At 46.1% G+C, this 63,254-nt stretch overlaps 1 long non-coding RNA gene and 2 other non-coding genes across 4 annotated transcripts; 1 reads left to right on the forward strand and 2 right to left on the reverse strand.

Moving 5' to 3' along the window:
• Nucleotides 1-12,110: 12,110 nt before the first annotated feature.
• Nucleotides 12,111-55,964, forward strand: CTXND1. 2 transcript variants are annotated; one of them, XR_329146.4, is made up of 3 exons: nt 12,212-12,810; nt 54,914-55,076; nt 55,280-55,964. It is a non-coding gene; the product is annotated as a cortexin domain containing 1 (long non-coding RNA). The 2 variants fall into 2 exon arrangements; XR_003105265.3 differs by lacking the exon at nt 55,280-55,964 and having other exon boundaries at nt 12,111-12,810; nt 54,914-55,071.
• On the reverse strand, nt 22,231-22,303 carry TRNAG-CCC. Its single transcript has one exon. It is a non-coding gene; the product is annotated as a tRNA-Gly (tRNA).
• TRNAC-ACA lies at nt 50,779-50,850 on the reverse strand. The gene has a single exon. It is a non-coding gene; the product is annotated as a tRNA-Cys (tRNA).
• Nucleotides 55,965-63,254: the final 7,290 nt, after the last annotated feature.

Raw genomic sequence — 63,254 nt, forward strand, 5'->3', positions numbered from 1 at the left:
GGAGTCCTTTCATTATCTCTAAACCTTGCTTATGAAAAAGCTGAAACTCACTAGTTTCATACTTTCTTTATTCTTTAAAACCTCTGCCCCCTCCTCTGTCTCCCCCACTCTTTGAGTATCAGCTGGCCTCAGTTTTCACAGAGAAGACAGAAGCCACCAGACAGGAACCTCCTTGGCATCCACAGACTTGCCTTCATCTGCTCTCGGGCTTTATCCTCCCACCCTGATCCCATAGGGGAGCCCCCTCAACCCCCACCTCCCAGTAGCAACCAGCCCCTCCCCCTGCACCCCACTCCCAGCCTTCTCAGGGTTCTAGAATCCCCCATTATCCTCACCAGCCTCTCCCTCTTTGTTGGATCCATCCTATCAGCCTCCTAACTGCTCAGATGAAAACCACACACACACACACAAAACAAAAATCCAGCAAGTGAAGTAAACAAGAAGCCCTTTTCCTGAAGTCCTCGTGCTCCCCCACCTTCATCACTTCTGGAGAGTTGTCAAGACCTTAGTTCCTCCATCTCACACCCTCCTGCTCACTCCTCTGTCAGCTCCAACCTTTGTTCCCTCCATTACCCCCACCACACTTGTTCTAACGGAATTTCAAGACTGTTCACAACTCTGACATGCTGAGCCCCAGGCTTGCTTATCCATCTACATTGACTTGCTTTTCCACGCTCTCGATGGTGTCCAACGCATCCTCCTTCTTGAAAGAACTTCCCTTGGTGTGGTTGGCACCTTCCCCAAGATTGCCCTCTGCCACTCCATGCCCCTCTTCTTAGCCAGTTCATCCTCCTCCCTCAGGACATAAACCCTGGAGCCCTCTTCTTGAAGTCTCTGCTGTCTCCCAGGCAGTCAGTCTGCTGCAGGACTTCAGTTACCCACACATCCCCACAATTTTGCCTCTCTTCTGAGCGCCCGCTCCGTGGACCTCACAGAAATCCCCACTTGAGTACCCCACAGGCACCCTGACATGTCAAGTCTGAACCAATGATCAATTGTCCCCAGATCCACTCGTGACCTCAGTGAAGGACTTCTCGGCCCCAACCTCACCTGATGGCTCAAGCTAAAACCCTGAGCACTGTCCCTGGCAGGCCCCTCTCTTGAAACACCCAAAACTAGTTCCCACTGAGTCCCATTAGCTCTACTCAAGCATGTCTGGATGTCCCTCTTCTCTTCTTCCATCCTCACCGCCACCTCGGTCCCTCTGAATGGACACCTGCGTCCACCCTGCTCTCCTGTAGTTCTCCCCAGGCGGCTTTAAGATGCAAATATGGAGACTTCCCTGGTGGTCCAATGGTGAGGACTTTCTGCTTCCACTGCAGGGGTTCAGGCTCGATCCCTTCTCAGGGAACTAAGATCTCAAATTCAGTGTAGTATGACCAAAATAATAATAATAATAATAATAAATAAATAAATTTTCTTAAAAAGATGCAAATCTGACCAAGTGTCCCTCTTCCTAGAACCATGCTCCCTCTTCCTAGAACCATGCTCAAGTGTCCCTCTTCCTAGAATGAGGGCATCTTAGAATGAGGGCAAAATCCTTGTGGGGCCTCCAAGGTCATTCGTGTCTGACCTCTGCTCCCTGCTCTGGCTTTATTTCCTGCCATGCCCACTTCTACCCTAGCCCTCCTTCAGCTGCTTCCCTGCGACATGGAGCTCATTGATACCTCAGGACCTTCACATATGCTGCTACCTCCCTCTCCCTAATCCTTGTCTTCTATTAATAACTCCTTCTCATTGTAAGTGTCCGCACAAATGTCACTGCCTCCAGGAAGCCTCCCCAAGTGCCCACATCCTGTTAAATTCTCTTAGACCTCCCTGTGATGCTCCATGATGACACAATACAATTGCAAACTCGTCAATGGCACCCCACTCTAGTACTCTTGCCTGGAAAATCCCATGGACGGAGGAGCCTGGTGGGCTGCAGTCCATGGGGTCGCAAAGAGTCAGGCACGACTGAGCGACTTCACTTTCACTTTTCACTTTCATGCATTGGAGAAGGAAATGGCAACCCACTCCAGTGTTCTTGCATGGAGAATCCCAAGGATGGGGGAGCCTGGTGGGCTGCCGTCTATGGGGTCACACAGAGTCGGACACGACTGAAAAGACTTAGCAGCAGCAGTAGCAGCTGCTTGCCGCACAACAGACCAATAATCAAGAGATGAGGTGCTGAGACAAGGAACAGTGACTGAAAAGATGGTGGACTAGTGTCCTAGAGTACCATCTTACCAGGGTCTGGATTTTTTATAGAACAGAGAAGGGCAGGAGGTGAGGTGGTAAAGTAAAATGGTCGTGAGTCTTACAAAACATGTCCTGGCTTGGCCAGCATTGGGGACAGGATGTGTTAAATGGGGACGTGTTAATTCCTTCTTTCCTGTAGCCACTCACAGATGGGCAGGGTCAGGGTGTCTCCCTGGGGGCTGAACAAAGGCACTTTAGTTTAACATCAGGCAGAGCAGCAGGGTTCCCTGAGGCAGGCCATTATATGTGCTTAGAGCTATAGACAGCATCCTTTCAGTGCTGAGAGGACCAATAGCAACAGGAAGCTAAGGTTAAAGTAGAAGAAACAGACCCAACATGGGGTCAGGTTTTGTTCTTCTCTGTGGCATGTACACATTTCTTTAATGCAACTCTAACCACTGGATTATAAACTTTGTGAGAACACAGACTCTGTCTTCTTCATTCACTGAATCTACGATGGCAACCTGGTAGATACTTGTTATATGAGTGTGTGTATGTATGTGTGTGTGTGAGAGAGAGAGACAGACAGAGGCAGAGTCAGAGACAAGAGGGAAGAGGCATATGTGTGTGTGGATAGGGAGGGAGAGAGAAGGAGAGAAATATTTGTCATCCTTTGGCAGGCTTGCGGGGAATATGAAATTACCAGGCACAGGATACAAGAATAGCAGACACAAACAACTGGGGTCCCCTCCTTCTTCTGTAGCTAGAGACGGCAGGTCATTGCCCTGCATGCTGAATGTTCAGGCTCTCCGGAGGCAGGTCATCAAAGGGACATCGGCAGTGACCATGGCAATAGAAATTACAGTAAAGGGTACCCAGAACTCTCGCTCCACTACTGTCTGGCTGACCCTTTTCAATGACAAATTCATCAGCCTTAGGGGAGAAGATAAGAATTGATGACAGACAGAGATTTGAGTGGCCTGGGATTTCATTTCAGCCTCTCTCCTTTCCTACCTCAAGCTCAAAGCTTTTAAAGTCTTATCTCTCAGTTCTTCCTGTCTTCCGCTGGCTCATACCTTCATGGGGGCACAGCTTACTTGAATTAGAACTGCGCCCCATCTGGCAGAAAATGCTGAGGTTTGGAGCCTGGAGTCAGAGGATCTGGGGAGATGCCAGTGGTGCCTGGCACTGAGCCCTCATACCCAGCCCCGAGGGGACCAGGATGCCTGGGGATTATGAGGCAAGTGGTCCATTTGGGAGCGGGGATCCTTAGGGCTCTGTAGGGGACTGTGGGCTTTTGAGGGCTTCCTGGGAAGCATCCGTCCAGACCCACCAGACCCACTCGCAGGAGAGTCAGGAACCACAGACCTAGGATCCGGACTATAATGAGAACTCTGTGAGTCCCGGAAACTCTGCACTCCACCCACCCCTAGCCATTTGTCATTGCCTTCTGCTTGCCCAGAGCATCCAAGGAGCCCCTTAAAGCAACAGTGTGTGCCTGTCTCTGGGGGTAAAGCAGAAGGGAAGCTGGGGCTCAGTCCCACTTCAAGAGGAAGCCTGAAAGACAAGGTGGGATGGGGAGGCCATGTTCTCAGAGGAGGAGTAGCGCCAGGCTTCAGCAAGGATGGGAAAGAGGTTCACAGTAGACGGGGCTTTGCAGCACCAACTTCGTCCTAATCTTCTTGGGGGCAGGAACACACTTCAGCACCAGCTCTCAACACACATACATACACACATATACACACACAGACACATATAGTTACATATACACATACACACACATATGCACACATGGGCTTCTCTGGTAGCTCAGCGGTAAACAGTCTGCCTGCCAATGCAGAAGACTCATATTTGGACATTGTACGGGCTGGGTTATGCTGTGCAAAATGTAACTAACAAATGTCAGTTGTTGAATGCTGTGAAATCTTTTTCTTGCTGAAGTTGTCCATGACCAGTAGGAGTCAGCAGGGAGCTCTGCTCCACATAGACCTTCAAGGAGCCTGACTGATAGAAGTTCTACCACACTGTGGCTGTAACCATTTGGAGTCCAGGCTTTTCTTTTTTTCTAATTACCTTTTATCGGTGAATAGTTGCTTTACAATGTTGTCTTAGTTTCTGTTGTACAGCAAGGTGACTCAGCTATGAAAGAAAGTGAAAGTGAAGTAGCTCAGTCACGTCCAACTCTTTGCAACCCCATGGACTGTAGCCCACAAAGCTTCTCTGTCCATGGAATTTTCCAGGCAAAAGTACTGGAGTGGGTTGCCATTCCCTTCTCCAGGAGATCTTCCCGACCCAGGGATTGAACCCAGGTCTCCTGAATTGTAGGCAGATTTACCGTCTGAGCTACCAGAGAAGTCCAGCTATATGTATACATATATCCCCTCTTTTTTAGATTTCCTTCGCATTTAGGTCATCACAGAGCATTGAGTAGAGTTCCCTGTGCTATACAGTTCAGTTCAGTCGCTCAGTCGGGGCCGACTCTTTGCGACCTATGGACTGCAGCACTCTGGGCCTCCCTGTCCATCACCAACTCCCAAAGTTTACCCAAACTCATGTCCATTGAGTCGGTGATGTCATCCAACCATCTCATCCTCTGTCGTCTCCTTCTCCTCCTGCCCTCAATCTTCCCCAGCATCAGGGTCTTCTCAAATGAGTCAGTTCTTCACATCAGGTGGCCAAAGGATTGGAGTTTCAGCTTCAGCATCAGTCCTTCAAAAGAAATCCCAGGGCTGACCTCCTTTAGGATGGACTGGTTGGATCTCCTTGCAGTCCAAGGGACTCTCAACAGTCTTCTCCAACATCACAGTTCAAAAGCATCAATTCTTCAGCACTCAGCTTTCTTTATAGTCCAACTTTCACACCCATATATGACCACTGGAAAAACCATAGCCTTGACTAGACGGACCTTTGTTGGCACAGTAATGTCTCTGCTTTTTAATATGCTGTCTAGGTTGGTCATAACTTTCCTTCCAAGGAGTCAGCATCTTCTAATTTCATGGCTGCAATCACCATCTGCAGTGATTTTGGACCCCCAGAAATAAAGTCTGACACTGTTTCCACTGTTTACCCATCTATTTCCCATGAAGTGATGGGACCAGATGCCATGATCTTCGTTTTCTGAATGCTGAGCTTTAAGCCAACTTTTTCACTCTCCACTTTCACTTTCATCAAGAGGCTTTTGAGTTCCTCTTCACTTTCTGCCATAAGGGTGGTATCATCTGCATATCTGAGGTTATTGATATTTCTCCCGGCAATCTTAATTCCAGCTTGTGCTTCCTCCAGCCCAGCGTTTCTCATGATGTACTCTGCATAGAAGTTAAATGAGCAGAGTGACGATAACACTACTATAAGTGGTTGTCTATTTTATACATAGAAGTGCATATATGTCAATCCCAATCTCCCAGTTCCTCCCAGCCCCCTTTCCCCTTTGGGTATCCATATGTTTGTTCTCTACTATGTGCCTATTTCTTTTTTAAGATTTATTTTTTCTCTGCCTCACCAAGAAGATAACCACAGAGAAAAGTTGGGGCTCCCTAAAATTTCAAGTTGGCTACAAAGGTCTTCTTATCCTTTAGAACCTCGCTAAGCTCCAGAGGAAGAGAAGCCTGCAGCATCTCCTTGGTTTCTCCCTGCCTTTCACAGGGAAAGCAGGCAGCAGTTGTTCATCCTTAACAGTCTCATTGGGGCTTCCCTGGTGGGTTGGACAGTAAAGAATCCGCCTAATGCAGGAGACCTGGGTTCAATCCCTGGGTCAGGAAGATCCCCTGGAGGAGGAAATAGAAACCCACTGCAGTATTCTTGCCTGGGAAATCCCATGGACAGAGGAGACTGCCGGACTACAGTCCATGGGGTCCTGAAGAGTTGGACACTACACAGCAACTAAATTGCTACTACTAGGGATCTCATTGCTCAGCCAAGACACGCGTCTATTGCAATGTCGGCCTCTTTCTGTGACTTTCCTCCAATCCAAAGCAAAGAAGAATGAAGAAGTCAGACTACAGAAGAGCAGCATGTCCCTCTTTGGGGGACTTTGGGAACAAGGAACAGTGCCACGGGCTGGCCTGATACCTCCCTCCTGCACTTCCTCCGAACTTTTCTCCCTTCTCTGCGTTTCAGGCCCTGAGTGATGCTGAGCATCAACACCCTTGAGTCTTCCCCTTCAAGCTAAACACCCTGAGTTCTTGACTTGGCAGAACCTAGGGAGGTGGTAGACCGAGAGGTCTGGTGCCACGTGACCACACATTTGCAATGTCAACTTCAAGAGGAGGAACGTGACACTGGCAGACCAGGCGGTTGGATGTGGCAGAAAGTGCCTCAGATGAAGACTCAAGAGAGATGCCCTAGTTCTGGGAGTTGAGACTGAAGTCTCAGTACTTTGGACCATGTACTTAACCTCCCTATACTCTCCATTTCGTCATCTGCCAACCAGCTCTCATTTCCTGCCTCCTCCGCCCTGTCTGCACAGATCTCGTAGGAAAAAGGGCCCTGTGTGCCTTGAGCTGGTCTGGCTGACAGGACCACCATCTCCTTCCCTGGAGCCTCTTTGTTAAAGATTGGGTCATCCATCAGACCTCCGCAAAATGCAAAGAGGAAGGACGGGCTGGCACCCAAACCTGCTGCCCACTGCCCTTCCAGCTCATTGAGGGCATGAATCAGCCTGAAGGTCCTGGCCCTGAAGCTCAGGGCTCGGGAAGAGGGCAGGGGAGCTGACCCCACAGGCAAGCCTCAGCAGCAGCGGCAGAGCCCAGAACACAGACGGAAACACTACCGCGATTCAAACAACAGCCATCAGCTGCAGATTTTCCAAATCTTTCCCTCAAAAGCCGCTTCCTCCGCCCATCCAGGAATGGAACGTGACAGCTGAAGCTCAGGGTGTTCTAGTCCAGTGGAGAAAAGGCAACCAGAGAGAGCAAAAGGCTGGTTCCAGGTCGTGTGCAGAATCCTGCCCAGGAGCCCTTTCCAAGCTCCTCCTGAAGTGACCCCTCTGGTCTTTCCTGGGGGTCTTTAGGTCTCCTCTTCTCAGGTCTATGAGGCAAGCAGGCTTCCTTTGGGTAGCGACATGGCCAGACCCGGAGAAGCTCACAGCTGAGCTTTCACAGGCAGACCCTCCGCCAGTGCCTAACACCCAGCATGGGAGGCCGGGGCTCCCCCATCCTCACCAAGGCAACAGGCTCACCTCCACACCAGGCACCCCACCTGACCATCCATGTCCTCAACTCAGGCCCATTGCTAAAGACACAGAACCTAAGAAAACAGTGTCCTGCCCATGTGAACATGCTCTCAAGTGAAGAGACAGACCACAAACAAATATACAAGTAAGGACAGCAGGGCTTCCCTGGTGGTGCTAGTGGTAAAGAATCTGCCTGCCAATGCGGGAAACAGGGGTTCGATCCCTGAGTAGGGAAGATCCCCTGGAACAGGCAATTGTAACCCACTCCAATATTCTTACCTGGGGAATCTCACAGACAGAGGAGCCTGGGGGCTATAGTCCATGGGGTGGGAAAGAGTCAGATGTGGCTGAGCAAGCAAGTCAGGGATAAACGCTACAAATAAACAGAGCAAGGTAAGGGAGACAGTAGAAAGCTCCGAGTTCCTATTTTGCATACAATGGTCACAGGAGTTATCTTACCTTTGAGCAAAGGAAAGAGGGAAGGAGTTATTCTTGATGATCTCAGATGAAAGAAAGGTCCTAGTAGAGAGAGCAGGAAGTGCAGAGGCCCATGGGGCAGGAAGGATCTGAGGATGCGGAAGAGCTTATTGACTCTCACGCTGAAGAAGCAGGAGCCAGGAAGGGGCTGGAGGTTAGGGTAGAGAAGGACCAGAGGGATCTCCTACATCAAAAGACTTTGACTGGTATGCTGAGCGAAATGGAAAATCCATGGAGATTTTTGCAAAGCAGTGGTAGGTTTTTCATCTGTTCATTTTTTGTTTTGTTTTGGGTTTTTTTTGGCCACACTGGGTCTTAGTTGTGGCCTGTGGGATCTAGTTCCCTGATCAGGGTTGAATCCAGGCCCCCTGCATTGGGAATACAGTCTTAACCACTGGACCACCAGTGAAGTCCCTGTTCATTTGTTTTAAAGAGACCTTTTGTTTTATTTATCTTTAAAATATTTATTTACTTTTGGCTGCATTGAGTCTTAGTTGGGGCATGTGGGATCTTTCCTTGCGCTGAGGGCTTCTCTCTCTACTGAAGGTTCAGTAGTTGCCCCACAGAATGCAGGACCTTAGTTCCCCCACTGGGGATTGAACCCATGTCCCCAGTATTGGAAGTTGGACTCTTAACCACAGGACCACCAGGGAAGTCCCAGCAGTGGTAGGTTTTTATGGAGGGTAGCTCAGACTGCTGCTTGGAGGGGTGGTCAAATTCTGAATGTATTCTGTAGATAGACCCAGAACTAGTAAGTGGAGAATAAGAAAACGTATGGAAAATAACTTGAGGATTGAAGGCAGAGAGGAGTCTGTCTTCTGAACCTCCTCACCAACAGCAAAGCTGGTTTTTCTGGCTATGCTCCCTCTGCGGGACTCAAGAGAAGACCACAAGTCGACTGAAACCACCAAGCAGCCAGCCACAGAGGGCAGGCTGCCTTGCCCTGGCCCTGGCATTAAGGAACCTTGGGTAGAGAAGGAGCCTTGGAGACCAACCAGTACAACACTCCCCAGCCCCAAGCCTTTTTCTCCCCCAGGGGATCTTCCCAACCCAGGGATCAAATATGCATCTTCTGCATTGGCAGGCAGATTCTTTACCACTGAGCCACCAGGGAAGACTGCTAACAATGTTACGAGTGATTTCAAGCCACCAATGACTTACACACTGCCTTGAAATTTTCCAAAAATTTAAAATTGGCTCTTGCAAGCTAGCTCAGGCTTGTACTAGCACCTAGGATACCACTTCCCTCCGCTGTCTTGCTGAGCATCTGCTCAGATGGAAAACCTACTGCGTTCAGCCATAATCCATCCCACGCTGGGTTAGAGCCAGAGACTTTGGAAATATTTTCCAACTGTCTGTTTGCGAATCCCACCACTGAAGTAAAAGGATCCCTGGGCCACTGGCAGGAACTGGGAGCCAGGATGCTACATGCCTGCTTCCTGACGAGGCCATAGTGCTTGTCACCTGCTGCAGACAATGCATTGATACCTGTGAATTACTAGGCACCCAAGGAACAGACTCTGGGCTTTCAGTGGCATCACTGGGGAGGGGGGACAAGCTGATGCCAATGATGACATCTCCAAGCAGGGAAGAGCAGAGTCTGCAGGAGATGGTTGGTGCCACCCTACTTGTGAAAGTTTTAGTTGATCGGTCATGTCTGACTTTTTGTGACCCCATGGACCATAGCCCGTCAGGTTCCTCTGTCCATGGGGATTCTCCAGGCTAGAATGCTGGAGTGGGTTGCCATTTTCTTCTCCAGGGGATCTTCTGCACCCAGGGATCAAACCTGGGTCTCCTGCATTGTAGGCAGATGCTTTCCCATCTGAGCCACTAGGAGGTGATCCTACTTGTAGTCTTTCCAAAGAAGGCAGGCTTCCGTGCAAGCCAACTCCAGCACTCGAAGAGCCACCAAGTGATGTCCCTGTTGTTATTCTCTTGATTACTAAAGATAACACAAAACTGGGGCTGTGGGGAAAACACAAACTGTTAGGACTTAGATCAACAATGGTCAGTCAGCCTGACAGCAGATCCATCCTCAGGCTTTTGGAGACTATGATTACACTACAGATTAGCAGTTCCTGTGTCAGAAAGTGAGAACCAGAGGCTACTAGAGGTCAGAATAACACCAGCACTGGAAGAGGTTGTCAGGAGGCACCACTTATCCATTCTAGAAAACATGGAACTTCAGGCAAAATTGTCAGAAGAAAAATGACCTGTGAGAGATAAGTGCTTTGGTTTCTTCCAGTATTTTTTCTATGAATTATCTGCGTAAGCATATACTGTATATTTTAATAAAACTAAAATTAAGATTGTAAGATATATAGCTTATATGCTGCATTTTATCATTTAATATTAAACTAAAAGCATTTTTCCATATTATTGAATATTGGCTTATAATGACTAGATTATCTAGCTTTCTCTATATTCTTTTGCTTAGTAATTTTTCAAGTTTAGAATGACATACAGCTTGGTGAACTTCTAATCAGGTGCAAGTGAGTGACACTTAACTAATTTTGTTGATGACGACCTCTGAATTAAAAACTCAGCAGAAACTTGACATCCTTTTACGAGGAATGCCACTGATTTGCTCCCAGAAGATGGTGAGTAGGGGCAGCTGGGCAAATATCATTTTTGAAAGGTCAATTAGAGGACTGAACCCACTCAGTGACACCCTGCTAAGTGGTTTACATTTTTATTATTATTTTTAATGATATTATTATTATTTTAATTTGGCCATGCCATGTGGCGTGTGGGATCTTGTTCCCCAACCAGGAATCAAACCTGTGGCTCCTGAAGCATGGAGTCTTAATCACTGGATTACCAGGGAATTCTGTTATTTACTTTTTAACTCATTTTATGGTGCATTTTTTAACAAAGACATTGGATTTTTAAATCACACCTATCAGTCTTTTATGTTTTCATGATATATTTAGAAAGAACTTCACGATCCCAGGTTTACGACAAATATTCACCTATATAGTCACCTAATTATTTTTTGGCTTCACTTTTTCACACTTCGTATTTGATGGATTTGGAATTTATTTGGGGCTAGGGAACTAGGTAGAAAATCGGCTTCCACTAATCCGATGTCATTTTTGGAAAAATGTCTCTATTCTAGCAACTTGAAGCGCCACCTTTTAACACCACAGTTTCCTATGTACTAAATTTAGGCTCTTCGACCTGCTCTACTGAACAGTCATCTCTAGGGCAGTAACATGCTGTTTTAATTACCGTTGCTTTGTGATAAAGGCAGTGTAGTGTGACAGAGGCTTAAACACAGATGCATAGGTTATGGAAGCAGGGTGTCTGCCTCACATCCATAATCCCGCACTTCTAGCTGTGTGATTCTGTTTATCCTACAGAGCCTGCATTTTCTTATCTTGAAGTGGCGGCAGTATTAGTATCTGCATCACAGGTATGTTGTGAGCATCAAATTGCATTAATACATGTAAAGCACTTCCTTCAGTGGTAAGGCTTCAGTCAATGCAGCATTTTATTTATTTACTTATGCATGTATTTATTTACTTATGCATTCTTTCATTTCAACATCCAACAGGCCTAGTTTCTCTTACTTTCTTCCTTATCAACATTTTGTTGACTGTTCTGTCTTTACACTTCCACAGGAGACCTAGAATCAGTGAAAAAGAAGATTCTACTTGACAAATAGAAGATTCTATTTGATGATGACTGGATTGAATTTAAAGTAAAGAGAACTCGACAAGGTTACAATATTTGCTTCTTTTCATCCCAGAGTAAGCACTGCTCTTAACAAAGTAAAAGGTGTGTGTGTGTGTGTGTGTGTGTGTGCATGTGCGCGCGCTCACAGGCTCGGTTGCTCGGTTGTGTCCAACTCTTTTCGACCCCATGCACTGTAGCCCGCCAGGCTCTCTGTCCATGGGATTTTTCAGGCAAGAATACTGGAGTGGGTTGCCATGTCCTCCTTCAGGGGATCTCCCCTACCCAGGGATCGAACCCTGCATTAATATTTCCTGTATTAGCAGGCAGATTCTTTACCACTGCACCACCTGGAAAGCCCAAGCAAAAGATATTCTTGTGCGTTTATCAATACTAACCAGTTAGAAATGTCAGTGGGGAAAAAATCCCATTCTTACTACTAGCAAAACCATAAAAAGTTAAGAATATAAATTGACCAAGTAGGAGATATTGCCTGGTAAATTTATACTCCTAGCTTTTTACGGCTTTGTTAGTAGTAAAAATGGGATTCCCCCCCTCCCACCAACCACCACTGGCATTTCTAACTGGTTAGTAAATGCAGGAGAAGACTTAATTTGGTATCTTTACTTTGTAATCGGCAGTTCCTTGGAAAAGGCGTTTATTTCATTCAATCTTCAGTTCAGATTTTTCAGTTAGACAATCACTTCTACTGCATATAGTCACTGTTTTTCTCCTACCTCCCAATATTTGAAAAGCTCCCCCTCCCATTTCTGGCTTGTTTACAAATGCACAACTTCAATGTTTTAACCCCCTTTTCCTTTTCTTGTCTAATTGCATTCACCAGGCTTTCCAGCTGGCCTCCTGGTCTTGCTCCTAACTTTGATGCAAACGTTGGTCTCACTAAAAATCATAATGCAGGAAGAAGGATGCCCTGAGAGAGGTGTTCGCTTTCCCATAAAGGAAAAATCTGAAGGGAGAGCTTGTGAAGAGCGTATCAGAAAAGCCTAGGCTGGTGTGTGCGCCGGCAAGGGGCTCCCGGGCCCCCTCCGCGCGGCCCACGCTCTGCTCTGCCCCGGGGGCTGAAGTTTCTCCCTGCGTTTCCGCTTGAACTGCATCCAGCTGCCTCGCCTTTAAAATGCCAGGACGGCCGCCGCTCCGCTCAGAGCCCCCTCTCGGCGGCTGGCCGGGTCTCGCCCGCGCCGCCGGGGCGCTGACTCAGCCGCAGCCCGCCCAGCCCGGCCTGGGCAGCGCCCCCCGCGCCACCGACCAGCACGCGCCGCAGCGAGCGCACCGGACTGCCTCGCCAGGTGAGCACTGCGGGCGCATCCCGGGTCCCTGCGGGGCCGGGGCGCAGCGCAGTCGGGGGACCGGGGCGTCGCGTGGGGCACGGTGGGGAAGAGGGGTGGTCCCCGGCCACGGAGCCAGCCGGCCGGCCGCGCGCAGAGGATCTGCTGGAGGAGATCCGCCGCCTCGAGGAGACCTGCACGGCCACCCGGAGCCGGGACCCCTTCCGGTGGCACGGCGCCCTGGGTGCGCCTGGATGGACAGGGGAGGCCGGACGGCGCCGGCAGGTAGCAGCAACTTGGGGCGGCCGGGGTGGGAGCCGCGTCGGCTCTGCGTTGCAGCAGTCCGTGTTCGGCTGCGGGGCTCGGGTCTGTAAAACCTGGAAGGGCGCTGGGCTGTGTTCCAAGCACCGTCTCTCCCTCGAGCTGTACCCTCTCCCTTCGGGGTCCTCGGTTCCTCTCCAAGGAGGGGTTTAGGGAGTCTGAGTTGAAACTGAATCAAAGTTGGAAATTTGTTCTCCTCAAGTTCGTTGCTTAAAATTCAGTCCCTTCTTGTGGCTGACAGTAACCTGGAACAGATCCTTCTCAGTGTAGCTGATGAAGGTCACATTAGATGTAACTTTCTGGGGAAAGTTCTGTTGGCGGCAGCCTGTCTAAAATGTCAAGGCTCCCTCTGATTTTGTCCTCATCTGCAGCCTCATACAGAGTTTCAGATATTTTTTTTTCCCATGTCACTGTAAAAGTGGAGAATGTGTCTGGGTGATTTGAGGGGGTGGGAGGCAGAACGCATTAGGGAACTGAATTTTATAATCGTCTCTTGGCCCATAAGGAACGTTCTGGAAAGGTAAACCTGTCAGGAAAGACCAAGGTGATCCACCTTCTCACTAGATGCTCAGTAAGGTCATCCAGAAATGAAGTCCCAGGCAGGGTCTCCAGTCTGTTTTCATGTTAGTCCACTTCTGCATTAACTTGCAGCGTCTTCTTCATCACCATGGGGGTTTAGCTGAGCCTCCCCAGAATCCAGTCAGAAAATCAGTGTCTAGGATGCAATCTTACTCCTTTCCATAAAGTGTGGATCCAGTCAATTAGGGGTTCGATGCCTTGAGTCTCCTGTCCTTTCCCTCCTTCTTCTTAATCCACCACTTGAGATGAACTGTAGTGACCTGATCTGTGGTCTCTGCAAAGCTGCACAGTGGATTTAGGACATCAGAAAGTCCAACATCCAAGGCCTTTGATGTGATTTACAAACTGAATTTGGATTACAGCTACATTTTCAGGGATGGCTCAACCTAAGACATGTAGTAGCTTTGAGGACACACGAGAAGGAAAATTGTCAAGTGCAAACTTACCCTGGAAATCTATTCTAGAAGCTATGACTTCACATTTATCCGAAAGAGATACTTGTGAGTAAGCTGTCAGTTGATGCTGTATAATCTTTAATATATTCTTATTCCAAGTGATTAATTTCCCAGTCACTTTTTTTTCCAGTTGTGTTTAATTTTCTGAACGCCATTCAAGTAACGAATGCCTGAAGTATAATGTATCTCTGCACCCAAATATGTTTGGAAATTTACTGCAAATTTTCAGCCATTAGATCATTAAGATGTTCATTTTAGATAGACAAGGTTATGGTAAATGAAAGGGTTTTAAAAGCAGTACGAACCTGAATTAGCCTGAAAATAAATGTTCTATTAACTGCTTGAAAGTTGTGATTTAGAGGACTAGCTATCACTCCGGTGTATTTTCTTACAGGGTTAATGAAAAAGGCAGCGATTCCGAATATAATGCCCTGCTTGTTAATCTTTCTCCAACAAATATTTACACTACCAGGCCACACCATCACAGCACAGACTCAAAAGCTGCAGTCTAAGGTGGTTTGTGTAGTGTCATTTAGATTCGACAGTATTTCTACGATGTAAGTGGAAAATGAAATGGTATCAAGGAAAATGTCCCTAAATTATCCTGTCCAGCCACAATAGAGAGAACAGTGTTTATAAAATTGGCAAGGTTCCAAGACTCTGAGGCTAATGCTATAATAAGTCCTGATGTGGAGAAAGACCGGAAAGGTTCTGAATTTTGGCATCACAGGCTCTGGAATTGGTCCATGTCAGTGAATTTTTTAGATAACTGAAGTTCGCATTAAAACATCAAACATGGCAACATTTTCAACTATTTGACTTGTTTTGGAAGGAAATATTCCTCAAGTGTGTTCTGTGCTTCTTACGATCAAAAAGCTTGATCGTTCTTGATGACTGGGGAGCAGTCCTGTGAAAATCAATTATCCTGTGTCCACACGGGAGAAGGAGCCCCGAGGTCTGTGTCTGATAGATCAGCATTTAGTTCCTGCTCTGCCTCTGGTCAGATGACCTTAATTTCATCGAGATGCCTTTTTGAGCTTCTGTTCTCACATTCATAAAATCCCAGGAGAAGCCATACTTGAAAGTCATTCCATTTGTTGGACACTTATTGTATGCTAAGCATTTTCTACATGCTGTCATTTAATTCCCAGAGTAAGGATTATCATCCCCGTTTTCCTGATGAGGAAACTTAACGATCAGAAAAGCAACTTGAATTACTCAAGGTTAATTCAGGGTAGGAGAGCTCGTCTTCCAAACAGAGATCATTTGATTTTGAAACCTATATTCTTCTCACCTATCCTATGAAGTTGCTAAAAGGAAATCACTCCTGATGTAGAGTCAGCACTCACACACACACACACACACTATATGTCTATATCTATATCTATATCTATATCTTTATATATCTTTATATATATATATATATAGTTGCACTTAACTCTGGTGACCAGTTCCACATTGTGACGATGTAGTTAAATGAGGTCATTCATGTTTGAGCCCGGGAAGTGGTCCCTCTGTAACTGGTCTCTGCTACAGTCAATTATTACTCCAGGGAATCATCTAACTCGTTCTGAGACTCTTTCCCTGTTTCAAACTTAGGAAGCTATTGCCTTCTTTGCTGGGTTGTCGTGGAAATCATATTTGGTGATATATATGAAAGAGCCTAATACATAGTGCATGCTCAGTCACTCATTCATGTCCGACTCTTGGCTCTAGTGAGCCCATGGACTGTAGCCCACCAGGCTCCTCTGTCCATGGAATGTTCCAGGCAAGAATACTGGAGCGCATTGCCATTTCCTCCTCCAGGGGATCTTCTCAACCCAGGAATCGAACCTGTGTCTCTTTCATCTCCTGTATTGGCAGGCAGATTCTTAACTACTGCACCAGCTGAGAAGCTATGCATCTGCTGCATTGCAGGTAGGTTCTTTTACCACTGAGCCATCAGGGAAGCTTCTCTAACACATAGTAGGTGCTTACAAAGGAAGTCCTTGTGGACCTCCCCTTCCAGAGTCTGCTTCTAGCTTCACCAAGAACTTCAGTGCTCCATGGATTTCCTCTGTGTGTTCTCTTTAAAAAAAATTTTTTTTTCTTCTTTTTTGGCCTCACTGTACAGCATGTGGGATCTAAGTTCCCCAACCAGGAATAGAACCCACACCCCCTGCAGTGGAAGCACAGAGTCCTAACCACTCGACCACCAGGGAAGTCTCTCCTCCGTGTGTTCTTGAACACATGCCCCTATGCTGACCATTCCTGAAGGTGGTCCCTCCAGGAATGATGATGCTTCAAGTCCTCCAGATGGAGCCCCCTTGGAAAACTTATTTCAAGGGGAACATAGAGGGACAGCATTCTAGCTGGGAAGAGGTTAGGGTGGGATCCCTGATCCCAGCATCCCCAGCCTGCCCCAGCCATCTAAGAGGCCCCTCCTGTAGCATAGCAGGGGCTCCCAGCCAAACAAGCATCCTTCGTGTGCCTGCAGCCTGCCCACTCTAGTCATGTCCTGCCTGCCTGCTGGCCCAAGGACAGGAGAGGGAATGTGCCCCTATGTCTCAGTAAACAGCTGGCCTCAAGGCACACATTTCATGTTCAGTATGTATTCTTGCCTGGGACATCCCCTGGACAGAGGAGCCTGGTGAGCTGCAGTCCCTGGGGTTGCAAAGAGTTGGACATGACTGAGCAACTAAACCACCACCACCATGTAACTTATACTCCGTTCTGGGAATTTTTTAATATTTTAAAATTCTTTTGGTATTTTTTATGCCTAAAGTATTTTTTATTAAAGCTTTCTTTAAAATATTTATTTATTTTTGGGTGTGTCGGGTCTTAGTTGACTCAATAGTGTGGCTTGCAGGCATCACTGGCCCCCGGCATGTGAGATCCTAGCTCCCTGACCTGGGATTGAACCCATGTCCCCTACATTGAAAGGTGGAATCATAACCACTGGACCACCAGGGAAGTACCTAGTTTAAAGTGTTTTTAAGTAGTTTATCCTACTACATAATGCAACTCTGTGTTACTATAAAGCAAGACAGCCCATCACCACCACCACTCTGGGAAGAGGTAACCTTCTGTTCTGGGCCACACTCTTGCATCCTCTGTGGTGTGCATGCCCCAGGGAGGGAAGCCAGGCTCCAGAAGGGTTTGGACCCTTCCTCTAAAAGATCTGACTCCTAATGCCTTGGCTCATAGAACCCCGCAGACTCCAGAACGGCATTTCGTCCTCAACCTTGGGACAGCGTGACACAAAGAAACCCTGAGGTTCCCCTGCAGACTGAGCAAGATCCAAGAAGCAGTCACACCTTCAGTCCACATCCATGGCAGACATGGGGGTTGAAATATGATGCTTTTTCCATGAACATGAATGCGGACATGAATTTTCATTCTCAGGTGGCCATAACAGGTTGGCCAGAGGTGACATCTATTTGTCACCCAACGGTTGGCATTGACAGCCAACAGGTGTCCTGGAAGTGCATGGTCTTCATCATCACAGCCAGCTCTCTTTGGCTACACTGACTTCTCCTTGGCTCCGGTTGAGCTCCTTATGTTCTAGAAGCTGCAGATAGATTGGACACTCTGTCATGCCTCCTCTGCTTGCCCGGAGCAGACATTGCTGATCAATCATGACATCCTTTCCCACGCAACCAGAATGAGGCCTCAGAATCCTCAACAACTGCCTGGAGTTGGCTCATAAAATGGTATTTCATTGGGCACTGTAGACAAGTAAAAGACCCTGAGGAGTTTTAAGACACAGCAATAAGATGACGGGGCTTCCCAGGTGGCGCAGTGGTAAAGAATCTGCCTGCCAGTGCAGGAGATATAAGAGACACAGGGTTCGATCACTGGGTTGGGAAGACCCCTGGAGGAGGGATGGTTACCCAGTCCAGTATTCTTGCCTGGAGAATCCCGTGGACAGAGGAGCCAGTGGGCTACAGTCCATAGGGTCTCGTGATTTGGATGTGACTGAGCACACATACACAAAATAAGATGACAGTCCCCTCACTGTTCCTTAGGCCCCTCCTATATGTCCTGGGGACAGTGACAAAAATCTATCCCTTCGCAGCTCAACCTGTTCCCAGACTTGCTAAGACGGAAGTGCCAGCTCTAGGGGGCAGCCTATCAATCCTACCGATGCAGTGTTGCCGGTGGGCCTTGGGGAGGTCACCTGTGCCCACCTTGGGCTGCCTGCATTGAATCAGTTGTTTCTTGTACAACCAGGACACCTGTGTTAATTTCCTAGGGTGTCATGATAAAGTACCACAGGCTGGGGGTGGGGTTTAAACAACAAGAACTTATTTTCTCTCAAGGCTGGACGTGAGAAGCCTGGGATCCAGGTGTCAACAGGGCTGGTTTCTTCTGAGGCTTCTCTCGTTGGCTTGAAGACAGCTGCCTTCTCCCTGGGTCTTCATTTCGTCTTCCCTCTGTGTCTGTGTTCTAATCTCCTCTCTTATAAGGACCCCGTGTGTGTGTGTGTGTGTGTGTGTGTGTGTGCACGCTTAGTTGTGTCCGACTCTTTGCAGCCCCCATACACTGTAGCCTGCCAGGCTCCTCTCTCCGTGGGATTTCCCAGGCAAGAATACTGGAGTGGGTTGCCATTTCCCACTTCAAGGGATCTTCCTGACTCAGGGATCGAACCCTCGTCTCCTACACTGAGGCAGATTCTTAAGCACTGAGCCACCTGGGAAGCCCTGTAAAGACCCCAGTCATATTGAATTAGGGTCCACCCATATGGCTTCCTTTTACATTGTTACCTCTTGAAAGGCCCACATGTCCAAATACAGTTGCATTCTGAAGTTCTGGGAGTTAAGGTCTTGAACCTATGAATTGAGGGGAGCAGGGCACACAGTTAAGTTCATAACAACATCTGAAGGAATGATGTTTGAACTTGACCCGTTTGAAAGGGTGTGGTCCAGGCTGGCACAGCAGTGAGGCCTCATACAGAGGAACAGGCTCTGTACCAAGCCCCAGGAGGGCATGGGTGGACCTGAATCCAGACCTCCATCAATACAACAGTTGCTCAGCTTCCAAGACAGCCCTCCTGGGAATTCCCTGGTGATCCAGTGGTTAAGAATCCACACTTCCAGTGCATGGGTGTGGGTTTGATCCCTGTTTGGGGAACTAAGACCCTGCATGCCTCACAGCCTCACAGCATGGCCAAAAAAATAAAAATATTCTTTCCAAGATGGCCCTCCTGTTGGAAATAGTCTGCTCCTTGTATTGTTTTTAAAGATAGATTTGATATAATTTTTTTAAGATTTATTTATTTATTTTTGGCTGTTCTGGGTCTTTGTTGCTGCGTGGGGGCTTTCTCCAATTGCAGAGAGTGGGGGTTCCTCTTCGTTGCGGTACACAGGCTTCTTATTGGAGTGGTTTCTCTGGTTGTGGAGCACAGACTCTAGGCAGGCGGGCTTAGTTGCTCTAAGGCCTGTGGGATCTTTCTGGACCAGGAATTGAATGTGTGTCTCCTGCATTGGGAGGCTGTCTTAACCACTTGACCACCAGGGAAGCCCTCCCCTCTCTTATTAACTAATGCTCAGGAGAGGTGCTCCTGTCCAGTGGACCAGTGGACTGGTCACATGGACATTCTGGACTCAACTCCCTGGACGAGACCTGGACTCCACCTGTATCAACCACAAGGCAGAATTGTTTGCTGATGATCAAAGGATGTGTCTCCCGTCCCTGGGCCCCAGTTAAAACATTAAAATATCCATCTCAGTGTCTATAAAAGAATGGAGAAATGTGGGCACTTTTAGCAAGCCCAGCTTCAAAAATCCTGCCTCTCCCCGGTGGCCACATCTCCAAGCGAGCAAGGACATTATCATTAATTGATCTACATGCTCAGTGGATTCTGATTCTCCTAAAACCTGTCTTCTTGTTTAGCATTTTCTCTGATTTCTGAGAATGCTCCTTAGAAAATGTTGCAGGTTGCCATTTCCTCCTCCACGGGAACTTCCAGACCCAGATATTGAACCCGTGTCTCCTATGACTCCTTCGCTGTAGGCAGAATTTTTACCACCTGAGCCATGATTTAAACCATGGACCCCACCAGGCCCCAGCTCATTCTGTCTGGACAGAAGCACAAACGTCCTCTCTCTCCTTCTAGACCCAGAGATACACGTTCACTCCCACAATGGACATCACTTGAGGCATCTTATGATTTCCTGCTTTCCACTAAAGTCATGACACAGCCGATTGTCAGCACTGCCTGTAGCCAAAGCTTTGCTGTCCAAGCTGACATGGCCTCAATCTCCTCTGCCCCAGCCCTGGAAAAATCACAGAAAGACAAACAGTGGAGGCCGTGTCTGGAAAGAAATCTGTGTTTCTAGGTCTTAGATGACTATGTCTTTGACCGTTACTTCTTTATCACCAAAGTCCTATTTCAATCTATTGCTCCCGTATCAATCTATGTGTGTGTGCATGCGTACTCAGTCATGTCTGACTTTTTGCAACCCCATGGACTGTAGCCCACCAGGCTCCTCTGTCCATTGGATTCTCCAGGCAAGAATACTGGAGTGGGGTGCCATGCTCTCCTCTAGGGGTTCCTCCCAACCCAGGGGTTGAACCTGAGTCTCTTGTGTCTCCTGCACTGACAGGTGTGTTCTTTACCACCAGCGCCACCTGGGAAGCCCTCATGATCCTTATTTTTCCTGAATTAGAGATCCCTTAAGATCCTGCATGTCCTCCTCAGAGAGGCAGGTCTGGCTATGCCCCACATCTTACCTGGGGAGCAGACAGCTACAAGCCCAGCCTCTCGTAGTCAACCCTCCCTTTGTTAGGCTGCCCCTCCCTGTGGTTCAGTTTCTTGGGACCAAAAAGAGGAGGGACTTTCCTGGTGGTTCAGTGGTTGGGACTCCACACTCCCATTGCAGGGGGCTGCAGGTTTAATGGGCTTCCCTGGTGGCTCAGTTGGTAAAGAATCCACCTGTAAGGCGAGAGACCTGAGTTCGGATCCCTGGGTTGGGAAGATCCCCTGGAGTAGGAAACAGGAATCCATTTCAGTATTCTTGCCTGGAGAATCCCCATGTACAGAGGAGCCTGGCAGGTTATAGTCCTTGGGGTCACAAAGAGTTGGACATGACTGACAGACTTAGCACAGCAGGTTCAATCCCTAGTCAGGGAACTCAGATCCCACATGCTGCATGGCCAAAAAATAAAAATAAAATAAGAATAATTAAATATTTTTAAAAGGAATACTTAGAAAAAGAATAATAAAAAGATGGCTGTAGGGTCTATTGATTTTGACACATCATTCACCAGTGTCCCCCACCGTCCTGAGCTTGGGTCTCACATAAATTTCACATAAATTCTCAGGCCTCATCTGTTCACTTGACTCTAGCTTGCTGGTCTCAGAGAAGAGAAGGCATTAGTAGGGTATGAGAAGATTGCTTTGTGTTCTGCAGCGAACAAGGACTCTAAACAGAGAAAGGTAATTAATAATTAATGGTCTGGACTTATCTTCTCATTTCCCACACCCTTCGTGACTGGGATGTGAAATTCAACCAAGTGCTGAGTGGCGGTCCCTGCATGGACATGGGGACCCAGAAGATGGACAGTGTGCGGCAGTGTGCTCCCTCGAAGCCGGGCTCCTCCCACTACCCAGATGGTCCGGAGTATCAGACTCCTCCAGCACCTATGGCTCTCCACCAGGAGGGAGCCGGTAACACACACTTGTGCAAAGATGCTCTCCTGTGTTCCTGCTCTGTGTAAGCGGGCAGCTCTGAGAGATGGGGGTCACCCACCCCATTCTTGTGAGGAAGCACAGAGACCCACCCAGGCCCCCTCACTGGTCACTAGTCGGCAGAGCCCAGTTTGAGACAACCATGTCTACAACCCATCTCATCCCATGGGCTCCCAGTTGGGAGGCTTTCTTTACCCCAGGGGGACAGGAGAGAGATGCTTTTGCAACTGGAATTTTGCAGGAAAGGAAGGAAAAGAGGTAATGACACTAAGGAGTCTGGATTCTCTTTTTTATTAATTTTTAAGTGTATGTATTTGGCTGCGCTGGGTCTTACCGGCAGCATGAGGGATCTTTGATCTTTGTTGTGGCACGCGGGATCTTTTTGTTGTTGTCGTTGCAGCATGTGGGATCTAGTTCCCTGACTAGGAATTGAACCTGGGTCCCCTGCATTGGGAGTGCAGAGTCTTAGCCACTGGACCACCAGGGAAGTCCTGAGTCTAGATTCTCTTAATATGTCACTGCCTACCTGGCCCTAGAGAATATCCTTGGCCTCTTGTCCAAAGTATTTACTGAAGCTCTTGGGCACTCACCTGTGAAGACTCTGCCATTGCAGGGTCCCACCCAGCCCACTCCTCTTCACTCACCCATCCAGTGGCCACCCATGCCATCTCTTCTAGGGCTTCAGAGACATGCCCAGAGAACAGGCCAAGGTGGCAGTGAACCAAGGGAATTCTGTGGGTGGTGAAGTGTCTGCTACCCATCGGGTTGCTGGGACAAATATCAGCAGCCTCAAATATGCAGATGATACCACTTTAATGGCAGAAAGCGAAGAGGAACTAAAGAGCCTCTTCATGAGGGTGAAAGAGGAGAGTGAAAAAGCCAGCTTAAAGCTCAATATTAAAAAAAAAAAAAAAAAAAACTAAGATCATGAATTCTCATCCAATCCCATCACTTCATTGAAAATAGAAGAGTAAAAGGTGGAAGCTGTGACAGATTTTCTCTTCTTGGCCTCTAAAATCACTGTGAATGGTGACCGCAGCCATGAAATTAGAAGATGATTGCTTCTTGGCAAGAAAACTATGACAAACCTAGACAGCGTATTAAAAAGCAAAGACATCGCTTTGCTGACAAAGGTCCGTATAGCCAAGGATATGGTCTTTCCAGTAGTCATGTACGGATGTGAGAGCTGGACCATAAAGAAGGCTGAGCGCCGAAGAATTGATGTTTTCAAACTGTGGTACAGCAGAAGACTCTTGAGAGTCCCTTGGACAGCAAAGAGATCAAACCAGTTAATCCTAAAGGAAATCATCCTTGACTATTCATTGGAAGGATTAATGCTGAAGCTGAAGCTCCAATACTTTAGCCACCTTATGCGAATAGCTGACTCATTGGAAAATACCCTCATGGTGGGAAAGACTGAAGGCAAAAGGAAAAGTGGGCAACAGAGGATAGGACAGTTGGATGGCATCACCAATTCAATGTACATGAATTTGGGCAAACTCCGGGAGATGATGAGGGACAGGGGTGCCTGGCGTGCTACAGTCCATGGGGTCACAAAGAGTCAGACATGACTTGGCAATTGAACAAAACCCATTGGATGGCTACTGCCACATGTGTAACTTCTCCAGTGTATGTTGGAGAGATCTAACTTTGCATTTACCAAGCTGGGAGCACTTACTGCATTCCTTGATAACCAGGCCACACGGGAGACCCTGGAGGCTCCTGAAGCCAGACCTTGCTGACTATGCTGACCCACACCTTCCAGGGAAATGGGCAAGTGAACTTTACCCAGCCTCCTTCTGGAGTGAAGAGGAGGTGGCTGAAAGGAACTGGAGGATTGGTGGATGGAAGCTGCAGCTCATGTGGTCACAGATGAAGTCTTTGCCAAGCCCAAGGCTCTTGACCTCACTGTGTAGCAAAGGTTTCATGTTCTGCAGGCTTGTGGACACAGTGGGGGAAGGACAGGGTGGGATGTATGGAGAGAGTAGCATGGAAACATATGCATTACCATATGTAAAATATATAGCCCGTGGGCATTTGCTGTATGAGGGACACAGGGAGCTTAACCTGGTGCTCTGTGATGACCTAGAGGGGTGGGATGGGGTTGGATGGGGTTGGGGGTGGGAGGGAGGTTCAAGAGGGAGGAGACATGTGTACACTTATGGCTGATCCATGTTGATGTATGGCAGAAGCCAACACAATATTGTAAAGCAATTAAAAATAAATAACTGTTTAAAAAAGGTTGTACGTTCTAACTCACAGTCTACTTCTTTAAGCAGCACGTGCCTCTCAAGAGCAAAATCAAATACCTCCAGAGGTTGGGCAGGAGACATGATGACTGAGGGAGGCTGGGTCCAAGATGATAGGGAGTGGTGAGGACTATGGAAAATGAGACTCAGGAACAGTCTGAAGGAGACACTGATGGGGGACTTCCCTGGTGGTCCAGTGGTTAGAATCTGCCTTGCAATGCAGGGGACATGGGTTCAATCCCTGGTCACAAAACTAAGATCCCTTACTCCATGGAGCATCTAAGCATGCACAAAGCAAAGACCGAGCCTGTAAGGAAAGATCTCGCATGACACAGTGAAGATTCTGCATGCCACAATTAAGACTCAAGGCAGCCAAATATATTTTTTTAAAAAGGTGGGGGACACTGGCAACTTAGCTCTGACTACATGTTTGCAAGTTAAGAATCTGCCTGCCAATGCAGGAGCCTCAGGAGACATGGGTTGGATCCCTGGGTCGAGAAGATCCCCTGAAGGCAGGCATGGTTACCCACTCCAATATTCTTGCCTGGAGAATCCTCATGGACAGAAGAACGTGGTGGGCTATAGTCCATGGGGTCGCAAAGAGTCAGACACAACTGAACAGCTGAGCATATATCCACACATTGCAAGGCAGAAATATAGGTTTAGGGCAGCAGATCTGACAATCTTCCAAGAACAGAGATTCTGAATCTTATGTAAAATCTCCCAATGGCCAATTCTTTAAAATTAAAGTGAAAGTAAACTCATAGCCACGTTGCAGCCCAAGCATAGCATCCGTGTGTGCTCGTGTCCTGCATTGGCAGGCAGATTCTTTACCAACGAGCCACTTGGGAAGCCCTTGGGCGTAACGTGTTTTTGCCCAAGTCTACCAGAGGATGCTATTGTGACCTTGGACGTAGACACTATCTGGCGCTGTCTCATGGAGTGGAATATGAGGCCTGATTGAGAAAACAGACCATTCAGAGCTGGTTCTGGAGAGGAGCAGCCTGACGGACCATAGCTTGGCAGCCCTACGCTGCCCCAGGGTATCAGCCCTGAGATCTTCTATTATTGACAGATGATTCTTGCCTAGGCTCACAGGAGCCCCTGGTGGCCCAAGGGAGCCTCTGCAGTTTCAAACTTGCCACCAAATCCCTGAAAACACCCATGCCTAGTCACTCAGTTGTGTCTGATTCCACTCTTCTGTCCATGGGATTTCCCAGGCAAGAATAGTGGAGTTGCCATGCCCTCCTCCAGGGGATCTACCCAACACAGGGATCGAACCTGTGTCTCCTGGATTGGCAGACGGATTCTTTACTGTGTGAGCCAACAGGGAAGCCCCCTGAAAACACAGTGAAGGGCATCTGGAGAGAAGGAGCTCCTTTCAGGACCCGTCCATCTCTCCTGCCTCTCAGCAGAGCCAGTCACTTGGAGTGACCGTGATACAGTCATAATGCAGCACCTGTCTCTCTTTAGGGTGTGCCCAAGTCTTCTCAACCTATGTCACACATAACGGGCCAAAATACTGGAGTTGGTAGCCTTTCCCTTCTCCAGGGGATCTGTGTGATACCTAAGGAACCAGTTTCTTTATTTCTAAAGCAGCTACTAAGCTGCTAAGTCACTTCAGTCGTGTCTGACTCTGTGCGACCCCATAAACGGCAGCCCACCAGGCTACCCCGTCCCTGGGATTCTCCAGGCAAGAACACTGGAGTGGGTTGCCATTTCCTTCTCCAATGCATGAAAGTGAAAAGTGAAAGTGAAGTCGCTCAGTAGTATCCTACTCTTAGCGACCCCATGGACTGCACCTACCAGGCTCCTCCGCCCATGGGATTTTCCAGGCAAGAGTACTGGAGTGGGGTGCCATTGCCTTGAGGTACCATAATTCTCCCTCACTTCTGAGACCAGGGGACAGTGCATGAGCACTAAGTCTTTCTGACATAGCAGCTGGTACTGGCCGAATTCCAGCACTTTCCCCCGTAGGGCTGGTCTCCCAGGGGCCTGTTAGGAAGCAGGACCAAAAGGAGCAGAAAGTCAGGTTTCTCTTGCGGACTTGCCTACATCCCAGGATGTCCGGTTGACTTCGGAATCACGATGCTGGCTGCTAGAAAGAAAATAACATCCGTCATTAAGGGCTCCTTGAGCATTTACATGCTTGTTTTATTTTCCCTTAAATGTGACAGTTGCCACTGATTTTTATATCTTGTACAAAGTGCCGCCAATAAACAGATGTATTTTTAAAGAGCTCCCATCAGTGAATCAGTGAGATAAATTAGCTTCTAAAATCCTTCTCCCCTTAACAGATGTCTGGAAAGTCCTCAGGACTTCCAGAAGGGAGCCTTCATGGAGAGACATCTCATTTTACCAGGTGATCAGGAACTGATTCTGCTGCAGAGAGTGTGGCGTGATGTGTTCAGAGCTTCATCGCAGCTTCACGGGTGTCAGTATTGCATGCCAGTCCAGTAAGAAATCAAGAGGAGCCACATAGATGGCTTGGCCAGGCCATTTCAGGCTGGGAAAGCTCCCACACAAGACAGTGGTGTGGAATCCACTTTGGGGAAGTGGGGTGTCCAGGCTGCTCAGGGGCCACGAGACAGGAAAGCACATGGGAAGAGATGGAGCGTGGGAAACGGTGTCCGGCGCTGACCAGGCTTTGGAAACAGGCTAACCAGTGTTTGCTTAAGGAAGCAGGGACTTCCTTGGCGGTCCAATGGTTAAGACTCCACCTTCCAATGCAGAGAGTGTGGGCTCAACCCCTGCTCAGGGAACTAAGGTCGCACATGGAGCAGTGCAGCTCCATCGCTCGGTCGTGTCCGACTCATTGCGACCCTATCCATGGACTACAGCACACCAGGCTTCCCTGTCCAGCACCAACTCCAGGAGCTTGCTCAACTCATGTTCACTGAGTTGGTGATGCCATCCAACTTTCTCATCCTCTGTCGTCCCCTTCTCCTCCTGCCTTTGATCTTTCCCAGCATTAGTGTCTTTTCCAGTGAGTCAGTACTTCACATCAGGTGGCCAAAGTATTGGAGCTTCAGCTTCAGCATCAGTCCTTCCAATGACTATTCAGAACTGATTTCCTTTAGGATGGACTGGCTGGATCTCCTTGCAGTCCAAAGGACTCTCAAGAGTCTTCTCCAACACCACAGTTCAAAAGCATCAATTCTTTGGCGCTCAGCTTTCTTTATAGTCCAACTCTCACATCCATACATAACTACTGGAAAACCATGCTTTGACTAGACGGATCTTTGTTGGCAAAGTAATGTCTCTGCTTTTTAATATGTTGTCTAGGTTGGTCATAATTTTTCTTCCAGGGAGCAAGCATCTTTTAATTTCATGGCTGCAGTCACATTCTGCAGTGATTTTGGAGCCCAAAAAAACAAAGTCAGCTACTGTTTCCATTGTTTCCCCATCTATTTGCCATGAAGTGATGGGATCAGATGCCATGACCTTAGTTTTCTGAATGTTGAGTTTTAAGCCAACTTTTTCATTCTCCTCTTTCACTTTCATCAAGAGGCTCTTTAGTTCTTCTTCGTTTTCTGCCATAGGGTGGTGTCATCTGCATATCTGAGGTTATTGATATTTCTCTTGGCAACCTTGATTCCAGTTTGTGCTTCATCCAGCCCAGCGTGTCTCATGATGTACTCTGCATATAAGTTAAATAAGCAGGGTGACAATATACAACCTTGACATACTCCTTTCCCAATTTGGAACCAGTCTGTTGTTCCATGTCCAGTTCTACTGTTGCTTCTTGACCTGCATACAGATTTCTCAGGAGGCAGATAAGGTCATCTGGTATTCACATCTTTCAGAATTTTCCACAATTTGTTGTGATCTACACAGTCAAAGGCTTTGGCATAGTCAATAAAGCAGAAGTAGGTGTTTTTCTGGTATTCTCTTGCTTTTCAATGATCCAACAGATGTTGGCAGTTTGATCTCTGGTTCCTCTGCCTTTTCTAAATCCAGCTTGAACATCTGGAAGTTCATGGTTCATGTACTGTTGAAGCCTGGCTTGGAGAATTTTGAGCATTACCTTGCTAGCATGTGAGATGAGTGCAATTGTATGGTAGTTTGAGCATTCTTTGGCATTGCCTTTCTTTGGGATTGGAATGAAAACTGACCTTTTCGAGTCCTGTGGCAGCTGCTGAGTTTTCCAAAGTTGCTGGCATATTGAGTGCAACACTTTCACAGCATCATCTTTTATGATTTGAAATAGCTCAACTGGAATTCCATCACCTCCACTAGCTTTGTTCGTAGTGATGCTTCCTAAGGCCCACTTGACTTCTCATTCCAGGATGTCTGGCTCTAGGTGAGTGAACACACCATCCTGGTTATCTGGGTCATGAAGATCTTTTTGTATAGTTCTTCTGTGTATTCTTGCCACCTCTTCTTAATATCTTCTGTTAGGTCCATACCATTTCTGTCCTTTATTGAGCCCATCTTTGCATGAAATATTGCCTTGGTATGTCTGATTTTCTTGAAGAGATCTCTAGTCTTTCCCATTCTATTGTTTTCCTCCATTTCTTTGCATTGATTGCTGAGGAAGGCTTTCTTATCTCTCCTTGCTATTCTTTGAAACTCTGCATTCAAATGGGTTTATCTTTCCTTCTCTCTTTTGCCTTTAGCTTCTCTTCTTTTGTTAGCTATTTGTAAGGTCTCCTCAGACAACCATTTTGCCTTTTTGTATCTCTTTTTCTTGGGGATGGTCTTGATCACTGCCTCCTGTACAGTGTCACAAACTTCTGTCCATAGTTCTTCAGGCACTCTATCAGATCAGATATCAGCACATTGGTACAGGATGTGGTCAAAAATTAAAAAAAAAAAAAAGACTCAAAAGCCTGTCATGACCACCATAAACACATGAAAGCCAATACAGTGGAGTCTAAAGATCAAGTCAGACAAGCCATGGTTTGAATCTTGCCACTTTATAGCCAGGGAAACCTTGTTATGCGTGGCCTCTTTATACACAAATCATTGTGGACCATGGAAATCCACTCCAGTAATTCAAACTGAATGTGTTTCCAACTGAGCTTCTTCTTGGCCTGATCCCCCAAATGCTGCTGATTCTCAAAGGCCTTAGACTGGAGGGGACATGAGGCCAGGGGTAGGGAGTTGGAGTAGAAAGAGGCAGTGTTCTTTTTTTCAAAAAACAACACAACAAGTTTATGTATTTATCTATTTATTTATTTGGGTCTGCATGTGTGTGTGCGAAGTCACTCAATCATGTTTTTTCACCCACCTGGGAAGGCCCAAAAGGGTTATGCTCCAGTGAGGCTCAAACTCACAGCCTTGGCATTGCTTTGCATGTACTACTGTATAAGTACCATGTACTAACCTATTGTGCCACTGGAGCTCCTAGTTGTGCTCAAACTGGTCATGAGCATAGTGCCCTCATGAATGAAATTAGCATCCTTATCATAGAGACCCCAGAGAGTTCCCTGGCCCCTTCCACCCTGTGAGGACACAGTGGGAAGTCTGCAACGTGACAAAGGGCCCTTACTTGTCCATGCGGGTACCCCGGTCTCGGTCTTCCAGCCTCCGGAAGTGTGAGAAATACGTTTGTGTTGTTTCCACGCCAGCCAGTCTGCAGGACTTTGTCACAGCAGCCAGAACAGACTGAGGCCTCCGCAAAAGAGAAGTCCATAGAGACAGCTGGTTGAGGAATATTATATAGTATTCGCTATGAACCAGACATGTTTCTTTCTTTTTTTAAAATTAATTAATTAACTTGGTTGCTCCGGTCTAAGTTGTAGCACGGGGGAAATTTAGTTGTGGCATGTGGGATGTAGTTCCCACACCAGGGATTGAATCTGTGCCCCCTAGGTTGGGAACACAGAGTCTTAGCCACCGGACCACCAGGGAAGTCCCCAGATGCTTTTCTAAGTGCTTTGTGTATATATTAATTCTTCTTATTTCTCATCAGCACCCTTTGGGGTAGTTACTTCTGCTGTTCCCATTTTGCAGATGAGCAAACTGAGGCTCAGAAGGGTTCAATAGTTTGCTTCAGGCCATCATCATGAGGGGACAGAGATAGGTTCAAGCCTGTGGAAGAGGAAGGTGTTGGCAGAGTGGTGCTGCGATGTCAAGGGGGTGAGGGGTGGGTGGAGGGCTATCTAACTACTGAACTATACCAGGGCACCTCTCTGTGGCCAGGAGCAACAAACCAGGACATCCCAGGGAGGACGTCCAACTGGCAAGATGGGCCCTCAGGACAAAGGTCGGGCTGGAACTAGAAACAGGGGCTTGGTTTCCCTTGCAGCCTTCCAGAGTGACATGATGCCACCCACCCCCACTGCTCCCCGCCAGACAAGCTTACAACTAGGTTATGCAGATGAACACGAGTTGGGGCAAGCTCATTCTGAGATGCTGAGCTGAAGAGGTCAGTCAGGCTGGCCAGTTCCTCTCCCTGGGAAACACATGTGCATGCAACATGGCCAAAAGATCGGAGGGTGGGGGGTAGCTTCTGTCCTGAATCTCTTCTCTAATTCACACTGAAATGCACTTCAGATACCCAGAGAGAGAGAGAGAGCATTCTCTAGGTTTTTGCTACTCAGGTGTCTTACCGAGTCCCTGGAGGCACTGGGGTAACCCAACAGGACACCCTAAATGGAGGAACACAGGAGCCTGTACACTGGTTCTCCTTCTGCTTGACTAGATGAAGCTTCTCCTGCCTCATCATCTCCCCCAGACTCCACAGGGAAGAACAAACAGCTGAGGGGCAGGGGAAGGGGATGGACTCTGGTTGAAGAGCACAGAGAGGCCATGCAACCTGACCAAGGTCACACAGCCATCAACAAGCAGAGCCATTACTCAAACTCTACGGGGATTATCCCTCAGCCTGCTGCTCTTTGCAGCTCACTGTCCCTGCCTCACTGAAGAAGGCCACAGCCAAGCAGCAGCCTTGTGTTCAGAGCTGACCTGGGGTATCCGGAACACTGTGGGTATTGGGGAGTAGACCAGTGAAGCTGCAGTTGTGAAGAGAGGGGCATTAAAAATTTTTTTTTATTTATTTATTTTTGGCTGTGCTGGGTCTTTGTTGTTGCACCAGCTTTTCTCTAGTGTTGGAGAGCCATGGCTATTCGCTAGTTGTGGTGCGCAGGCTTCTCATCGTGATGGCTACCGTTGTTGCAGAACATGGGCTCTAGAGTGTGGTCTCAGTAGTTGTGGCACCATGGGCTTAGTTACTACTCCAAGGCACGTGGGATCTTCCCGGATCAAGGATCAAACCTGAGTCCCCTGCCTTGGCAGGTGGATTCTTTACTACTGAGCCATCAGGGGAGTCCGAGAGGGACATTTTGACAGAGGCAATGTGACACAGCCAAAGCAAAGAGTCCTCATTTTGACTTCTAGATGTTGTGCATAATAATAGGCAGCCCATCTTGCTCTGCCCTCGACCCAGCTTCTGCCCAGACTCGCACCCACCCCTGACCCCCATCACCCTCCTATTTAGCACATTGCCTGTTGTTTGTTTTTTAAATATATGTGTGTGTGTATATGTACATATATTTAGTGATTTCTTTTCCAAGTTTCATCCAAGTGCCCCCGGTCAGAGGGTCAGCCTCCAAAAGGTCAAGTTGCCATATTCAATCCTTGTCACCACCCCACCCCACCAAGAAGTCTGCAAATGCATTGAAGGTAGAAGGCTGGTGCTCCTTGGTTTCTGGCTTTCACATGGTGCCCTGCGCACAAGGATGAAATCCCCCACAACAACCTGCCTGTTTTCCTGGTGAGGACGCCGGGGCTCAGTGACTTGCTCAAGGTCATTTGGACTTTCCATAACAGTTTGCTCCCACTCTGAAGGATGCCCGCGGGGGCATCATCTGTGCTCACGAACCTCTTCACATATGCAGAGGAGTCTTGCAGCTCCGATGCACACAGCCACAGTGGCTGTCTGCCTTGAAGGGGCCGTCAGTTTCAGGGAGATTAATTACTCCCGGGGACAGCCAAGTCAGTGTCCTGCAGCGTGCCTCTGCTGGTCTGAGTCATTTTGGAGACACTGGCTTGTGCGGCTCCCCTGAACCCCTCGTATCAGCAGGTGCAGCCAGCGGACTGCGGCCCCCAGCCCTCTGATCCAGCCTAGGTCACTCAGTCACTGTGGGATGTCCCCTTGTCAGAGGACACCAGGTGATCTGCCGTGTGGTCTTTTGTGTCCCGGGGAACCCAGCTCTGAGAGCAGGTGTGCAGGCTGAAGGATGAGATCCAGTTTACTCCGGCAGTCAGCGTGGGGCACGGACACCTGTGGAGTGTATGCATGCTCAGTCACTTCAGTTATGTCTGATTCTTTGTGACCCCATGGACTGTACCCACCAGGCTCCTCTGTCCATGGGATTCTCCAGAAGAATACTGGAGTGGGTTGCCATTCCATCCTCCAGGGCATCTTCCCGACCCAGGGATCGAACCAGTATCCCTACATTTTCTGCATTGGCAGGTGGGTTCTTTACCACTAGCACCACCTGGGAAGCCCTGAGACACCTATGGAGGGAAACCATCAAAAATAAGAACAACAGTGACTGTTTTAATAATGTGTTTACTCTCTGTTGGACACTCCACTTAGCACTTTTGACATATATCCTCATTTATTCTTCTCAGAGATCCAGTGAGATTTGTGGGCTATCATTATCCCCCTTTTATAGATAAGATTGATGCTTGAAGAAGTTACATTACTTGTCCAGGGTTACCTCGCCAGTAAGCCAGGTGGCCAGAATCTGAGTCTGGACATCTTGTTCTAGGACCTGAACTTGTAACTACTTCTCTCCCCTCCTAAGAAAGGAACTTCCTACAAGCGTCTGCTGTTTTCCCATGAGAAAGGGCTTTGAGATTTTAACTATAGTGGTGAGAATTAACCAGAGAAGGCAATGGCTCCCCACTCCAGTACTCTTGCCTGGAAAATCCCATGGGTGGAGGAGCCTGGTAGGCTGCAGTCCAAGGGGTCGCTAAGAGTCGGACACGACTGAACGACTTCACTTTCACTTTTCGCTTTCATGCATTGGAGAAGGAAATGGCAACCCACTCCAGTGTTCTTGCCTGGAGAATCCCAGGGATGGGGGAGCCTGCCGGGCTGCCGTCTGTGGGGTCGCACAGAGTTGGACACGACTGAAGCGACTTAGTAGCAGCAGCAGCAGGTGAGAATTAACAGCGGAAACGGCTCAATATACCTGAGTCAGCCTGATTATTTATTAAAGGGACCCCCTGCTGAGGCTTTGGGTGGGGAGGGGGAAAGGAAGACTGAGCCGAGCTGGGTGTACCACTTTCCTCAGGGACTCACTGCTCATCCATGTCGTGCAACCCAATTTCAATATGAGGAGATAAAAGGCCGATTCTCTCCCTTTATTTTTTTTTTAAACAGATTTATTTATACTTATTTTTGGCTGTGCTGGACCTTTATTGCTGCACAGGCTTTCTCTAGTTGCGGGGGCTACTCTCTAGTTGCAGCGTGAGGGCTTCTCACTGCAATCGTTTCTCTTGTTGCAGAGCACAGGCTCAGTAGTTGCAGTAGCTGCTTCTTGGCGTGTGGAATCTTCCCAGACCAGGGATCAGATCTGTGTGTCCTGCACTGGCAGCAGATTCTTTACCACTGAGCCACCAGGGAAGCTCTGATTCTCTTCCTTTAAAAGAAAAATCTGTTAAAGGCTCTTTGCCAGTGTTGAAAAGGTAAATAATTACATAAGGACGCAAATGAAATGGCACTCAGATTAGAAATGTAGGTTCAATTTCCTAAACATCTCTTTGGCTACTGGTCTGTTGTAAGACAATTAAATCGCTCCAAATGAGTGAGATTTGTAAATGAGTTCTTTGTGCTTCAGGAAAAGAAGGGAGGGACAGAAAAGCCAAGGGTTTTCCCTTTTTCACTGACCTCTTTGTCCACACTTTGCTGGTCCTCACTGCCACTGCCCTGGTTCACAATGCTCACATCGCTCCGCTTGTTGACAGCATGTCTTTAGGTGTTCGGTGTTCCAGGCAGATCGCACCCTATTCTAGCCTGGCTGTCCCCATGCCCACCCTTCAAACAAAGGAAGGTAGGAACTCCTCAGAGTCACTGTGGATCCTCACTTCCAATCCCACTCTGGTCCCAGAAGCATCGAACCATCTATGTGCCCAAGACTGAGACATAATCTCATGAACCTGCTTAGCTCAGTAACCAAAGCAGTCCATTGTTATTGCTTTAACAACAACCGTGAATGGAAACCGTGTTCCAAAATAGAAACTCTGTACAGGTATTGACCATGGCTGCTCTCAGTGTGCACAGACCCTTCCATAGTTGCAAGAAGGGAAGTATTTTTACCAAGTTAATGGGATTTTCTCTTTCACCTTCACCTGATTCATCCTGAACAACAATCTGCTGGGGAAGAGATTAGAATGCTACTGGCGGGATGCAGAAAGGAAGGCCACACTCATATTCAGTTCCTGACACAATCAAAAATATGATTATGCAGCAGAATAATAGCCTTGCAAGCCAGACTATTTTCCTGAGAAGAAAATTTCCAAACTCCCTTATTTTCTTCTTTATTTAGTGTCTTACAAACCAATTTAGAGGACTTGGCTCATAAATTTCTCCTGTGGTTTAGAGCCTTGTCCATATTCTTAATGAGATATTAGCTGCATTCAAGAAGGAGAATTAGACCCAGAGGAAGTAAAATTAAAAAAAAAAAAAGAAGGCAGGACCAAAAAATGGCAGACAAAATGGGAAAGAGAGATTGAAGGTGATGAGATGTATCTCCCAACATCTCTTCTCACTTGGACTTGGAGGGGCATGGTGCACTAGATAAGTTGAGGGATGACTGAGGACTGGGGGTCCCCGCCCCTTTAGGACAGTGGGATGGACACAGAGAAGTAGTGGTGGACTTCAAAGCAGCATTAAACTCGATATCAATATCAATAACAAGAAGGCAACCAGAAAATCTCTAAATGCTTGGAAATTAAGCAACACACTTTTAAATACCTATATGTCCAAGAAGGAATTGCAGTGTAGATTTAAAAATATTTTGAGGACTTCTCTGGTAGTACAGTAAATAGGAATCCATCTGCAAATGCAGGGGACATGGGTTTGATTCCTGGTCTAGGAACATCCCACATGTCTCAAAGCAGCTAAGGTGGTGCAGCACAGCTACTGAGCTTATGCTCTGGAATCCAGGAGCTGCAACTACTGAAGTCCATGCGCCCTAGAGCCTGTGCTCCTCACAAGAGAAGCTACCACGATAAGAAGTCCTCACACCACAATGAAGGGCAGCTCAGGCTGTCCACAACTTGAGAAAGCCTGCATGTAGCAGCAAAGATCCAGCACTGCAAAAATAGATAGATAAATCTCTAAGTAAATACAAACTTAAAAAAATATTTTGAGTTTGTGGGTTACAGCTAAGCACTACTTATGGGAAAATGTATAGCTCTAAATGCACAGGCTGGAAAAGAAGAAAGGTCCAACATCAGTGATATGTGCTTCCAACTGAAGGAGGTGGAAAATGAATGGCAATATCAAAGGAAGGATATAGGAAAGTCAAGGTAGATCTCAATTAGATAGATAGCAAACATGCATCCAAACCATCAAACCCAAGCATGCATTTTGAAGGGATTCATAGAATTGATAAACTGGTAAAGAAACAGAAAGAAAATGCTAATTACTGATAACAAGAATGAATGTGGAATCTAGAAAAATAGTATAGATGATCTTATTTGCAAAGCAGAAATAGAGACACAGACATTGATAAACGTATGGATACTAAGGGTGGCGGGGAGTGGGTGGAATGAACTGGAAGATTGGGAATGATATTATTGACTGATACTACTGACCCATTATATCAATACTACTGACCCATCATATCAATACTACTGACCTGTAGTATCAATACACACTATGTATATAATAGATATGTATATATACACACATATATATGTATATAATAGATATGTATATATACACACATATATATGTACATATATACATATATATGTATACATGTATTCCCAACCCAGGAATCGATCCCAGGTCTCCCACATTGCAAGCAGATTCTTTACCAGCTGAGCCACAAGGGAAGCCCTGCATTTTTATACTACATATAAAATAGATAACTAATGAGAACCTACTGTACAGCACAGGGAACTCTTCTCAGTGCTCTGTGGTGACCTAAATGGGAAGGAGCTCCAAAAAAGAGGGAGTGTATGTATTTGTGTGATTGATTCACTCTGCTGAGTAGCAGAAAGTAACACAACATTGTAAAGCGACTCCAATACACATTAGTTAAAAACAGGGGGCTGCTGCTGCTGCTAAGTTGCTTCAGTCGTGTCCGACTCTGTGCGACCCCATAGACAGAAGCCCACCAGGCTCCCACGTCCCTGGGATTCTCCAGGCAAGAACACTGGAGTGGCTTGCCATTTCCTTCTCCAATGCATGAAAGCGAAAAGTGAAAGTGAAGTCGCTCAGTCGTGTCCGACTCTTAGCAACCCCATGGACTGCAGCCCATCAGGCTTCTCCGTCCATGGGATTTTCCAGGCAAGAGTACTGGAGTGGGGTGCCATTGCCTTCTCCAAAAAACAGGGAGGGGGTGGGATTAAAGAGCTGCATTATAGATCCTACAGATCTATAGATCCTATAGATCCTACAGATATTACAGAATAGTAAGAGAGGGGTATAAACAAACAACTTGTGGTCAGTTTAACAATTTGGATGAAGTGGACTTGTTTAAAAACACAGCTTACTGAATGTAGTGGTCCCAGTGAGGTGGCTGTGGAGTTTGGCTTTGTCCAGCTTCTTGGTTTTTGTGTGTCCTTGGAGCCAGTGCTGAGGCTCACCACCCTCTTCCGGAGCTGCACAGCCGTCAGGCGGATGGAGTAGAGAAGAGGGCTCAGAGATTCTTCCGCCTAGGCGAGCTGGTGAGAAGCTATGTCAACCAAAGCACTGAAACACCAGCCTCAAGTTACTAAGCCGACAGCTTGAACAGAGAAAAGCTGGGGGTCACAGAAACCAGGATGACCAGGAGACACAGAATCCACACCCTCTACCTCCCTGGAACCCAGGTACCACCTTCTGTGTGTGCTCATTAGCTCAGTCCTGTCCAACTCTTTTGCAACCCCATGGACTACAATCTGCCAGACTCCTCTGTCTGTGGGATTCTCCAGGCAAGAATACTGGAGTGGGTTACCATTTCCTCTTCCAGGGGATCTTCCTGACCCAGGGATTGAACCTGCATCTCCTATATTGGCAGGTGGATTCTTTACCACTGAACCACCTGGGAATCCCAGTATATAAAGTGAGCAATGATTTATTCAATTCATTAATGAAGGGGCTATCAGGCTGGTAAGGCTGACTCCAAGAGAATTGGAAAAAGTAAATTGTTCCAAGTCCCTGAAAGCAAGACTGCTTGAATACAATTGCTGATTTACAGGCAAAATTTCTAACATGCTACAGAGCAATAAACTGTAACCTTTGGGGTGATTTTTCTTCCAGGCAAAATTCTTTGCCTTGCTACCAGGCAAGAATCATCTGCATTGCTATCAGTTTTCCACAAGTTACATCCACTCTTCAGATCTGTAAAATAGTCTAATCAATAATAGTAAGGAGTGGACCCAACAGAGGCCCACTGGCTGAGGTGGTACTCCTGGCTCCCCACTGCCTGGGCACAATGGGCAGGGCACCCAGACATCACTAAACATCCTGGGGTGTGACATGTGAGAGGGGCAAGAACCCAGGGGTGGGAGGAAGTGAGACCATGGAGGACGACCCGGAAACAGGCAAAGCCCGTCGTTCCAAAGGTCCAGAAGGGACCAGCAACACTCCAGCAGTTGCCCTTCCAGGAACAGAAGCCAGCAAAGATCCAGAGTGGGATGCTCGGATCTGAAGGTCTTTCTTTTCCACCACTAGGACGTCCTAACCCCTCATATAGCCAGAATCAGCTGGAGGAAGAGGAGGGAGGAGAGAGAACTCAGAGAGCCAGCTCGTTTACATAAAGATGCGGGCCATTGAGCATCACCGACTCAATGGTAATGAATTTGAACAAACGCCAGGAGATAGTGAAGGGCAGGAGAGCCTGGCATGCTGCAGTCCATGGGGTCGCAAAGAGTTGGACACGACTGAGCGACTGAACAACATCAGTAACAACAGACCATTGAAGTCAGCCTCCGTGCAAAGCAGACAGTTGAATGACAGATAAAGAATGAATAAAGGAAACCGAAATGCTGAAGTAGAAGACTGTGATATTTACAGTGGAAGACTATGGTATTGTTGATGAGTCAGTGCCCCGACTGCTCGCCAAGGTGGGTGCCTGTGAAGGACATTCAATCTGCTGTACAAAACACAGGGACATTTTCTTTGCATGTCAAGTTTACTGTGTTTGATTTGTTTTTCTTTGTAACATTAAGGAAGGAGCTGGAATTCAAGATTTGGGGGAAGCACGAAGGAGATTATGTATTTCACGGAACAGAGGTAAAATTTAAATAGAATGTGCTATGCTCACTCAATAAAACTCAGTAAACCATGATCCCCAGAAATAAGATACGAAGACTAGACTGGTTAATAGACAAAAGAGCAAAGATATGGGTGAAAGGGAAAGTGTTAGTCTCTCAGTTGTGTCTTTTTGTGACCCCATGGGCTGTAGCCCGCCAGGCTGTTCTGACCATGAAACTTTTCAGGCAAGAATACTGGAATGGGTAGCCATTCCCTTCTCCAGGGGATCTTCCCAACCAAGAATTGAACGTGGGTCTCCCATATTGCAGGCAGATTCTTTACTACCTGAGCCACCAGGGAACTCTCAAAAAAGATATAGGTGGGAGGGGGACAAATCTTGCTCATTTCAAAATGAAGAACTGATTATGTTTTTCCTTCTCTTGGTTCTTTACATCCACTAAAATTACCAAAGAAATAAAATGCAGACCAAACAGGTACTTCTCTTGTGGTCCACTGGTTAAGAATCTGCCTTGCAATGCAGGGGACACGGGTTTGATCCCTGGTCGAGGAACTAAAATCCCACATGCTGTGCTACCACTAAGACCCGATGCAACCAAATAAACAAATTAATTAAAAAAAAAAAAAAGCTGACAAAATGTAGACACAGACATCTGTAACAGTGCTGGAAAAGGGGTTAGGGTGTCCTCAGTGGAGCAGAAGGGTATAAAAATTTCTGGAAGCTGTGAAGCAGACAGAATCAGGTTGACACCAATGACTGAATGCTCAACTCTTATGTCAGAGGCTGACTCCCACAAGACAGGAGTGGGGTCTGTGTCCCGCAGCAGCAGAAGGCTCAGGGCCAGAGCAGCAGGCACGGGCAGCAGGAGCACTGGAGCACTCAGCCCCAGGGAGCAGGAGAAACTGACAAACTCCAATCTGAGAACCATGCCAGAGCCTCCTGCAGGAGAAGCTTGCCATTTGCCCCCAGGGCCTGGTGCATGGACTGCCTCCTAAATGAAGTAGAGAATATGCTCTTGGAGACTTGCTAACCCAAGCAGGAGAGCCAGGGAGAAGAGCAGGGGGAGGGGACACTTGGCGCCCTACCCTCACCCCACCCCCAGCAAATACTGAGCGGGAGGAGAACTCTCCGGAAAGACCTCACAGCAGGGAGTCCAGTGTTTCGACTTCACCTTCCAGTCCCCGGGTGGGTTCGGGTTCAATCCCTGGTCGGCAAACTGAGATCCCACATGCCTTGGGGCCAAAAACCAAAACATAAAAATGGAAGTAATGCTGTAACAAATTTTCATAAAGACTTTTAAAATGATCCATATCAAAAAAAATCTTAAAAAAAAAAGACCTCACTTTAGGAGTTGGAGGAGAAACCAGGTTAGGCCGGTGGATGTTAGAGAAACACGGACTTATAAAGCTCTGCCCTCAACCCATCACAGAAGTTTTTTAAACTTTTTATTTTACACTGGGGTCTACCCGATTAACAATGTTGTGATAGTTTCAAGTGGACAGTGAAGGGACTCAGCCATACATACACACGTATCCATTTTCCCCCAAACTCCCCTCCCATCCAGGCTGCCACATGACATTGAGCAGAGTTCCCTGTGCTGTACAGTAGGTCCTTGTTGGTTATGTGCCCTATTTTTTCTTTATTGGCTGCAATTGGGATTTGCTTCTCAGAGTGGCTTTTGAGCTGCCACCTTCCCTAGGGAGGAGGGAAGAACTAAACTCTTCCCTCTGGGTCTGGCCCAAGTTCTCCGAAATAAAACTCGCCCACTGCTCTCCGCTTCAGTTACTGTGCCCAGGGTGGAACCCCACAGCTCTTAGAGCAGATGACTGGGGGCGTCAAACCCAAGTAATTGCTGAAGGAGCCACGGTGGCTTCCAATATCATTTCTACAGCTCCTTTCGTGGAAGTGAGCAGACAGAAATATGAGGATATCCAACATTCCAACAAGCTGAGCACGACTCAGGATAAAGCTAGCATAAGAAAATGTGGTTTTGGTAAAAAGAAAGACAACAGAACCAGGATAAAGAAGTCCAGAAATAGACGGTTCTGGTCATCTATTACTGTGTAATCAACTACCCAAATCTTGACTTAATAGTAACTATTTAACCTAGGGAAATGGGCTGGGGGTGAGTGGGAGGGAGGCTTCAGAGGGAGGGGATATATGTATACATATAGCTGATTCACTTTGTTGTATAGCAGAAACCAGCACTACATTGTAAAGCAATTATCTGCCAATTAAAAATATTTTTTTAAAATAGTAATCATTTATTTTGATCACATATCTGGGAGCTGAAGTAGGCTCCACTAGGCAGTTCTGCATCTCTCAGGTCATGGCAGCCAGATGCTGGTTGGGAGTGGGGTCTCCAAGTCTCCTCACTCACTTGTCTGGCATGTGGGTTGGGAAGACTCACACAACTGGAACGGGAACAGCCTTGCCCACGGGCGGTTGAGACCGGGTGGCAGCCCCAGGCAGTTCCTGGCCTGATGGCAAAAGGCTCCTAGAGCCAGTGTCCGAGAGAGACCACAAATGTTATGTGACCCTTTCTAACTCAGCCCTGGAAGTGATACGACATCACTTCCACCTCATTTTATTCCTTGAGGCAGCCACAGGGGCCCATCCACATTCAGGGGGCGGGACCATGGACTGCCCCTTTTGGAAGGATTTGGGGATGTATTTTTAAATCATTACATCAACCCGCTTATATGGATCACTTGACTTGTAATACAAAAAGAGAAAACATGGTGTTATCAATAAATGGTGCAAGAGAGATCAATGTCTGGGGAAAAAATGTGAACCTTACTTAACACCAAACATGGACATTCATTTGCTCCTAGAAATTATATATTTTCTAATTCTGGGATATAATATATAATTTTAGGGAGCAAACATAGGAGATCTTTATGATTTGGGGGTAGGAAAAAAATTCTTACATAGGATGTAGAAAGCACTAACCATAAAAGGAAAAATTAATGATCTGTATTTTATTAAAATGTAGGCCTTCTGTTCACTAAAGACATCAATAAGGGAAGGGAAAGGAAACACAAAGACTGAGAGAAGATATTTGCAATACATGGATCTGACAAAAGATTCTTATCTAGAAATACGTCATGCCTACGAATCAAAAAGACACATAGCCCAATAAGTAAATGCTCAAAAGACATGAATAGGCATTTCATAGAGGAGGCTAGACAAATAGCTAAAAAATAAAAACAAAAAACCCTTCTCATTTCACATTAAGGAAATGACCCACAATATAACCCATCCGAATGGCTGAAATGTAAAAGTCTAAAAATACCAGATGCTGATGAGGACACAGAGGAACTAGAATTGCTGAAAGGCATGCCAGTGTGCGTCTAACTTGGAAAACTCTTTGGCGATATCTGCAGAAGTTGAGCGTACAGCTACTATACAGTCCAGCCACCTGACCTCAAGGAATACAACCAATTGTAATGAGTACATACATTCACCAAAAGATAAGCAAAGAAGTACAACAATTTCTTAGCAGCACAGTTCATAAGAGGCCCAAGCTGGAAATAACCCAAATGGCCAACAGCTGTGGAGCGAATAAATAAATTGTGCTGTGGTCACACAATGGAATTCTTCACAGCAATAAAAAAGATCTATTGATAGATGCAGAAATGTGGTTAAAAAGTCATAGACCATAATATGAGCAAAAGAAGTCAGACACATAAAGTACACACTTGGTTTCATTTATATGAAGTTTATAAACAGATAAAATGAATGCATGGTGATATCAGAATAGTGATTTCTTCTGAGGAACAGGATACATGCATGTGTGTGTGTGTTGTGTGTATGTGTAACAAACAGGTATAAGAAGTTACATTATATAGTTGTAACTGCAATACCTCTATCATAACCAACAAAAATTAACTCTAACTCTACTTAACCCTAATATCATACAGTATTCAATCTATGTTCAATTTTCCCCAATTATGTTAAAGAAAAATCATAACATATATATTAAGTACTCAGAAATAAGCAGAAAATAAGCATTTTCACATAGAGAAAATGATGAAAGATGATCTATGAACATGTATGATAGCCTGAGTAATTTTGTCACGAGTAGAAAGGCTCCATGCCATCAAGATGGCAGTTCATTACTAATTTATGAATTCAGTGGATTGCCAGTCACCATCCCAGCAAAATGATTCTAACATATATGAGGAGCCAAGGAGCTCTTGAATAAAATTACAAGATGGAGGTCTTCGACTAGTATATATCAAGATGTACTATAAAGTTTTTATAATGGAATTGAAGACAGCATGTACTAGCACAAGAAGAGACAGTAAAGAGATTTTAAAAGGATAGAGAGCCCAGAAGTGTGTAGATGGAAGCTTAAGGTTGTGTTACAAATCACTGGGGAAAGGACAGACTAGTCAATACATGGGGATAAGATGATAGTTTATCCATAGGGGGAGACATAGCTCTAAACTCCGTATCAGATAACATGAAAATCAGTTTCAGATGGATGAAAATCTAAGTTAGAAAAACAAAATTTCAAACTTCTAGAAAATATATATAGGAGAATATATCCAAGACATCAGGATAGGAAAGGATTTAAGAAGTCACAAATGGGACTTGCCTGGTGATCAAGTGGTTAAAACTCCACACTTCCAATGCAGGGGGCAAGAGTTCGATCCCTGGTTGGGGAACTAAGATCTCACATGCTGTATCAGTTTAGTTCAGTTGCTCAGTCGTGTCCGACTCATTGCAACCCCATGGACTGCAGCACGCCAGGCTTCCCTGTCCATCACCAACTCCAGGAGCTTGCCCAAACTCATGTCCATTGAGTCCTTTTCCAATGAGTCAGTTCTTTGCATCAGGTGGCAAAAGTATTTGAGTTTCAGCTTCAGCATCAGTCCTTCCAATGAATATTCAGGGCTGATTTCCTTTACGATGGACCTGATTGATCTCCTGCAGCCCAAGGGAATCTCAAGCGTCTTCTCCAAAACCACAATTCAAAAGCATCAGTTCTTTGGTGCTCAGCTTTCTTTATAGTCCAACTCTCATATCCATAATCCATCATATCCATCACATCACATCCATCATATCCATCACATCACATCTCACATATTGTATAGCACGGCCTTAAAAAAAGTTACAGAAAGTATAAATTATAAAGGAAAAGATGAATGAGGGTGACTATATTAAAATTTAAAACAATTTGAGCAAATACAAATAAGATTCTCTGAACAAATTTAAAGGACAAGCCACAGATGAAGCATGGGGACATTTTGCAAAGCACAGGACCAATAAAGGAATGAGATCTAAAATGAAAAAACAAACAAGAAAAAGAAAAGTAACCCAACAATTCAAAAAGAGAAAAATGAAATGGCCAGTAAATGTAAAAAATATACCCAACATCATTAGAAATAAGGGGAATGCAAGTTAAATCCACAATGACATACATTCACGCCACCAGAACAGCAGTAATGCAAGTCTGACAATTCCAAGTCCTACAAAGGATATGAATGGTAGCAGCTTCTAAAGAATGCTGGAGAAAGTGGGGATTGGAACAACCACTTTGGAGGAAAAATTGGCAATATACAAGGGGCTTCCCTGGTGGCTTAGAAGGTAAAGAATATGCCTGCAGTGCTGGAAACCTGGGTTTGATCCCTGAGTTGGGAAGATCCCCTGGAGAAGGGCATGGCCACTCACTCCAGCATTCTAGCCTGGAGAATCCCATGGACAGAGACGGAGTCACAGAGTTGGACACTACTGAACAACTAAGCAAAGTACAAGGGTCTTTCCCAATTGCTCATTAGGTAAAGAATCTGCCTGCAATGCAGGGACACAGAAGATAAGGGTTTGATCCCTGGGTTGGGAAGATCCCCTGGATTTGGAAATGGCAACCCACTCCAATATTCTGGCCTGAAAAATCCCATGGACAGAGATGCTTGGCAGGCTACAGTCCAAAGGGTCGCAGAGAGTCAGACACCACTGAGCTACTGAGCACAAGAAAGTTAGAGATAGTCTAATTATAGGACTAAAGAATTGCAGTCCAGTTAACACACCGTAGCAAAAAAACCAAAAACCAAAAAAAAAAAAAACAAAAACCTGGCCCAATGGTATATGCATAAGAAAGTTCATTGAAACGTTATTTTCATCATTAAAAATTTGAAATAATACAAGTGTTCATCATTTGGAGGGGAAATGAACAAATCGTGGTCCAACCACAGAATTCTATGCAACAGAGAAAAGGTATGACCTAGCATGTATCAATATGGGAAATGAAAAGTGTGAGTGGCTCAGTCATGTCTGACTCCTTGCGACCCCAGGGACTGTAGCTCTCCAGGCTCCCTTGTCCATGGGATTTTCCAGGCAAGAATACTGGAGTGGGTTGCTATTTTCTTCTCCAGGGTGTCTTCCCAACCCAGGGATAGAACCCAGGTCTCCTACATTGCAGGCAGATTCCTTACTGTCTGAGCCACCACAGAAGCCCCAGTAAGAGAAAACCATTACAATTTTATGTCACTGAAGTTGAATATTTACATAATATGGACAATTTCTTCCTGCAGAAAATTGTTTCCCTAATTGCTATAAGAAGAGGAAGAAAATCTAAATACGCCAACATCCATTAAAAAATTGAAAAAGAGGCTTCCCCGGTGGTCTCGCGGTTAAGAATCTCCATGTCAATGCAGAGGACACGGGTTTGATTCCTGGTTTGGCAAGATTCCCATAAGCCCCTGCACCACAACTACTGAAGCTTTTGTGCCCTAGAGCCTGTGCTCCACAAAAACAAGCCACTGCAATCTGCAGCTAGAGAGTAGCCCCTGCCGCTTCAATTAGAGAAAGCCTGCATGCAGCAACGAAGACCCAGCACAGCCAACATAAATAAACATTTTTTTTTATTGAAAAGTATTCTTCATCAGGCATTTCCAAAAAAGATCACACAAGTTGAGTTCAAAAAACTTCTAAGGAACAGATATGAACTACTGGAGACAGAATTATACAGAAATCTTCCTTTTGTGCTTAGAAATTAGCATAACCTTGATACAAAAATCTAACAGAATAGCACACAAAAGAATCAATAGATCCATTTTACTTAGTCATGGTAGTAATATCCCCTAGATAAAATATTAATATTTGAATCCAGCAGTGTTTTAAAAATAGTATACCAAGTAGAATTTATTCCAGGATGTAAATTTGGTTCAACATTAAGGTATTTATTCATAGACAGTGAAAAATCCACATGTTCATCTAGAAAGGGAAGTCCCATGAAAATTGTTAGAATATTAGAATTAATAGGAACAGCTAGCATTTATTCAGCATTTACTAGGTGCCAGTTTCTGTGTTGAGAATTTCCCATGTTTTATTTAATCCTCACAATAATCCTATCATCCCCTTTTTTTCTACGTAAGCAAATTAAAACTTAGAGAAATAAAACTTACTTAACTTGGTGGAAATCATTTACCAGGAACCAACAGCCAACACCATAGTCTTTTTTTTTTAACTTTTTATTTTGTATGGCAGTGTAGCTGATTAACTGTGTTGTGATAGTTTCAGGTTCACAGCAAAGGGACTCAGCCATAGGTATACATGTATCCATTCTCCCCACCCCGCGCAAATTCCCTTCCCATCCAGACTGCCACATAACACTGAGCAGAGTTCCCTGTGCTATACAATAGGTCCTTGTTGGTTATCCATTTTAAATACAGTAGTGAGCAAATACCACAATCATTGAAATAGGACTCCAACCCCTTGCCTGCTTGAATCTCCAGCAGCCCTCATCTTTGGCAGTTTTGTCTCAATTTCCTAGATTTTTCTTTTTAGAGCTGTGTTGCTATGCAATCCATAGTAGGACAGAGGCCCAGCTTATCACTGGCACAGACAAAAAACACAGGATGAATTTTCTGCCTCTGGTCCTGGCACTAGCACCTACCTTCTGTCATTGGAAGGAATTCAGGAAAACCAGAGATGTTTGTTGGAGAGATCATGGAAAGTGTCACATCACTGTCCTCTCCAGCAACCAGCATTCCCATGGAGGTCTGGTGGTTAAGACTCTACGCTTTCACTACAAGGGGCATGAGTTTGATCCTTGGTTGGGGAACTAAGATCCCACATGCTGCATGGTATGGTCAAAAAAAAGAAAGAAGAGTGCTGGTCCTATAAAGGGATCATTAGTCCCATCATTTGCCCTCTCTAAGCCTGTCTCCCTAACTCCAAAATAATGGCACTGGGTTGGATGATGTCCAAGTTCATTGCTTCTGACTTTACAAGACTGATTACCCAAAACAAGGCTCAAATTACTTTTGAGAATTGCAGCATAGGAAATGTCAGCTTGTTGGCCCCCCTGCTGCTAGATAACACTTGTAAAATTTGTAAGAAGGAAGTGAGAACATCTCAACTCATGGCTGGAAATGAATTATGTTCTTCAGAAAAGAAACATCTCTTGCCAGTTTGCAAAACTTTGGGCTCTTGTTAGTTTACCCTTCAAATGCAGGAAGGCAATTTGTGGAGCTCTGCAGAGGGGATTTGTGTGAATTTGGGGGAAATACTGTCAACAGAAAGTGTTCTCTTTTGCCATATGTGTGACACAAGTAGAGGCAGAAAACATACGTGCCGTGCAGTTTACGGAGCCCCAGCCCTCTCAAACAGGAAGACGGGCTTCAAAGTTTTCTATCGCTGGAGGAGATAAAGACAGACATTTTTAAAATGTCATGTTGGTCCTATGTGGCAGAATATTCAAAGAGGTGGAACTCTGACATGTCTTTCTGGGAGATAAACTGCTGATGCACAGATCTAGAGAAATGCTGGGAGAGGCGGGCGTATTTGCATGAGTCGTCTGAGAGCCTCATGAATGGATACTGATTGAGACTCTAACCCTTTGCCCCTGAGATTCACGTTCTGGAAATCTGCCTCAGTAGCTCACGCCTTGCCTAAACAGTATCTGGAGGGAGGAAAGAGCAACACAGCCTCTAAAATAAAGTCATCGTGAGGATAAAAGCATTAGACTTTGGGGCAGGTCCCTGCCTGGAATTGGGGGTCTCTTAAGAAAGGAATGGGTTGGTTTTTGGTTTTTTATTTTTATTTTTTAATTGGATAATAATTGTTATGTTGGTTTCCGTTGTACAAGAGGAATGCTTTTTTTTTTTTTTTTTTTTGCTTTTGCTTTTCTTTTTTAATTTGGATGGCAATTGTTCTGTTGGTTTCTGCAGTACCAACAAAGTGAATCAGCCATAGGTATACATAAATCCCCTCCCTCTTGAAGGGGAAGGAGAGAGTGGGATGAATTGAGAGAGTAGCATTTTCGTATTTATTTGGCTGCATCAGATCTTGGTTGAGGCACATGGGATCTTCGTTATGATGCCTGGGTCCTCTAGCTGTGGCACATGAGCTTAGCTGCCTCAAGCCATGTAGGATCTTAGTTCCCCAATCAGGGATTAAACCTGCATCCCCTGCATTGCAAGGTAGATTCTTAACCACTGGACCAGAAGGGAAGTCCCAGGAGAGGAATGGTTTGAACCTCTGGGGCTGTGGATCCTGGGATGGATGGCAATCAGCCATCCTGGAGGTTAACTAGAGGCCCAAGAATATGGTTGGTGTATAGCAGCAAAGCTAAGAAGCTGGGTCTCTTCCCAGGGTGTCTTGACCGAGCTCTTGGGAAGGCTGGAAGAGCCCACACCTGGGAGAACTACCTATGCTGTAAAGTAAAAACTTCCTAGCTGTTAATATCAACCATCTTCCCCAGGTGATGTGGCATCCTTCGGGTACTAGGAGGACACTCTATCTGGAAGGCATGAGCCAACTCGCCCTTTGGTCATAAATAAGCACCTTGGGGACTTCTTAGTCCCAGGAAATGTATTCAAACTTGGTGACATTGGCGCTTGAGCTGTTCAGTAGAAATATTGGCAAGGAATGTGTTCTTGTTGTTTTGTAATCTCAGAGTGGCAAAGGGGAGCACAGATGAACGAGAGGAGAGGAATCCTAATGGTGGCTCCCAGGCTGTCCCCAGTTCTCAGAACAAGGAGGGGTGCCCTTCAGTCCAGGGGCACTCCAGGTAGACCATGATGCCCTGGAGGACTTTATGCAGCTTCACGGACTTGGCCTTGGTCTGGCTGCTGTACCCCAGCCCAACTTGGATTGCTTAGACCCTCTTGACAAACACCTCATGGAGATTGCTTAATTTTATGTTCCAGTACATTTTTAGTCCATTTTGACCATTTACATTCTAGAAAACATCCATATCATTGAGTTTTCCAAATGTACTGATGGGTTTTACACAGCACCACCCCTTCTGTTTTTAATCTCCTTAGAATCCTTGGTTATAGCCTCTTTCTCACTCCTGTGGTTGTTCAGTCGCTCAGTCGTGTCTGACTCTTGGCGACCCCGTGAACTGCAGCATGCCAGGCTTCTCTGTCCTTCACCATCTCCCAGAGTTTGCTCAAACTCACGCTGATTGAGTCGATGATGCCATTCAACCATCTCATCCTCCACCCCCTTCATCTCCTGCCCTCAATCTTTCCCAGCGTCTGGTTCTTTTCCAGTCAGTTGGCTCTTCTCATTCTTAAAGGTGTATACTTGTCTTTCCTCTTTCTTTCTAGATTAATTTTGCCAGAGGTTTATCCAGGTTCAAACTATTATAAAGACCTTTCTCTGTGGTTTATTTTTAATTCTACTGGTGCTCTGTTTTGTGAATTGTTAAATTCTGCTTTTAATTCTTATTTCATCTTCCAGATTTCCTTGATGCTGTTTTTATAATGGTCCCAGTTTATTTCTTCTTTCCCTGCATTTAATTCTTCTTGTTCAATCATGAAAGCTATGGTTTTGGCCCTGAGTATAATAAACAGCTGTCACTCACCTCACTCCATAACTTCTAATATGTAGTATTCTCATTAGAGTGATTTTCTAAATATTCTGTAATTATGCTTAATTTTCTCATTAGCTCAATCATTATTTTTTAACATTATTAAAATCAAATAGCTTGTTGCTCTGTTAGTTTGTTTGATCTTTTGTGGTCAGAAAATATAGCCTGTAAAATTTCTACTTTTTAAAATGTATAGATGTTTTCTTTGTAAATAAACATCAAATCAATTTTTGTAACTATTCTGTAAACATTTAAAACCAGTGTATATTCCCTATAGGCAAGAAAAATGTCTATTCAGCTAACTAATTTAATAGTCAATTATTTTATATCGTTCTCCTAGAGTTATCTTTAAATGTATCTTAATCTACACTGTTCTATCAGTATTAAAATAAAATTTGCATTAAATTATTGAATTTATTAAAATATTTACACTACCCAAATGATATAAAAATTTTATTACATTTTGATTTAGTTCCACCTTCCCTCTACTAGTTTTTATTGAAATAATGCAGAATTTTAGATACAAGTTATCTTTATGAAGTTTTTGTTATGTAACTTTTATATTTTTAATTCTTTTTTTAACATTTACATTGTTTTATAGCTATATTTGGGCTTCCCAGGTGGCTCAGTGGTAAAGAATCCACCTGCCAATGCAGAAGACACAGGTTCCATCCCTGGGTGGGGAAGATCCCCTGGAGAAGGAAATGGCAGCTCACTCCAATATTCTTACCTGGAAGATCCTATGGACAGAGGAGCCTGGTGAGCTATAGTCCATAAGGTCACAAAAGACTGGGATACAATTTAGGACTCAGTTCAGTTCAGTTCAGTTAGTTGCTCAGTCGTGTCCAGCTCTTTGCGATCCGATGGACTGCAGCACGCCAGGCCTCCCTGTCCATCACCAACTCCGGGAGTTTACTCAAACTCATGTCCATTGAGTTGGTGATGCCAGCCAGCCATCTCATCCTCTGTCATCCCCTTCTCCTCCCACCCTCAATCTTTCCCAGCATCAGGGTCTTTTCAAATGAGTTAGCTCTTCGCATCAGGTGGCCAAAGGATTGGAGTTACAGCTTTAACATCAGTCCTTCCAATGAACATTCAGGACTGATTTCCTTTAGGATGGACTGGTTGGATCTCCTTGCAGTCCAGGGGACTCTCAAGAGTCTTCTCCAACACCACAGTTCAAAAGCATCAGTTCTTTGGCACTCAGCTTTCTTTATAGTTCAACTCTCACATCCATACATGACTACTGGAAAAACCATAGTCTTGACTAGACTTAATTTTCTCATTAGCTCAATCATTATTTTTTAACGTTATTAAAATCAAATAGCTTGTTGGCACAGTAATGTCTTTGCTTTTAAATATGCTGTCTAAGTGAAGTCGCTCAGTTGTGTCCGACTCTTTGAGACTCCATGGACTGTAGCCTACAACGCTCCTCCATCCATGGGATTTTCCAGGCAAGAGTACTGGAGTGAGTTGCCATTTCCTTCTCCAGAGGATCTTCCCAACCCAGGGATCGAACCTGGGTCTCCTGCATTGTAAGCAGATGCTTTACCATCTGAGCCACCAGGGAAGTCTATGCTGTCTAAGTTGGTCACACTTTCCTTCCAAGGAGTAAGTGTCTTTTTATTTCATAAAAAATTTAGGACTAACAAGTAACATATACACTTTAACAATGTAGCGTTATCTTTTTTTTTTTTTTAACCTGCTCCTCATAACCAGTAGAAAGCTAGTGCCCTTCTTGGCACTATTCAATTTACTGCCTTTCAGAAATGAAGATTTCTTTTTGAGAATCATCTAGAGTCACTAGAAAGTCGTGTTTTCTATTTGAGAGTGATTCTATAAGGAACAGAAGTTCACTAAGGTTACCACAAATAACAGATCTTTTAGTATAAGGACAAGAAGAGCCTTGACCCTGTTCTCCTCTCATTGCCTCTCATGGTCTCTTAGTGATGCCCTTCCTCTGACTGTTCTTGTCATTTTTGCCACAACCAAGGCTATGACTGCCACACCTGGTGGATCAGCAGACTGGGAAGGGCACCGGACTTTCTTCTTTTATTTTTTCTGCCATACCACACCGCATGCAGAACTTCCCCAGTCAGGGATCGAACCTGTGCCCCCTGCATCGGAAGAACAGAGACTTAACCATTGGACCACCAGGGAAGTCCCATGCCTCAGATCTTGATGTTACAGTGTCAGCAAGACCGCTGATGAAACCCTCCATATCTTTGTGCAGTTTCTTTCCCCTCACTATATGGCTACTTTTGTCCATGGAATTCTCCAGGCAAGGATACTGGAGTGGGTACCCATTCCCTTTTCCAGGGGATCTTCCCGACCTCGGGATCAAACCCAGGTCTCCTGCATTGCAGGCAGATTCTTTACCATCTGAGCCACCAGGGAAGCCCTGTCTGACTGCAAAAGTGCCCAAAGCTGGTATACTCTTGTTCCACCTTCATTTTAGTTTTCCTTTCCCTTCTAAGATGCATTTTTCCAACAGCCTCCCAGTGAGTCGCTTCTTCTCTAGTAGCTGGACAGTGTGTTCTTAGGCACCTTTGACTGATTTGTTTGCATTTTTCCATACCTGGGGAAATAGAACAAAAATAGCCAATGTTTTTTATAAATCAAATGTAAGAATCAAAATATTTAAATATTAGAAACTAACAAATTCTCTCCACAATATTGCATGAAGTCCATCCCCTCCATGTATCTTTCCAGCCCTAGTAGTAGTTATGGTATGTATTTTTGGATATACCATTTTATTAATATTTAAATTTCACCAAGAGTTCAAGTATATGCTAGCTTTATGTTCAGATTTTTGAAATGAAGATAAAATGAACAAACAGCTTAAGGGTGCAGTGTGTTTAACACTGCACAATATATTCACTTGGGATTCTCAGGTGGCTCAGTGGTAAAGAATCCGTCTTCCAATGTAGGAGACTCAGGAGACATGGGTTCGATCCCTGGGTCAGAAAGATCCCCTGGAGGAGGAAATGGCAACTCACTCTCGTATTCTTGCCTGGAGAATCCCATGAACAGAGGAGCCTGGAGGGCTACAGTCCATGGAGTCCCGAAAAAGTCAGACACTACTGAACAGACATTCCCAGTATATTTAGCAACTAGACGCTGTAGGGGGTGGTTAACTGTCCACTTACGAACACAAGTATAGGGACAAGGCCTGCCAGTGGAGGAAATACCCACCATTCAGGTCTGAACAGAGGTCCTTGGTTGCTGGCAGAATCTCCCCTCGACTTCAAACTTGAGACAAACCACAGAACATACAAAACTTGATTGAGACATGCCACTCAGTATACCAAAATCGACTTCAGAACAGTAACAGGATAGACTGGGCAGAGCCAGTTCGGGTTGTGGGGCCCGGTCTGAAGCAAACAGGGTTGCCCAGAGGCTGGGAATGTGGCAGCTGAAGCCTAGAACAGGGAGACGAGAGCAGCCGTCTTCTAAAAATCGCTGATTTCCAAACAAATTCCTAAGTTGTTTTTGGTCTTAATCATCTCAGCACAGACTCATCATCTCCCTCTGGCAAGCCTGTTAACTGCTCTGATGAAGGAGTGGGGCCACCGAGGGCACTCCCACAGGACAACACAATCAGTGTCGGGTTATGACACTGGGCCTCTTCTGTGTCCTGAGCAAATGCCTTCCACTTAACCCATCTGTCATCTGGGGAAGTGATTCTGATGGGTCACCTTTCATAATGACTCCGCCACTATTTATAGAACCAGCAGATTACTGCACGTGATCAGCTCTGGTCTTTGTTACCTGATTGAATTCACACTGTCGATACAGCCGGTTGTTTAGCCCCGAAGTAATAAGTGATGTGCTTTTTCAGTCTCCTTGCCTTCCTACCGTTAGTGTCCGGAGGGCAGAAGCTAAGCAAGTTTGCATCTTCTCTGGTATTTCCTGTGAACCCACAAGGCAGGGGCCTGTCCTGGGTCCAGGTTGGTAATGGCCCTTGGTCAGTCTTGGAGCCTGCCCTTGAGAAACTGACATGCTGCTCTGACTGCATTCTGCACCCTCAAATCCATATGCTGAAGTCCTGACACTCAACAGGAGTGTAGTTGGAGATAAGGCATTTAGGAGAGTACATGCTCAGTCTCATGTCCAACTCTTTGCAACCCCATGGACTGCAGCCCACCGGGCTCCTCTGTCTTTGGGTTCTCCAGGCAAGAATACTGGAGTGGGTTGCCATGCCCTCCTCCAGGAGATCATCCCTACCCAGGAATGGAATCCATGTCTCCTGCATTTCCTGCATTGGATTCATTACCACTAGCGCCACCTGGGAAGCCCCCATTTGGATCTGCTACACCCAAACCCTAAAACTGCTTGCTTTCACAATTGTGCCAGGTCAGCCCACCAGCTGTTCCCTTCAGGGTTGCTCACTGGCCCAGATCAGAAACCCTGACTTGGGAGCAAGTTCCACTCCAGCCACCCCGAGAATGTGGCAGATGGAGTGTCTGGCCTGTGCAGGCTCCATGCTGAAGGACGGTTACATTCTGCTGGGGACCACTGAGCTGACCCTTGGGAAGGCCAGCCCCTCAGCTCCCAGGGAACGGCAGCTGGGATCAGCTGCATCACTGCTGGGCGTCAGGTCCTCACTGGGAAGCGGGGCTGGAAGGGATGTGTGTCCGCCCTGTAATTAACGTTAATCAACGCACACCATCTGGAGGATGGAAGAATCTGTTCTTTGCATCCACGCTCTTGGCTTTCATCCCAGCTGAAGGATCCAGAAAAATGCCCATAACCTTCCTCTGGGGCACGTTGCCAGGTTATAGGGCCCAGTTCTGGCCCCAGACAAGACAGGGGAGAATCACCAGACAATTTTTCCAAGGTCTGACTTTTATAATCGGTGCGGGGTCTCTGATACTAACTTAGGGCAGACGCTGAGCCGAGGATTTCAGTCTGAGTTTGAGAGGCCAGACTGAGTCCAGCTGTGAAACACAGCCCTAAAGCCACTGAACTGTTCACCTCACCATGGTCACTTTGGTAAATTTTATAATATGTATACTTTACAACAATTTTTTAAAGTTGTATTTTTATTTTACCTTTAATTAATTTTTATTGGAATATAGTTCTACAATGTTGTGTTAGTTTCTGCTATACAGCTAAGAGAATCAGACTTACATATACATATATCCCCTCTGTCTGTATTTCCTTCCCATTCAGGTCACCACAGAGCATTGAGTAGAGTTCCCTGTGCTGCACAGTAGGTTCTCAGTAGTTATCTATTTTATACACAGTATCAATAGTGTACGTATGTCAATCCCAGTCTTCCAGTTCATCCCAATTGTTTCATGGGCACAGTTTCAGTTTTGCAAGTTGAAGAGAGCTCTGGAGACGGATGGTGTGATGGTTGCACAACGATTTGAACGCCCTAAAGCCACCGAGTGTGACTTAACCATGGTCACCATGGTAAATTTTATGTTACGTCTATTTTATCACAATTTTTAATGTCATATTTTTTAAAAGAGAGAAGGAAAGGAAAAAAGCATCAGTGTAAAGTGTGACTGCTCCCACCACGATGTCCAGACAGGAACTCTCCAGACCAGACTTTCCTGCCAGTCCAGCTCAAGTCTGGGTGTCATGGGAAGTAACCAGCCTTGTTCTGTCATATTCTGTTTCAGCTGCTGCCAGTTTGGGTCCCTGCTCTCTAAAGGAAAGGCCGCTGCTCTCTCTGGCTTCCAGCTGTGATGTCTGATCACCCCCACTTCCCTCCTGAAGCAGCCGTACCCAGGGTGCGTGCCCACCCAGTGGCCCTTATGAAGTGGTGATCACTCTGACCAGCAGGTGAGTGCCCTCTGGGAAGAGACCTCAGTGGGCATCTGAAAATGCGGTCTCAGCTCTCACGTGCAGGAGGGAAGGGGAAGAAGCCAACTTTCACTCCAGGGGGGCATATTAGAACCCAGGGTTGTGCTCTGCTCCCCACCCCTACCCCCACCGCAGGCAAATGGGCATGACCCTTTGATCTGCACTGCCCTGGCTTTCTGCAGGGGTGGAAGATGGTACCAGTCAACCCTGTGCCAGAGGAGGAGCCAGAAGCTGCCACTGAGAGATGGAGGACCCCACGCCTGAGCCCGTCTACGTGGACGTGGACAAAGGACTGACCTTGGCCTGCTTCGTCTTCCTCTGCCTGTTCCTCGTCGTGATGATCATCCGCTGCGCTAAGGTCATCATGGACCCTTACAGCGCCATCCCCACGTCCACCTGGGAGGAGCAGCACCTGGATGACTGAGGCACGGGCGGGCAGGGGCAGTGGGGAGGGACCAAGACCCTGGCGCTGTCTGGACGAGGTTGCCCCAGGACACACCTCCGTCCCCTGGCCACCAGCCTGCTAGCGCCTGGGGGCAAGCAGGAACAGATTCGGCTACTAGGGATGGAGGTGGCTCACCTTAGCCTTGTCCACTTCCACACGAGCAGCAGGTTGAGATGCGTGGGATGCTGTGGGCGGTGCCATGGCCAGCCGGTCTGGGGATGAGAGGTCTGCGCGTCAGTAGGCCCAGGTTCCAAGCTGGGGACTCAGTGTGAGACTATGGGCAGTCACCTTCCCTGGCTCCCAAACCCCATTTGGCATTGGATACAGGACAGATCATATAACAGTGGTCCAGTTTTGAGGAGACCCTTGCCCTGATCATGCCAAGAAGCACACGTACTAGCCCCAGGGTCGCACAGCACAGACATCCACCTGAAACCCAGCCCCTTCCCAATGGGCTGGCAGTGGAGCCAGGGTGGTGACCCAGGGAAGCAGATGGATTCAAATTCACAAAAGGCACAGGGGCTGCTTCCCAGCAATATTTTTTTAAACTAAAATATAGAAGGGTATATTTTTTCCTGTTATAAATGAAATGTGTATTTTAGAAGTTTGGAAAAATACAGAAAAATAATAGAAGGAAAGGGGGAAAATAATACTTATAGTTCCACTTCCCCAAAGCTGCCATCTTGATATATTTTCTCTCAGTATTTTTACATATATTTTTCAATAGTCAAACTGTGTGCATGGTGTTGCATCACTTCACATTAGAGCATGAACACTTTCTCATGTCATCAAACTCTCTTCAGTTCAGTTCAGTTCAGTTGCTCAGTCATGTCCAACTCTTTGTGACCTCATGAACCACAACACGCCAGGCCTCCCTGTCCATCACCAACTCCTGGAGTCTACCCAAACCCATGTCCATCGAGTCGGTGATGCCATCCAGCCATCTCATCCTCTATCGTCCCCTTCTCCTCTTGCCCTCAATTTTTCCCAGCATCACAGTCTTTTCAAATGAGTCAGTTCTTCGCATCAGGTGGCCAAAATATTGGAGTTTCAGCTTCAACATCAGTCCTTCCAGTGAACACCCAAGACTGATCTCCTTTGGGATGTATTGGTTGGATCTCCTTGCAGTCCAAGAGATTCTCAAGAGTCTTCTCTAACATCACAGTTCAAAAGCATCAATTCTTCGGCGCTCAGCTTTCTTTATAGTCCAACTCTCACATCCATACATGACTACTGGAAAAACCATAGCCTTGACTAGATGGACCTTTTTTGGCAAAGTAGTGTCTCTGCTTTTTAATATGCTGTCTAGGCTAGTTATAGCCATCATTTTTACTGGCTACAGAGTATTCCATTGGTGGATAGGTCATGGTGTAATAATTATCTCTGTTGGTCATATGTTTCTTTTTTCCCCCACTATTCTTCATGAAAAATTATTTCACCCAGTGACCTCTTGAGAGCACACAGTATATGAGATGAATATCAGACAGAAAGACCTGGGTTCTACTCTTGTCTGTCACTCTAAGGCTGTGTGACCTTGAGCAAGTCACTTTACCTCTCTGCGTCTCCATCCCCTCGTTGTATAAAGGAGGAGGAAAAACCTTGCCCTTTTTGTTTTGTGTAAGCCTCATGTGAATGAAAGGGCAGGAGGGGGAGTGCTTTGAATGTAAATGTGCCGTGAGGGGAGACAAGGAATAAGTTTTTGATTATAATGACTCCTTTCCCTCTTTTCCCACCCTTCTCACCCCCTCACACTCCATCACCTAAATCTACGATGTTGCAGCAAGAATAGTGGACCAGAGTCCACAAACCTGGTCCCAAGTCCCAACTCCTCTACTTTCTTGCCCTATGATCCTGAATAACTCAGCCTCTCTGATCCCCAATTTCTTCATCTGTAAAATGAAGGAATAACATCTACCTCACAAGGTTGTTGTGAGGATGAAATGAGAGAACATGGGCAAACATTCATGTCTTTTCTTGATTTTTACCACCCCCAGGAGAAGCCAGAGGTCTGAACTGGGAGAATGAGGGGTCTGGATTCCCCTCTCTCAGAGGAACCTGGAACCCTGGGTTTTCCTTGGTTCCCAGGGCCCTTCTGAAAGACCAGAACTCCTAGCCAGGACCTGGTCAGAGGAATGCTCACAGCAACCTCTCCCACCCAGCACCTGACCTCAAGGACTATGGTGTCTATTAATTTACATAATCATCATTATCATCAGTAATCCTGCAAACACAATATGAAGTTAAATGAGACCGCCCGAACACCCCCTGATTCTGAAGGTATTTATTCTATCCCTCTAAGGCATGCCTGCCATCTCCCTCAGAAGTGACCTGCAGCTGGGAAGAAGCTCAAGGCTCCCTTCCCATCACTCGCGTCCCCGCCGTCAGTACCACCCCATCCCGGGTCACCTGCGAAATAGCTTTCCAAAGCACCGTCACCACTAGGTGACCACCTTGAAAGTGAACAAGGGCACCACTGTTCAGGCGGCATTCCAGGGCATTTCCAGCTGTTCCCTATGCCACCCTCCACGGTGTGGGATGCAGTAAGGGACAGCTGGCAAAGGCAGTGGACTGAAATGCATTGGAGGCTCCATCTGAGGGGACAGACTAGAGCAAGGACCCTGCACATTGCCTCAGGCCCAGCAGCAGCCTTCACTCTGCAGACTACCTCAGAGATGCCAAGCACTTCTGTGAACAGCTCATCAGCATGGATTTACAGTGCCAGTCAGAACCAACTCCCAATCAGCAAAGATCCTGAGGAAAAAGAGGTCTTGAAGACCTCACTTGGAGATATTTTAGAGCTCTAAGGAGTGGACAACAGGTGCCTGAGGGCTGTACTACTCAAGCCCTGAAGAAGGACAAATAGCACCTGCAGCATTGAGGAACTTGCTAGAAATCCAAAATCATGGACCCCCACTCCAGACCTCCAGAACTCTAATCTCTGCAGGTGGGGCCCAGAAATCTCTTAGCAAGATCCACTGAGTGATTTCTGTGCATGAACGTGAGCTTCCCAGGTGGTTCAGTGGTAAAACATCCTCCTGCCAATGCAGGAAACCCAAGTTCTATCCCTGAATTGGGAAGATCCCCTGGAGGAGGAAATGGCAACCCACTCCGGTGTTCTTGCCTGGAAAATCCCATGGACTGAGGAGCCTCGCAGGCTACAGTCCAGGGTGGTCACAAAAAGTCGGATGTAACTGAGCATGCGCACACATTAATTAAAGGCATCAATATGTTTTTAGAGAAGGATATGATCAATTAGTTTGAGAAGCACTGCCTTGAGGGTCCTCTGGTCTCACTTATTTCTTTCCCACACCTAGAGTTGCTAATATTTCCCACCCTATCTCTTGACTTTTTTGGTGGCAAAGGGAAATAATAACATTTCAGCAAAAGATGGAAAATGTCAAAATCACTCCTGTTCTAAGCCTCCAGATAATAGTGATTTCCATTGTGTGTCCATGTGTTCCCTTCTCATCTTTGTCCACATGCAAAATATATTTTTTCATAAAAGCCTTCTGTTACAGTATTTTAATCACTATCTCATAACATTTCTTCATAAGCATGTTTCTGCTACAGTCTTCCTATTTATCATTTTAGTGGCCATAAACCATACCATCTAGTGCATGTGCATAGTTATCCAGAATCCTGTTATTAAGCATTTGGATTGCTTTCATTTTTCCCTAGTATACATGTTGCAAAATAAAAATAAAGAAAGCTTAAGACAGATATGATGAACCCTGGGGCTTGCTCAGGATGGTGGATAATAAATATTTAAATGACACCCGCTGCACCTTAGAGACACATGGGGGAGGGAGAGCCATCTAAATATTTGATCATAATAAGGGAAAACCCAACTGAAATTTCAAGCTTTTGTTGTTGCGTTAGCTGCTAAAGGATGGAGGAGATGGTCTTTTGTCATCAGAGCATCTTAGCCAGTTTGTAGCTGGCTGAGACGAAGTTAGGGCTTGGGATGGAGAGGTAAACTGTTCAGTGAAAGAAATGGAGAGAATTTTTGAAGACTGGAAGCTGGCAGAAAGAAAATGCAAAGCATCAGAGAGAAAGAGGTGTTGACCTCCTCAACCCAGGATTTAAGGCAAAATATGATCAGAGAAAAAGTCCCCCTGCAGGGTATGGGCGATGGGGTCTCCAGACAGTGGTGTTTTGTGGTTGATTTTAAGGTGTTGCCTGTTCTGTGCTCTGCTCCAGTCCCTTCCTGTTACCCCAAACTCTCAGTAAAGTCTGATACACAATCCACCTTGTGGCTGTGGTGTTTGCGGGGCAATAAAGACATCTGGGTGGGGGAAGATATCTGGGAAGTGGGTGATGTGAAGAAATGTTATCTGGAAAGGGATGTCATGCTAGGGACAGGTGAGGTAGAGAAAAACAGCAGAAGCAAGAAATCAATGACGGTCCCTAGCAGAAACATGAGCCCTGAGGATGCTCAGACAGGCTGGTATGACTAATAGAGGACACTAGTTTTACCCGCCTGGTCTATCAATTCCCATCAACTCTGTTTCATTTTTTCCAGTTAGTTGCTCTAATCTACATGTTCTTATTGAATTGCTACTCTTTTTTTGGCGGGGGGTTGGGGGAGGGGGGGTGTTGTGCCATGCTGCATGCAGGACCTTAGTTCCCTGATCGGGGATGGAACCTTCCCCACTGCATTGGATGCGCAGAGTCTTAGCCACGGGACCACCAGAGAAGTCCCTTCTTATTGAATTGAAACACCCATGCTTCCCTCTCCTATAAAATTGCCACAGAATTTGAGGCTAACTCAATCCAAAAGGAGCTGGTTCTGCTTCAAAACATCAGGTGGGGAGAATTTCAAAGCCTGGCATGTCCACAAGTGTTTCCACGTCCACAGTCCTTCATGTGTGAAGGAGGACAGCCTGCAGTGCCCTCTTTGTTTATGGCCCAGTTTGCTGAGAGGCACTTGAGCCGAGCTCCCTGGTCCATGTTCACATACCCAGTCATTCCGTCCAAACAGTACACCAGGCTGGCTATGTCCAAAGGGACAGACAGCCTCAGCCATGCTAGCCCTGAATCCATAGGTCCTTGGTCATCGTCAGCTAAGACGACCCAATATAACATTGCAAAGCAATTATCCTCTAGCCAAAAAAATAAAAATTAAATTAAATTATAAGAAAACATAGCAACCCTAGGATGCACCCAGTACATGCAGCAGAGTGGTACACACGAAGATACTACACATTGCCTCAAAAACCCAAAGAGGTTCATAAACCACTGAGCCTCGATCTTCATAGTGGATGGCACAAGGAAAAGTGAGGTTTCTCACCTACCAGGGGATATCCCAACATACCCCCAGCCGCTGGAACCCAAGAAATTTCTGCAATGTGGAGGGCACATGCAGAGGCCCCACACTGACCTTGGAGGGTGCCTGCTACCCATTGGGTCTTCCAGATACAGGGTGACGGCAGAAACTAGAGACAGGGCTGCCATCCTTACTGCCCAGCCACTGAGCAGCCCCTCTGCACCAGAACAGAGAAGAGAGGTGCCTGGGGGTCCCTGCCTTCAAACAGTGGGTGGAAAGAAAGATGGACACATGGCTGCTGAAGACTTTCCACGTTAGACCAGAGCACACACTTAAAGCCAAGTCATAAGAAACCCGAAAGGAGATCTTCTATTCAGATCAGAAGGGCTAATGTTGAACTTGGCCTGAAAGATTGCTCCAGAGAGTGGGCTTTAAGAGACAGCAGGATCTGCATGAACAAATCATTTCCCCATGGAAGTGGGGAAAGCGAATTTTATTTGGAACGAAGATTTTCATTTTAAGAAGTAAGAGATATATTCACTTGTTTATTTTAATTGGCGTTAGTATACATTGATGATGGGCTTCCCAGGGGGCTCAGTGGTAGAGAATCCTCCTGCCAGTCCATAGGGGTTTGCTCTCACCTTCTGGCAAGCCCGTGCCATTTGTGGTCCTTGCTACACTCCACTCAGCAGAGGCAGTTAGCACCATGTCATCAGTACAGCACGACTGAGCGACTGAGCACAAGCATCAATATAGCAGCCATTCGTGAGGTGCTGTGGGTTGACAAGATGATCAGGGTCCCACACAATACAACGAAGAGAAGAGCGGGCGAACCCTGGAGGGAATACAATTAACGTGTGCCACCACCTCCTGCCTGATGAAGGTGAACTCTTTCTGTTATCTTTATTGATCGGGATGCAGCAGAATGTACTTTCTGGTACAGTGGTTCTCAAACTTTAGCATGCATCAGAATCACTTGGAAAGTTTGTTCTCACACAATTTCTGGACTCCCACCCCAGAATGTTTAATTCAGTTCATCTTGTTGTCTGTCCTTTAATTTGTCAATCAAAGTACTATAAATTTTTTTTGGGGGGGGGGAGGTTGTTTACTTTTTAAAGTATAGTTGATTTGCAATGTTGTGTTCATTTCTGCTGTACAGCAAAATAGACATCCTATGGTTTGTATTTTTAACAAGTTTCAAGGTCCTTGCCTCAACTAAGAGACTTTATTGACACACACAATTACCTGGCATTGCACGGTTCCCTGGCACTGCAACTCTGCAAGCCAGACCTTTGTCTGTCCTACAGCTGAGGAAAGTCACTTTACCAGGCACTGCATGCATGCCTTCTGCTTCTCCATCTGACACTTCAGTTATGAATTCAAGATTTGGAGTTTATCTTGCTCTTTACGTAAACTCTCCAGGGCAATCAAGAGCAGCCCACCCATCCTAGAATCCATGTAATCAGCAATATTCCCCTAGCAACTAAGTGCCAATGATTTTTTTTTTAAATATCTGTTCTTTCATTCATTTATTTAGCTGTGCCAGGTCTTATTGCTGCACACGGGATCTTCAATCTTCACTGTGGCATGTGGAATTTTTAGTTGTGGCTTGTGTGATCTAGTTCCCCGACCAGGGATCGAACGTGGGCTCCCTGCATTTGGAGCACAGAGCCTTAGCCACGGGACCACTAGGGAAGTCCCACCAGTAACTCTTCTCCTAGTGCTTTACTCTCAACCTGCACTCCATCCTATGCCAACACTGATAATATTCCAATAACTGTGATAGCATCACACAGTACAGACTATTCATGTCCTGCCTCCCCCAGTCAGGAGGTTACTCTGTGCTCATCTAATATGCAAGAAACCCAATCCCAGCATTTATTTTGAGAGCCTGTTTCCTGATGCCACTCCTGGTACCAATGGCTTTATTAGTCAGGAAGCAACTGAAGAGGGTTTGATTGATTGAAGAGGGTCTAATTTAGGGACTATTTTCAAAAATGTAGGCAGGGTTTAAAAACGCAACACAAATGAACATATCTACTAAACAGAAACAGACTTGCAGACATAGAGAGCAGGCTGTGGTTGCCAAGCGGGGAGAGGGCACAAGGGAGGGAAGAACTGGGAGCTTGGGATGAGCAGGTGCAAACTGATATCTGTACGATGGATAAGCAAAAAGGTCCTGCTGTATAGCACAGGGAACTATACTCAGTAGACTGTAATAAATCAGAATGAAAAACAATATATATATATTATATATATATATACACACACACGTATATGTGTAACAGTCACTTTGCTGTACAGCAGAAATTAAATACAACATGTAAATCAACTATTTTTCAATAAATAATGTTGAAAATATTTTTAAAAAGAGAGAGAGAGAAAGGGATGGTGGCTAGTTCAGGATTGATGACCACAAGAAGCCACTGGCAGCCCTTGCTTAGGG

This window comes from Bubalus bubalis, chromosome 20 (assembly GCF_019923935.1).
Source record: "Bubalus bubalis isolate 160015118507 breed Murrah chromosome 20, NDDB_SH_1, whole genome shotgun sequence".
In the NCBI taxonomy this organism is placed as follows: domain Eukaryota; kingdom Metazoa; phylum Chordata; class Mammalia; order Artiodactyla; family Bovidae; genus Bubalus; species Bubalus bubalis.